This window comes from Takifugu flavidus, chromosome 12 (genome assembly GCF_003711565.1).
Source record: "Takifugu flavidus isolate HTHZ2018 chromosome 12, ASM371156v2, whole genome shotgun sequence".
Taxonomy (NCBI): Eukaryota; Metazoa; Chordata; class Actinopteri; order Tetraodontiformes; family Tetraodontidae; genus Takifugu; species Takifugu flavidus.
The window spans coordinates 1,227,034-1,280,190 of NC_079531.1; the positions used below are offsets into that span (position 1 = coordinate 1,227,034).

Consider the following 53,157-nt stretch of genomic DNA (forward strand, 5'->3'; position numbering starts at 1 on the left):
CTGCAGCTCGTGAGATCGTTCACGGCTTCTTTCAGGATGTTATACAGAGGTTAGCAACAGCAGCTAGCTGCTGGTCATCCAGTCACCATCGTCCAACTGCTGGGAGGGTCTGGTGTGTCCCCCCCCCACACAAAGGGGGCTCTGTGTGGCCCTGGAGCCACACCTGTCTCAGAGGTCAGAGGGGCCTCAAGGTCAGGTCAGGAGGAAGCGTTTGTTGGACCTTGGTGTCTTGAACCGGTTCACGGCCGCAGCTTGTGATGGGCTAGTGAGAGGTTTTCCCTTTTGTTTTTCTATTTCTATGCTTCTGTCTATCGTGCACTGAAGACACACACACACACACACAGCACACACACACACACACACACTTTCTTAAAGCCATTTTGAGACGTCTCACAGAGGCAAGTTGTTCTAATCCACCTGGCTTTTGCACTCAACTTTCCAAATGCCAACATGAGAGTTGGTCATAACTCATTTTACACACACTCACACACACACACACACACACACACACACACATACGTGCACGCTTTGAGACGCAGTGGCTGCTGCTCCAGAGACTTTCTTCTGTGAGCCGTTGGCGCCGCATTACATTAAAGGTCAGTTACTGAGATTCCATTTTAGAGTCTCCTCCTGCCGGCAGCCTGCTGTGAGTCAAATAAATTGGAAGATCGTCTGTCAGGCCGACTGTTTTAATTCCCACACATGAGTTTTCTCAGAGGTAACGTCCTCTCCTCCCACCTCCTTCGCTCTGACTAAACTTCACACACACACATATTGTGGCTCGTTTTAAACCAGAAAACTAACTGAGAGTTTACAAAAGGTGTTTTTTGTATGAAAAATGGACTCACCAAACCCCAAAATGGTGCTGAAAGAAGAAAGAGCTCCATCCACGATGTGACCATGATCATGCTCGTGGTCATGTGTCAGGTAGAGAAGTTGGCATGAACCCAAAGTTAAGATGAAGTGACTCTTTTAATTCTGCTCTGTTGAGACAGTTTTGTTGCTCTACTTCCATGAAATCACCAGGTTAGCAAAGAGAGGCTAATTGTGATGCCGTTCTGTTCAGAAGGTCTTTTAGTCTGAATAAAAATAGAGATAACTGTTTCCTAAATACGAAGGGTTAATGATATAGCTCTATATCTGAGGTTTTTGGTGCCACTCTAAAGAGCTTTAGGGCAGATATTAATTGAAGTGAACGTATTTCCTGTTCCTCTTCCTCTCCTTCGTCCCCGATGGCCACGCTGATATTTCCTCTGCAGACAGTCTGAAGAAGACGGAGAGACGAAGCAGAGCTTGGAAGGACCTGAGCAGATCTAAAGATTCCTGTGTGTGTGTGTGTGTGTGTGTGTGGGGGGGGGGGTGAGGAGTGTTTAATGGACTTTTTTCTGACAACATAAAGGAAACATGCTCGTTTCACGGCTGTTTGATGGTGTTTTGTTAGCTTAGGGGTCAAACAATGTTCTTGACCCTGAAGAATCTGGTTCTTTAAGTCAAACACTCAAACAGAAGTTCTGTAGAAACTTAAATGTACGTCTGTTTGGATTCTGACTCCATTCGGATCCAGATATCGTCACGCTAGTGGAGCAGCGAAGTAAATTTGTTGGTACTTCCAGGATTTAAGGGGATCCAAGATTTCTGAACGGCTTCTTGACCCAGTTTAATTGCCAATTAATGATGGTAAGAGTTGCGTTTCCATGGTGATAGTGTAGCCATAAATTGTGCAGATAGGGCATTGACCTGCAGTAATGACAGAAGAGATACAGCAGTGACGGACATTTACAGGGAGGCTCCAAACCCTCAGGGAGAACCGGGACCGGATGGAGAAAAGTGAGAGTTGCCGACGGTGATTAGATCTTTGGAAAACGGCTCCGTGTGATTTCAGGGTAAAGGTCTTTTTATGCACTTGTTGCGTGACCCCTGCTGACCCCTGGTCGATGAAGACTCTGGAGACTAGTTAGCAAAGGCAAGTATCCATCATTTAGCCACATGCTAGTGGGACAGCTCAGTCGATGGGGTCGCGCGCAGGTGAAGAACCCGGCTCCTCCCCAGGTTCTTTCGCTTTGAAGCGGTTTGAAGAGCCCTGGAGATGTTGATGCAGGATTCTGTGTGAAAGTGGGGCAGCAGCAGAGGAGCAGAGAGGCTGGAGGAGAAGAGCCGTAAATAAACACGGCACACAGACGGACCCCAGGCTGCTGCCTGCCCTGCTCATCACACCGCTTCAGGAAGCAGACTCCACTGCTGAATCAGAGCTAAAGGAGAACCACCAATGTGAAGCAGGAGTAGAGCGTCCGGAAGCTTTTATGGATGAGTGTAAATATGAAACACCGACTCTCTAATCAGGGATTCAGCTGAGATGCAGCCGGTTCACAACAAACTCATAAATATGGAGTTTAGCGCTGACGATTCTCTCCCGGCCAGATCCACACTGGTGGGTGAGACCTGGAGGCTGACCCAGAGGTCAGAGGTCGGCTGTGATACACACCGACCCTGTTTGGTTGGTTCCTTCACCCTCTGCCGTGAAGGATTTGAAGCTAAGCTCAGATCGGCGTTAGCCGCGATGCTAACAGGACAGACTTTCAGAAACACGTCCCAGAGTTTCTACATTTCTGGAGGACACGAGGAACGCATTAAAGGAAGCCGACTCCAGTGAGACGGAGGAGCGTGCACATTAAAGAGGCCATTAAAAGATGCTTTATTTCAGACTCTCCCTCAGGCCAAACTCCAGCCTCAGCGGTGTTTGTTTGGGAGAAAGAGGATGCCAATCTGAACGGAATCGGGATTTAATGAAGGAAAACTTCACAATGCAGCTTTGTGAGTTATTTTTAAGCACATTTCCTATTTTTGTTTGCAATTTCCACTTTTCTTATTAATGATTATGTTGATCTTCTCCCTCGTGCGCCTTTAGCAGCCAGAGTTGCCTCGGAAACCTGTAAGAAGCCAAAGCACAGCGACGCCTTCGGCACACAGCGCTCGTTAAGCGCGAGCTGCCTGGCACGGACGGCGTCCTGTCCTCAGATGGGACGGCCTGTTTCATTCTATACTTGTCTCCTCACAATCTTATCAAAACATGTTGTCACAGAATCCTTCGACATGGACGCTGCTCCAATTCCGTTCCTGGACCTGCTGAAAACAGAGGATTAAGATAGTGTGGATGGAGTGTATGCACACGTGTAATGTGTCCATGGAGCATGTGTGTGTGTGTGTGTGTGTGTGTGTGTGTGTGTGCGTGCTGCGGCCCACATGTGAGCCCTGATAGGAATCTTATTGCTGTCAACGGTCTGAAGGCCGGACAGAGAAAATCCTCCCGTCTCCTTTAATCTGCTCTCCTTTTTCTCACCGATGGGCTCAGACCAGCAGGGGACAGAGGCCAAGTGTGTTAAAGGAGGTTTTTTCTTCTTCTTCTTCATTCATTTTCTTTTCCCAACTGTAAGGAATTGCGGGGGAAATTACAGTCCCCCGTCCACGGCTCTGCTTCTCCTCAGGCGGAGCTTCTTCATCCCATTTTCCTGCAGCCTGTGTTCACCTGCACGCCGACCTTAGAGCAGATTACACTGTGGCGGCACCAAAGATGAACATGCAGCCACCTGCACGGGAGAGGAGATGGCGAGCTCCAGACTCTTCGGCTCCATTTGACATCATCCGTCAGTGAGATGAAGTGATCCGTCTGCAGCTGCTTCACCTCTCAGCGAGCACCATGTGCTTCGAGGTGCTGCCAAGTTATCGAGGTGCATAAATGATGTGTGTTTCTGAGCAGGAGGGGAGAGCAAAGCGACAACGGGCCTTATTTTCTCCAGCCTGTTAGCGAAAAACCGCATATTTTCTTTTCGATTTGCTTCTGACAAAGTGAAATAGCTGATTGCTTCGTGTTCGCCCCCCCACGTTGGCTGATTTGCTGTCCATCCTATCTGGGATTTTGAAAGCTGCAATTGTCGCGATAACCGAGTCCGTGCCTGGTAACAATCCAGAGCCGATACCTGTGACTTCCAGAATCGGAAGCGGGTGAAGAAGAGGAGGATGTGCGTTCGCTTGATTAACCTTCGTCTCTGTGGTGGAGATGAAAGGCTAATCCTCGTCTCCCGCCAGCACACACTCTTCCCTCCTCAGCCCTCCAGCTGGTGCTTCCGTAGCAACATTCACGAGCTCGGGAACGTGGTTAGCTGCGGAGATTAGCTGTGAGCCCATGAGGTCAGAGGTCAGCCTATCAGGTGAAGCCAGCATTGTGACCGGCGCATCTGGATAAGGAGCAACTGCAATCGGTCAAGTCGATGACCTCGCTTGGCCTTCATATGGGAAGAGGCCGCCCGGCGGCGCCCTCTGGCCCGGGGGTGAGATTAGCCTGCTGGGGCTGATAAAGCTGCACATTCTCACAACAGACCTACGGCTGCTGAGGATCCATCCTGGAAACCTTCACCCGCACGCAGCATCCGGGCAAAGATGCCTCCTGCAATTGTCCGTTTGGTGGCTGTAAATTTGAGGGGAAACACAACAGTTTGTGTCTCTGGCAGCCATTAGTGTCAACAATAGGTTTGGCTTTCCTGGCTGTGGCTGCTGCTCAAGCACAAAGTGCTCCGGTTGTTCTGGGCCTCCTGACCTTCGGACTGATATCACAGGCGTGTTTTATGAGGAGCTGAACGAGCAGGTTGGTAAACAGGGAGCGTCTCTGTGAGCCGTCGGCTCAGAGGTGAAACCTCGGCTGCTTCTCTCTTTCTTTGAGGCTTCTGCTGGTTTGGCTGCATCATTCAAGCTGCACACTTTGATCGACGTAACAGGACTCAAAGATCCTCTCAGGATCCGCCTCTTTTTATCCTGACCCCTCTTTTTCTGGAGCCTGTGCAGGAACTACTGTCAACACGTTCATCAAAGCAGTTAGCAACAGCTCACAGGCCAAACAGGAAGTTTCTGCTTCCTGCGTTAGCTTCCTATGCCTTTACCTTCCAATGTCAACCAATTTAAAAAATTGACTGGAGATTAAGATGGGAAGGCTGGGAGGGCTGGTTCTGCTTCGACAGCTAAAGCCACAACGTCAGTGCCGACCCTTTATTGGCTTAGCAGAAGGGTCAGAGAGGGTCTGTTTGACTCCGAAAATTGTGTTATTGCTGCTCAGAGTTGCTGAGGTTAAGCCAGTTTGAAGGAGTGGCACTTCACCTAAAGGTTGCTTAATTAGATCAGTGTATAAAAGCCTGTCGCCCCCGTGTGTGTGTGCGTGTGTGTGTGTGTGTGTGTGTGTGTGTGTTCTGAAGTGGCTGGATTGTTGTCTCTTGACTCAGCCTCTTTGTGTGGCTTTCAGACCCTCAGCGTATTCCCAGATGGGTCTGTGCAGCAGCAGCTGCAGACGGGAAGCGTGCATGTCCAGGCCTGTGAAGTCCACTTGGCTCCAAGTGGAGCTCCAACAGTCTGAGGGCGTGACCTCGCTGACTGGACCCTGCGTCCCCAGTGGCCCCACACTGACTCTAGTGGATCAGTACCAAGCAGAAAAGATGCCATCGTCATCTTCATCAGCATCCTCAGGTCCGTCACCTCTGAGGGTTCCCAGGATCCATGTAGGACACGGACAAAATAGTGCGGTTAGATTGGATCATCAAGAGATTAGAGGGAATATTGCAACGGCGTGGATCCTGGAGGTGTTCTGGAGGCCTGAGGTGGCTCATTTAGAGTCGTCACGTCTGCCTAAAGTAGCTTTTGCTATTTGGCTTCCTGTTGCTACTTGTTGTTGCCCAAATAAAGGATTTAAACAGACAGAAAGTGCTTTTTCTTGTTTGAGGCATTACAGCGTTGATCTGACAGACTCTGTCATGTACAGCGGGTCAGCGCTGAACAAATTGGCTTCCCCCAGATGACAAATGGTGAGATCTTTGGTGATCCTCTGGCTTTGATTCTGCACCACAAACATTCTGATGTGTTCATATACGTCAGATGGTTTGGATTAAAAACCCGCTGCAGCTATTCAAAGACCCTTGAGGATGAAATTATGACTCTAATTGCGACTTTAGTTTGGCCGGGCTTGGCTCTGCTCTCGGGCTTCCAGGGGCCTTGTGAAGAGGGAGCTCAACATTTTACAACACGTCGTTTTTTTTTAGCTTTTTCTACCATTCTTATTTGAACTGTCGGAGGGCGCAGCGGCTTATTAAACCAAAGAAAAAGAAAACAAACCCCGGCCCCTGTCAGTTGAGGGCACATTTATCAAACTGGGCCCCTGTAATCTTCTTCTGTCTCCCCACAAAGCAGGCGGACGCGCTGCCAAGGAGGCGCACTTTCCCGCTGAGGCCGATAAACATCTGCGGAGGTTTAATGTATGCAGGCCGACGCTGGCCGTGTCTCAGGAACCGTGAAAAACACGGAACGCCGACTCCAGCTTCCCACATTGTCCTCTCCTCCCCTCCGCGCTCTCCACGGCTCTTATCAAACACTGAAGACAATCAGCAGTTTATCGCGACTGGAAATGAGCGCAGGAAGCAGATGTTATTCTGATTAAACACACACACACACACACAGTGGGGCAGACAAGTGGTGCTCGTTACTGCTGAAGGACAGACGGAGCCAAGTCTTTGAGGTTAAAGTCATTATATTAAGTCATGACTTGAGTGTGTGTGTGTGAGAGAGAGAGAGAGACTTTAACAGTGAAAATAGAAGTAGAAGAGAGTCTTTAAGTTAAGTTCCTTGGCTATTAAAAGCAATGAAATTACAGGGTAATCAATGCACTCATGGTAGTCAGGTGATCGGTTCCTCCCTTATAGGTGAGTGAATCAGTAACATCAGCGTTATAAAGTGTCCCAATGAAGTTAGAAATAATTGTGCAATAAAACAAAATTGCTAAAATACCGCAAAGTTTCTACAAGTGCATCACTTTAATCATATCATTATCATTTTAATCAATAATCATGTTCATGGGGCTTATCTGGTTTTTATCCAATCATGTCTTATTATGAATATTTAAGCTGCTTGGAAGTAAAGTGAAACTCTAATATGTGGTCAAAATGCATCAGCACGACATTAAAATAATCCAATAATGCGTGCATGTGTGTGTGTGTGTGAGTGTGTGTGTGTGAGCGTATGTGTGTGTGTGTGTGTGCGTGTGTGTGAGTGTGTGTGTGAATGACAAGCATTGCAGCCATCATCTGATTTCTACTTTATTAAGAATGCACTCTGGCACCCTTTTATTTTCTTCACTTTAGGCTATTATTTTACAAACTAGATATAAAAGGACATAAATAAATGACATAAGTTACAGGTACCTAGAGCTCCTCCATGAAAACAAAAGAAACACGCCGAAAAAACATGACTGCGTCGGAAAAAAAGGTACAAAAAAGGAGAGAATGTTAGATCTACGTGCTAGATCCTGTGACTTCAGAAGAAACAAAGAGGAACGTGAACTCTTTTTCTTATTTTTTCTCATTTTTCAACTCATCCGACATTTAAGTAAAGACAAAAGCGTATTTTACAGTACATTCTGGTTTCTCGCTCATCCTCATCTTGTCTTGCATATCTGCAACAGGTCCTCTTTCATGTGACCCCCCCAGGAGAACCAACGCACTGGCAGACCAGCAAAGGGCATCGAGCTGTTAAGGACGGAGGTGTCGTGGTAGGTCTGAAGCACATGAAGCCTTCAGAGACATTCACATCTGAGCAGGTTCAGCCGACCACAGCCTGGAAATGGCAGCGTCCTCTGGGTCGGAGCTCTGAAAAATAACGTTTCCCTTTTGTTCCGACCCTTTTCTGAAACATTCAAACACGCGGAGAAATGGGGTCCAACATCTCCATCACTGGTCGGGTGATGCGGTGGAGAGTCGGAGCTCTCGCCCGTGTCCTCCAGATTTCTCCTTTTTAGCGTCAGCGGTCCGAGGCAGCGGAACCGACGCGTCTGCTGAGGGACCCACTCAGATGCAGAGGCAGCAAACCTCGGGGGAATAAATCACTGCGTATCTGCTGCCTCCTCAACAGTGGTGAGAACACAATCGCTGAGTAACGACACACACTCGCAGACACGCACCATTCACACTCCAGGGTTTGTTAGTTTACATGCAAACAGAACCAAACGGTACAAAAAAGCCTCTGAAATCAAAGCGCGGCGTCCACCGGAGCAGGATTTCTCTATTATATTACATTCTTCTTCTCTAGCTGATGTGGAGTAATCGTTCACAGACATCCGAGTATGTCGCTGGGCGGGCAGCTGTGGCGGCCGGCGTGTTGAGGCGGTGTGATGCAATGCGATGGCGAACGCCCCCGGGCGCTCAGAGGCGGCCTCTGTCGTCCCCTGGAGAGTCCGGGGAGAGGCGAGGGGCGAGCGGGAGGTGGAAGACAAAGAGGAAGATGGCATTGACGGGCGAGGATCCTTTTCACGATGGATGGCAGCAGCTGGGGGGGGGGGGAGAAAATGGAGGCTGCATCAGTCACGGTGGTTTTGAATGTAAACAGTTTCTGCTGCGAAGCTTCCAGGCTGAAACGGGAGCATTCAGACAGGAGGGGCCATAAGCTGAGGGGGATCAGAATGTGTGTGTGTGTGTGTGTGTGTGTGTGTGTGTGTGTGTGTGTGTGTGTGTGTGTGTGTGTGTGTGTGACATCTTAACTTATTGACACCCATCAAAACAAACATTAATAGAATTTTAACTCGCTCAATTTTCACCTTGAAAATGTCGTTTCCCTCCTGGGCGATGGTGATCCTGGTCCCCGTCCGTCTGGCGTCCCTTCAGACTGAGCTGTTATTGTCAATAAATAAATTCCTTCATTCTCAAGTCCACGTGCAGCCAGTCCGGAGGGGTGCAGACGCTGCCCATCAGACGCTTGGAGGAAGAGTTCTACATGAGCAGAGGGCTTCGACTTAGAAGGAGTTGTGTGGAAAGACCCGAAAGTGTGTTTATCTGTGGTGTAGGAGGGCATTCAGGGGAAGACAGGGGAGTGGGAAGACTCCTCTGGAAGATCAAAAAACATTCTCAGAAACATCCTGAGGGCAACAAAATACAGCGATCGGCGAGAAAGAGTCCAGAGCCGAGGATGAAACATCAGAAGATCCTCAGAAATAGGCCCTCCGTCCCTCCACCGCGGAGATCCACTGTTTACATTTGACAGTTGAGATCCTCCATTTTGTCTGAGAGACATCAAACAGATCCAGCTGGGGGGGAACAATGGTGGCCGGGGCGGCCGCGGAGTCCCAGAGATACAGTTCATGTACAACAAACACAGTCATGGGAAATTAAAAAACAGAAGAATCTGGTCCGTAGATTCCAGAGAGAAAGTTCCAGAAACAACATTCTGCCTAAAGAGGGAATAAAGGTAGGATTTCTCCTCCCCCCTCTTTGCTTTTCCTTCCAGACCCTTAAAGGCACTCCAGAAGCACTTTTCCAGCCGTTCCTCCTCCATCCAGAAATGCCGGAGACTCACATGTTCTCCAAAACAACAAAGGGGGGCAGGTAAAGGTCTGATTACTAAAAGTGCCACTTTCATCACTTTTTGTTTTCTTCATCAGCGTCATCTTTTCTTTTAGATCCAATTTAAAGTGCACGGATGAGGTAAACTATTTCTTCATAGTTTATTGGTCTCTTTTTTTTTGTAATATTTCATCTTTATGTTAATTATTTATCCATTTAAAAAAAAAAAAGCTGCTTCCCATCCTTCTTCCCACTCGCCGCTTTGATCTCTCAGACGGGAACCATTCGGCCTTGCATCTGTTGCATTTGGGACAGCATTCCCTGGAGACTGCTCAGGATCTTGTTCTGGTGCGCTGCCGAGGAGATGCCGATGCGAGCCATGTCCCTAAACGGATGGGGGGGGGGGGGGGCAGAGAGAGGAGCGTGAGGAGCGGGGCAAACATAAACAGGCAGGATCCACTTGATGAATTCTACAGCGTTCCGCTGGACGCCGGCCAGACACTTTAACTGCTGAATAAGGCGTTCCGTCTGCCAACGCGGCAATCTGGATGCTGTCCTTTTAATGGGCGGGAATCAAAAATGTGCAGATAACCGAGCGGGAGACGTGTAACATATTGCGCCGCGTGCTTATTGGTTTGAAATGAAGGATAAAACTCAAGTGCTAGCACTAAATTAAATCCGTTCGCAGCTTTGAGGCGCTGCACTGCAGCTCATTTCCATCCGCGTTGAGCAGGTTCTCCTCCACTACGCATCATTCCACACATCTGGACCGCCAGAACCACTCATCCCCGGTCCTTACTCACTCTTGAGTCATGTGGACCACGGCCTCTGGACTGGTGTAGCCAGCAGCTGTAAAGTTGTCCCTGTATCTCTCCATGCCGATGGCCTGCAGCCAGTCTTCTACCGTGCCGACGGCTGATGACGCCTCTGGGCTTCCTGGTTCCAGCAGGGCAGTGTTGGGCCTGGTGGAGAGACGGAGAATTGAGTTTGTCGTTTTTTTTTCTCTCAGCCTCCGCAGACATGAGCTCAACAGTGTTTCGGTCTCCAGCCAGCAACCACAATGTGTTCAACTTGTGCAAACAGACAATGAAATTCACATTCTGTTTAAGTGCCCTGGAATTGAAATGTAATGTTCTACGGCCTGGAAAATGGGACGAGGAGGGATGACATATGCAGCATGTGCGATGATAGACTGCAGCCCACAAAATGGAAAATGGCCCAGGCTGCATTTCTCTTTATCTTGAAGGACTCAGCTCAGCTATGTGAGCAGGTCTTTGCAGATATTAAGTCATGTTTGCATGAGGGGTGGCTCACACCGGTGCTTAATCTTTATTCTACAGGGAGGGGGAAAGGTCTAACATGTTTGGCCCCGCCCCTTTGTGCTGCAACATCTGGCGGCGCAGCATTTACATGCAGACTGAGGTTGGTGTTGCTTTGCTCTGCTGACTCCGTCTCCCGAGCTTTCGGTGCCGTTCTCCTAAATAAAGCTGTTGAGCTGAAGAGGGCGTGGCCTGCTGTAATAGGTCAGCACCACCATAGGCGGGAGGGATTAGGCATCGGCTCCATTTTCACACTTCCACACTCGCTCTCTGCTGTTGTGAAACTGTAAAAGCTGCATGTAAAGGATGCCGTCCTGTTAATGACCCCCGAGGACTTTCCTTAACTACGTCCCAGCGTGTGTGTGTGTGTGTGACTAGTTAAACTGGAACAGACTCCAGTGGCCTGGCACCGACTCTGTAAACACACGCGGGTCAGTCTTAACACATTTAGTGGTTGAAGAGTAATGGAGTCAGAGCCGCAGGGTCGTGTTTGTTTTTAACACGGCGTCGCACCGTAACTCTCTCCGACAACATTCCTGAATGTACAGCGCAGCCCCTCCCATTAGGAAGGGCGACTGGGGTAGAAAAGAGATGGTGTCGAGGGCAGATAATGTTTAATGGGGGGGGGCAGACGCATGTGAGAAGTTCAATATGTGGCTGCCATGTTTGCATTGTGTCACGCTTTGGCTAATGGAGCTTTTGTGGATTAAGACACAGAGGTTTTAGTCCTTTTCGTGGGGCTGCTAATGCGTAGAATCTGCCTATAATGTGGAACACTAGCCGCAGACTTTCCTGATTATCCCGCTCCGATGCAGAAATACGGCCCATTGACATTTCCGTCTGGCTCGCATCATCCTCAAAGGAAATTAAAACTGTTTTCAAAAAGTCACCGATCGGTGAAAACCGGAGTCTCCAGGTGTTCGGAATATTTACACGGAACTGCGGGCCATGAAGGAGCCTTTCGAGAAGAAATGAGCGATTGTGAGAGAACAGAAAATGTTGCGTAAGCGTGACTTTGCACCTTAATTAGACCTCAGATTGGTCCTCTGAAGTGACCGTTTTGACCCCTCAGGGGCTATTGTGCGTCCGTCTGTGGGAAAACTCCCCCTCTCACCTGACGGCGGCCTCCCCTCCGGTCCTCTTCAGCGTGTTGGGGTTGCGGATCAGCTTGTCCAGCATGTTGACGATCTGTCCGAACTTGGGCCGGTCGGCCCGTTCCCTCTGCCAGCAGTCGAGCATGAGCTGGTGCAGCGCCACGGGACAGTCCATGGGCGGCGGCAGCCGGTAGCCTTCATCGATGGCCTTGATCACCTTCACCAAATCAGGTCGTAACGAGTTAAACTCCAGCTGATTAGTCTGATGGAAGCTATTGTTTCTAATGTGATACTGATGCCACTTTTGCAACCAATTTTTACAGCCCCTTCAGTATACAAGGATGTACACAGATTACACTCATTAGTGGAAGTAGAAATGTGAATTTAATGTCTAATGAGGACAGGGAATAGTCCTGGGGTGTTCTGTCATCCCTGCAGGTAATCGGATTTTCTAACCCAGTTAAAATGATGAAGTATCCGTTGAAATTGTTTGGCAGCACAAATGCAACAGGGAATCAGTCTTTCAGCTCTCATATTCCACCTAATTCCTGCTGTGGCGTTAATATTTGTCTGCGTGTGATTAAAGTCCGACTCACATCTTGGTTACTCATGTCCCAGTATGGCCGCTCGCCGTATGACATCACCTCCCACATGACGATGCCGTAGCTCCACACGTCGCTGGCTGAGGTGAACTTCCTGTAAGCGATGGCCTCTGGGGCCGTCCAGCGGATCGGGATCTTCCCTCCCTGAAATTGAAGGACGGGACGATGAATGAAAAGTGACAGGTGAGGTGGAACAGAGGGAGCGCTGAGGCGAGCGCACGCTCACCCTGGTGGTGTAGGCGGCCTCGGGGTCGTCCTCCAGCACCCGGGACATGCCGAAGTCAGACACCTTGCACACCAGGTTGCTGTTGACCAGGATGTTCCGGGCCGCCAGGTCGCGGTGAACGTAGCTCATGTCGGAGAGGTACTTCATGCCTGACGCGATTCCCCTCAGGATGCCGACCAGCTGGATCACCGTGAAACGACCGTCGTTCTTCTGCACAGATCAGAACAAACGACTGCTCGTGAGTTCCAGGGTGGCATCGCGCAGATTAGATTAGATCGGCACGCTACAGTCACATTCAACCCCCACCCCCCCCCCCCCCCCCCACACACACACACACAGAAAGGCATGACTGACCCTCAGGAATGCATCCAGCGATCCGTTTTCCATGTACTCCGTGATAATCATCACTGGCTTGCCTGGTGGGAGAGAGACAGAGAGAGAGAGAGAGAGAGAGAAGTGAGAGAATGAAGGGCAGATGATTATGGAGGCAAATGATGCATGTCATAGCCCGACACAGCGGGGGGGGCTGTCGGAGGAATGGGGGCCTGTGTGCGTCCTTCAGCCCATCCATCTCCGTCCCGGAGTGATTTCATTAGCTCAGTGTTCCACGACACCCCCGTTCGCCCCCACGCTAAAGTGTCTGTGAAACAAAAGCAGACAGCACACAAACGCTCCTGTGTTTATGCCAATATGAGCTGCTGCTGGACGTCCCATCAGTCTCACTGTCCCTCTGCCCTCGTCCTCCCCTGCCAACGCCTGACGCGTCCTCGCCCCCCCCCCCCGTAGCGCTTCTCCGTGGTGTCTTTTTAAAATCCCTCTCTTTTCCCCTTGATTCCTGCCACTCCTCGCTGGCCTTTCTCACCTCACCCCTCTGTCTTCTCTCTGCCGCGTCTCCTGGGGGAGCGTCTGTCTTTATCTGAGTCTGGACAGGCGGCTGGGAGGGTGGACACTCACTGTCTGTCTCTGTCTCTCGGGGGAGGGCAGACACGAGGAAAGGAAAAGGAGGCTCGCTTGTCCCAAAATCGAAGGGCAAGGTTCCGACCCGTACACACCATGCATGTGCCCACTGAACTCTTCGTCCCATTTGAAGTGCCGAAGTTAATTGGGACTTGAAAAACATCTGATGCTTGTCAGCTGACGGGTTATGAGCTGACATCTTGAAGTTGCCCCTGGCAGTGCCAAGAGCCCGTCAGTCAGGGCCGTACCCACTGCGTGATTGGCACTGCATTAATTACGGGGCGTTTCAGCGATGCCCTAAAAAGAGGAAATGGGGCTTAAGTTGGGGGCGAACGGGGGCTCCCTTTGTGTGCCATCTTTGTTCCCTTTGTTGCGCGCCTCTGCCCCTGGGGCTGCCTTTGATTGACAGCTCCCCAATCAGGTCTGAGGAGCGTCTGACCTGAGACCCTAAACTCTCGCCTTCCCGGCCCCACCCTCTTCCTCCTTTTCCATTTGCATGTTAATTCCTTGTTTACTCCAAATGCCCTGCTGCCTTTGGCAATGAACTCTGGGCGAGGGCCCCCGCCGTGGGGCCCATTATCACCTGCCAGCCAAACAGGGGAAGGCAGAGGCGCAACAGGGGGGACAATACTGGCCAGACGTTTCCATAAGCCCTGGTGTCGGGGGGAACAAAGATCAGGCGCTAACGCACAGGTCTTTTTTAAATTTGCAACGTCTTATTTAACGTGAATCAGCTGTTGAATATATCACGTCGGATTTCAGGCATTAATGGAGGCTAAGGTTTAATTACAGCTGGGTATTAAGTACAGAGCCGGAGAGATGGTGGACTGCAGCCAACAGTCTGGGGAGAGGGAGGAAGATTTTTGCACATTTATGTATTTCACCGCCTATTTGGAGCTCCTCCATGATTAATAAGACTTAATTGGCTCTGTTGAACATGCAGGCAAACTGAGCGCAGACTGCAAATGCCTGCTAACTTCATCGCAGAGCGGAGTGCAACTCAAATAATGGATTTTTAATAGAATTTGCAGCCGCACTCAGTGTGAGAAGGACTCGCTTGTCCAAACCCCCGCGTCAAACGTTCAATAGTAAGACTGCGCCGAGGCGGAGAGCTAGTGGGTGATTTAGCTCACTGTTGTTTCACATCCCGTAGGTGCTGGACAGCTTGTCTGCTTCTACTCCGTCCCTCCCATAACTCTCCCTTTTCTCTCCTTTTCTCTTTTCTGGAAGCTCCACTCAATCAGAAAGTCCCTTTCCTTCCACTGGCCTGTTTTTTCTCAGCCTGTCTGGTCGTTCCCCGAGCCGAGAGCTATGATGGACGTGGTGGCTGTGCTCCTGCTACCGACGCCTAGCCTATATCTCTGCTTCTGCATAGAGCGAAACACACTCTTATCTAACCTTTAGGTTCACACTGTCGCACTATGATGCATTAAGATGCTCCACAGACACCAGAAACAAAGGTAGACTCCACCGCACAGGCACGTCCAAATGGCCAGGAGTCCTGACAAAACACATCTAGCCTTACAAATGGTTCTAAAAGGTTTGGGGAAGCAGAGAGAGGAGTGCCACAGGCAGAGAAAGGGAGATTTGGCTGTTGTTTCACGGTCATGCAACAGCAGATAGAGGAGGGATAGGGTATCATTCCCTAACCCCAAACACATTTAGCCTGACACTATGATTAATGAGGCTGGTGCTGCGCTACAGGGCCTTTTCCTTGGACCCTCTAGACCCCCTCCTAACTACCCAGTTACCTCCAACACCACTCCCTCCTTCCTTTAAGTGCTGGGTCTTTTCCATCTGGACAGAGCCCAGCTGGGGGCAGCCATGCCGGGATGTGCCCGTAAAACATTTGTAGGTATGTAATTCAGTGATTAAGCAACTTTGTCACAAGCCAAATTTAACATCCATCAAAGGGGAAAAGTCGAGGTTTGCTTGACCCCCGTTAGTTTCCCAAACAGCTTTTTGGAAACCCAACTCTCCGCCTTTTGGCTCTGTTCCTGGTTTCCAGGGAGCGGAGGGAAATGTTTAAAACATTAGCCACAAAGTCACAAAATATCAGCAAAGGCAATAGCGTCATGCTAAAAGATCGGTGGGGACGGGTCCCTGTGGTACATAAACAAACTACATGCTCGCTGCCCCACAAGTGGTCCCACGTCTCCACTGGATCCCACATATGGAAACACACGTACGGCACATGAGGGGTGTCAAGCAGCAGCCAAAAGTCTCTCTAACGACACGGAAAAATGACTTCAGGAAAAGAAAACCTACATTTGGTGACCACGCCCTCCAGGTGAATGATGTTTGGATGGTCGAACTGGCCCATGATGCTGGCCTCGGACAGGAAGTCCCGCCTCTGTTTGTCGGTGTAGCCGGCCTTGAGGGTCTTGATGGCCACGCAGATCTCCCGCTTGCCCGGCATCTTCAGGCGGCCGCTGCAGACCTCGCCGAACTCGCCTGCAACCATAGTTTCACAACAGCGTCAAGGGTGCGGCAGACGACGGCGTGAGTAGAAGGGGTTAAACATCGATCATGGTCCTTTACCCCCCCCCCCCCCGCAGGCACTGGAGCAGCGCTAATGGGGAAATGGACATATTGATTCTTTCTCTTTATTATTTTGTCATTGTTTGACTTTTCTCAGGCTGCAGTAGCGACACACATGACTCCTTTGGCTGGATTTTACTTCTCCACAAGGGCTTTTTCCAGGAGAAGAACAAACTTTAGCTTTTCTTTTCTGCGGGAGCCTACAAAGATTATTCTGCTTGGACTGAGGAGAAAGGGGGAACGTTCCTCACCGATTCCGATCACTTTCTCGATCTTGATACAGGAGGCGTCGATCTCTTTGGCAAACTCTCGGACGGCCTGGTTGGGGTCCTCGTAGGTAAAGGGGTCGACATATATTCTCACACCTGAGGGCAGAGTTTAGAGAAGAGGAATTGAGGCAAAAAATCCAACAATAAGGAGAAAGAGGTGAAACTCCGCTCCATCTGGTCTTGATTTCCATGGTGCTGCGGGCTACACCTCCGTCCTCAGCACAGCCCCCCCTTCCTTCCCCTCTCTTTATACTCTAACTCCTCTCTTTTCATGTCATTCCAACGAAGACGGACCTCGTTAGCTTGAACTTTTTTGCAAGACGCAAATAAGAAGGCACGACTTGATAATGAGGTGTTTGGAGCGCGTCAGAACGCCAGTCGATTCACTCCGAAACATTTGGGTTTTTTCTTCCCTCCCTCCATTTTATGGGCTTCATTTGTGGTTTCGAGCGTGTCTAGATGAACACACCTGACAGCGCTAATGCTTTTCTATTAAAGGCGGCGGCGGCGGAGTGTTGACAGCGGTACCTTGATGCAAATGCTTCTCCTCATCAGAGTCCTGCTTGGCCTTGCTGTACTTGCTCCTCCTGGAAGGAGAAAGGAGCACAAACATCAGATCTACAGCTCACAATTGTCTTCAAATGTCAACAGGAGGCATGGACACATCAACGGCATGAGCGCTAATTAGCAGGCTAGCTCCTGATTAAAATTCAAAGGAATACTCAATGAGCCACTTCAGTTAAATCATGTGAAGTAGCAGGAATCTCATGGATTACTGATAAGATATAAATGTTGATGATGATTAATAAGGGAATTATTAATAATGGGAGCTTGGTCTCCAAGTGATTGTGTAACACGTTGAGGAAAATTTTAAAAGGATTTGAGGGGGATAAAGAATCTTGTAGGACACCATAGCAGCCAGTCGATCCCTGAGAAGATGCACTTAAATCCCCAGGCTGGGTCAGCGGTGGAAATGGGCAGATTGCCCCCCTCCCTGGCTGGGCAGAGCTCGTAAACCTCGGTGTGAGTGTCGCCCCCAGCCTGCCGGGGCGACTTCAGGACAGTGGCGACAGCACAGTGGCCTTCATATGCATATAAAAAGGCAGAGACAGCCACCTGCTCGGCTGAGGACGGCCGCAATCAGGGTGAAGCAGACGCACGCACGTGCACACACGTGCACGCACGACCTCCTCCACTCAATATCAACATCAATACACACATGCAAATTTGGACTGTGAGCTCCAAACACACAGGCTCACTACTACTGATAATTGTCCGATTAAATTACAACTAAGAATCGAACCTTCCACGTATTAAATATGCTATTTCTGACTGTGCTAGGATAATAGTGAATGTGTGCTCTTCCCCAGCACATACAAGCAGAGGGGAGTGTGGTTAACAACACCCTGAGGTGCAGCTGCCCCATCTGCATGTAATCCCATCTGTGTGACGGCGCTTTGTCCCGCTCCCTGGTTAACACCCTGAGATTGGGTCAGAGCAAATCCACCTGATGCCTCTCGGCCCGGCGCTCCGGCGCTCCGCTCTATCTCCGGCTCCTCGCCGCCTGCTTATCTCATTGTTCACCATCCCTGTCTCCCTCCTTTCTCTTCACCGCGGTCAGCAAGGTGCAGCAGGAGAAAATAACTCCTGGCCCAGATTACAACTGAGACAAAGGAGGGGGGGGCGGGGTGGGTGATGAGCGGAGATGGATGTGAGGGGGGGGCAGGGAGCCAGGGGTCGCTGATTGCATCTTTTTGGCTGTCGCGGCTGCCAGTCACGTCTCCGGTGCAGCAAGTCATCATCCCCATCTGAGGGAGCCGGTTTCAATGTGACTCAGCGTGCACGTGTGACAGCTAGTTTTCCCTTTTCTAGGGGGGGGGTTCAGAGGGGGAAGATGGAGGAAGATGAGGCTCACCTGCGGCTGATGACGAAGGCGCTGATGAGGATGATGAGGAGGACCACGCTGCCCACCACTGACACCAGCAACACGGTGGAGTTGGCTCCGTCACCGATAATGGGCGCAGGTACTGGGGGGGGGGCAAGAAATGGGGAGGAAGGTGAGTTAGCATAAGTGACTGAAGCTACCACACACCCCCGTCTTCCCACGCCAGAGAACGGGGACTCGTTAGCATGCGCTGCTGCAGCATCTGCATCACAAAGGAACATCTGGCCGTGGAGGGCTTCCCTGTAACCGGCCTCAGACTCCCCGTGTACAGAATAACCACGGGGGAAATGAGATATCCAGGAGAGGCTTTTGTCTGAGCGATGACCCATCGGCAGGATTCAGAGGTTTCCACTGGAAGCATTTTCAAATGTCCAGCCAGGTGCCGCGGCGCCGTCCTTTCATCTTTTATTGACAACGGTTGTTTTTGATGAACGGCGCCGCGGTAAAAAGAGACAAGCGGATAAAATATGCTGCCACTCGCTGCCATTTTCCCTGAAATGAACACGCAGGAGCTGCCTCCAAGATCTGCTCGAGCTCACCAGAGTTGGTCATGACCTCAAACGGGCCGCTAAACTCCCCGTAGCTGGCCGCCGTGCGAGCGCGCACGTGGAAGACGTAGGAAGTGAGGGGGGTTAGACCTTTGATGTCGGTGCTCCTGGATGAGGTTTTTATGATTCTGTAGCTTCTCTCATTCTGGTCCTGGGGACAGCAGAAGACGTTAGTCGTCACTGGGGTTTCGATGCACCAACAGCAGCGGCGCCTCAACGAAGCCCTCACCTTCTCGTAGTACTTGACCTCGTACTCCAGAATGACCCCGTTGGCTCTGTCCGGGGGCTGCCAGGCCAGTGAGATGGTGTGCCTGGTGATATCCTTGGCCTGGATGGAAGTCACCGGTGAGGGGGCTGGAGAAATAATGGGAAAAATAGAAAAATAAAGCAACATTTTTCCCTGGAGTCGCCTCCTAAATCCCCTACAAACAGAGGCCTGGGCCACCAAGCAATCGCCTGTTTTCCATGAATCGCGGTCTTAAAGCCGGGTGTTGTATGCACCCACACGTGCCTCGTGTGTGTGGCACTGGTCTATTTCTAAAGGAGCGGCGGGCATCAATAAACCCTCCAGTTTCCCCTGGCTGGTGCGAGCATTGAGCTCTATTTCTATGAGCTAGCAGAATAATATTTAACTTGCTTTTCTCCAGGTCACCCTGGGAAACATTCTGCAAAATCTGAGCCATAAAACTCCAAATTAGCTCGACACCTTTTTTTTTTTCCCCCGACTAGCAAGACAGGAAATCAATTGGTTTTCATTAAAGCTACAGTGAACGATCTTATCTGAAGCCAATCCAGCTGCAGCTGATAATGAGAGCGTATTTCAAGCAGCCTCGCTATCTGCGTTCAGACGCCTTCTCCGTGTGAAGGTTAAAGCACAGATAATGGCTCGTACTCGACCCCCCCAGTGCGTCACTGCTGCACAAATCATACCTCTATCTTCAGGGACTGTGACAATGCTAAAATTGGGTCATACGCGCTCTTAATGTCAGAGAGGAGACGGCGTTTTAACTGAAAAATGCTCCTGTTCAGACGCTTTTATTGGATATAAAGGACGGCTGGAGTTATAGAGCGAGGAACAATGGAGTCACACAGGGTGCCCTCTCACAACCAGACTGGGTTATTGTACCTGTTCACCACAGGCATGAGGGGCCAACACGCACGCACATGCAAGCTAGTCCTCTCCCAACTGCTGAATCTTTGACCTCGGTGATACTGTAACCTTACTCCTTCAAGAACATCTGCCTTTTAAAAAATCACAGTTGGATGATTAATGAGGGGTCCACAGTCCGCTGATTAAGATCAGATTATCTATGACATTATATACATTCCCATCACTTTGACCATGGGCTCCAGGGAGAATAGCATCTGAGCTAACGCTAACAAAACCCAGGCTTTTAGTCGGGGAGTTCAAACGGGCCTGGAATTCGGTGGCAGATTGAGTTTCAGCGGGGTGAAAAAGCGACAGGAGATGGTCGGTTGTGACGGGTGGGGGTTGAGATGGAGATGGATATGGAGAGGTATGGGATTGCAGACATCTCTGGGTAAATAGATTAACCCAAGGTTGTGTAATCCTGTTGGCCTAATGTGTTGTGTCTCCCTTAAACAATTAGATGACGGCCATTTGTATCCCTCCCGATCAATCTTCCCCACCAGCACGAGCCAATTTGAAGGCCCTCCTGGGACCCACTGAGGACGGTTCGGCTCAGAGAGACCAACCCCTGGGGGGGTCAGGGGCCTTTGCTACAGCGAGCTAATCCAGACATCCATCTCTCCCCCAAAGATGACAGATACGCCACTTTAATCACGTTGCCTCCTCACGTTGCATTTTGATTTTTTGGCCTCGGCTAAAGTGAAGATAAAGATTTTCTGAGCGGTATCGTCGTTACACGATGAGCCTGAGCAGGTGATCCATCAGAATTTAGGAAAGTTTCAAAGGAAAATACCAGGCGCCCGACTCTGTTGGCGTCGGTGTTTGAGAATGGTCTCAGAAGCGGCGGCGGCGACGTGTTTTGTTGTTTGAGTTCTTGAAGTGACAAGTTTGTTTTTGAGAACGTGTTCATCACGGAGCGTTTACGCTGCCAGGAGCAGATGTGGTCAGCTCCGGCGGCGTGCGCCAATGTGCGCTTGATTATGATCTGACGTTAACAGACGGAGACGGCGGCGCACACGTGGCCGCCAGATTAGCGTCGCTTGATTTTTGCTGCCACCGCGGGAAAAAAAAAGAAGGGGGCGAGCAACACGAGGGGGGCCGCTGGTTACAAAAGAGCTCCTGCTTCCAAGTTCCGAAACCACAGCCTGTGAAGCCTCCTTCCACCGTCCAGGATATGGTTCCACGTGCACGTCAGCCTGATTGGCTGAAGAGACTCTGGTACGCTGACAGATGCGCCCACACACACACTCTCCATGCTAATTCTCTGGCAAGTGTTGTGTATCGAGACATAAACACCTCTCCACTTCCTTTTCCCACACACACACACACACACACACACACACACACACATTTACAGCCCAGGGTCAGTTCAAAGTTTGGGCACCCTCGTTTCCCTCCCAGCCTGGGAGAAAGGGTTCCACACCCCGGCTGATTTATGGTGGTGGGATTGTTCCCAACGGTCTGACCTCGTGCACGTGCACGCAGGCGCCCATCTTCTGGTCGCCCTCCATATTTCTCTCCCTCCATCCAACCTGTCGTTCTCATTCCTTCCTGGCTGAAATCCGAACGTCTCCTGGAAAAAAGGCGGCGGGGGCGTCTTTTCCACTGCACTTAGAAATCCGAATGAATCTGTCATAATAAAAGTGTAATCCGTGGTGTCTGGATGGGGGGGGTGTACAAGGGGGGGGGGGGTGTACAGGGAAAGGGAGAGCCGCAGATGACTGGCTGGATTACCAGCAGCTGAAACCAGAGCTTCCAAAGCCTCTACGGAGCATTAGATGGAAGAAATCCAATCAGTCTGAAGCTGTTCTCTTTAACACACACACGTGCACGTGCGTGTGTTGTCTTTAACACACACACGTGCACGTGCGTGCATGGTCGGAGAGACAAACGTCCGCGTGCATGCCGGCACATTTACACTCAGGATACGGTCAGATGCGCTAACACTGTGGTTCATGCTAGCGTGGCTGCAGATTTAAACTTTACATGTGAGGTAAATAGTGTCGCCATGAGGCCGCACCAACGCGCCACCTGCGCGTCCGTGGCGAGCTGCGTTAGCGCGCCCACGCACGCCTGTCCAGCAACGCTCGCGGCTCCCCTACAGGCTCCATTCATCTCCATCCTTCTGACCCCGGCCACTAAATCAACCGGCCGTGTCCTTAAACTGCCATTCAGGGCACTACTCGAGATATTCGCTTTTCCCGGGGATGGGAATTAGCGATAAAGAAATACAAAAAGACACTTAGCTCGCCACCCAAGAGCAGGGCAGTAAAGAAGATGAAGGTAATGATCAGCCATAAGCGGAGAAGTGCGGGGAGGGCGGAAGAGGAAAGGGTCGTAAAACACATTTGCACAACAACCAGCTACAAAAAGGCTAAATGACAGAACAACAGGAGGCTTTGAACGTCCTCTGCAGGCTGGAGGGCTCTCTCCCAGCTCTCTCCCAGCTCTCTCCCCTCCTCCCACTCTCTCCCAGCTCTCTCACCAGCTCTCTCCCAGCTCTCTTCCAGCTCTCTCCCCTCTCTCTTCCAGCTCTCTCCCAGCTCTCTCCTCAGCTCTCTTCGCTCTCTCCCAGCTCTCTCCCAGCTCTCTCTCAGCTCTCTCCCAGCTCTCTCCCAGCTCTCTCCCAGCTCTCTTCCAGCTCTCTCCCAGCTCTCTCCCAGCTCTCTCCCGCTCTCTCTCTCAGCTCTCTCCCAGCTCTCTCCCAGCTCTCTCCCAGCTCTCCCCATCTCTCTCTCAGCTCTCTCCCAGCTCTCTCCCCAGCTCCCCCCAGCTCTCTCCCAGCTCTCTCCCAGCTCTCTCCCAGCTCTCTCCCAGCTCTCTACCAGCTCTCTCCCAGCTCTCTCCCAGCTCTATTCCAGCTCTCTCCCAGCTCTCTTCCAGCTCTCTTCCAGCTCTCTCCCCCACCTCTCCTCCCTCTATTCCAGCTCTCTCCCAGCTCTCTTCCAGCTCTCTTCCAGCTCTCCCCCACCTCTCCTCCAGCTCTCTTCCAGCTCTCTTCCAGCTCTCTTCCAGCTCTCTCCCAGCTCTCCCCAGCTCTCTCCCAGCTCTCTCCCAGCTCTCCCCAGCTCTCCTCCAGCTCTCTTCCAGCTCTCTCCCAGCTCTATTCCAGCTCTCTCTCAGCTCTCTCCCAGCTCTCTCCAGCTCTCTTCCAGCTCTCTCCCAGCTCTCTCCCAGCTCTCTCCCAGCTCTCTCCCAGCTCTCTCCCAGCTCTCTTCCAGCTCTCTCCCAGCTCTCTCCCAGCTCTCTTCCAGCTCTCTCCCAGCTCTCTTCCAGCTCTCTCCTCTCTCCCAGCTCTCTCCCAGCTCTCTCCCAGCTCTCTTCCAGCTCTCTCCCAGCTCTCTCCCAGCTCTCTCCCAGCTCTCTTCCAGCTCTCTCCCAGCTCTCTTCCAGCTCTCTCCCAGCTCTCTTCCAGCTCTCTCCCGGCTCTCTCCCGGCTCTCTCCCGGCTCTCTTCCGGCTCTCTCCCAGCTCTCTTCCAGCTCTTTTTCAGCTCTCTTCCAGCTCTCTCCCAGCTCTCTTCCAGCTCTCTCCCAGCTCTCTCCCAGCTCTCTTCCAGCTCTCTCCCAGCTCTCTTCCAGCTCTCTTCCAGCTCTCTCCCAGCTCTCTCCCAGCTCTCTTCCAGCTCATTCACGACTGGAACAATCACACAAAACGCAGAAAACCCAGCAGCCTTTGTAACGAAGCCTCCCCGGATCAATATGTGGCTCGTCTCATTCATTAGCCGGAGTGATAAAAATAGCGTGTTGCTCCTCATCTCGGCTCCTCGTGCCTAATTATGTAAAACGGCAGTGAAATATTGCAGAAAATCATCCCCACTGAAGAGAATCCATCACTCCGCTTGGTAATCAACCAGCGCTCTCCTGAATTAGCTGCAGCTTTGCTAAACATGTTCTGACACCCAGACTCCCCCTCGGAGGAACCGGTCCTCTGCATGTGATATCGGGCCTTTCTGCCTCAGATCTGCAGCTCATTTGGTGGCAGCTTCAGCTTCGGCACCGGACTGGTGGAGTTACACTAACATCATGACATCAGTGGGAGCCCGTGTCCTCTTACCGGCCTGGTTGGTGGTGACGGTCACCGAGGCGGCCTGTTCCGGTCCAGGGCTCTGAGGCGAGACTCCGTTCACCGCCCACACCTCGAAGGTGTAGTTGGTGTGCGCCTGGAGCTCGTTGATGGACACCCGCGTCCCCTTCAGGCTCAGCTGCTGGGGGCTGAAGTGGATGCCGTTGCCACAGGCCTGGCAGCGCCGGCCGTCGGGCCCGCAGCGCTTGCACACCACGTTGTAGGTCAGGTCCTGGCGCCCACCGCTGCTCCGGGGCGGACTCCATTCAAGGTTCACGGAGGTCTCGTTCACATTGGAGATGAGGTGGAGGGGTGCAGACGGAGGGCCTGAAAAGCAGAGAGATGTTAAATACGTTTGATATCGTTTCACGTGCACGTTTTCCACATGAATACGTAAGTGACTGGGCCGTCCCGTCGTCGAGACTTCTTAAATTCCCTTTTAATGTCCTGTCCATTACAGCCTGGGAGGATCTTGTTTCAGCTGGGTTAATTTAACTGAAATCCGATATCCCGGCATTCATATGTGGGATCAGCTGGCGGCGGCGACGCGCCCACCCCCGCTGTTAGCAGCGGGACATCGGGGAACCCTGGGAAAGTTTGCTTTGAGCCCCGTTATTGAGGTGGTGTTTGTAGCTTAAAGGCTGCTGCGGCTACACAGCAGGAGCAGCTCCCCTCAAACTCCCCTGACTCCATTTAGCTCTGCGCTAATTAATGTGTCCTTACGACGCTTCGAACATTAGCGACAGAGACTCTCTCTCTCCGTTTTCCCCGTCTTGCTCGCCCCCTCACTGACTAATGAAGCGCACGCGAGCAGACTGCGGGGGATCGATGCACGGTGAAATATGGAAGCTAGTGGGAGCACAGACAAATCATTCCACGACGGAAATTAATTATCAATGTTATTTTTGGAGGAGCGGCGCGGGGATGAGTGATTTGACCAAGACAGCGTCGGCGGGGGGGTTATGGGAGTTGACTCGTAGCAGGGATGAGCTCAAAAGGTGGAAAAAAAGGTTTGATCAGGGCTCGTAAGTCAAAAATCTTGATGAACGATGTGATGAAGCGGAGAAGAACAGAGAGAAGGGGCTGGATTTGGGGTGAGTAGGGGTATTATTATCAGCTTATAACCTCAGCTATTGATGAAAAGCTATTAATAAATTCTCATTAAGAACTGAGATAAAGTGCCGCTCTTCCCCCTTTTCTCCCGCTCACTGTTTCATTTCTCAGACAAAGAGAACAAAAACAGCCGCTAAGCCGACGTGCCGACACGGCCGTCAGCGTCGCTCTTTTATTGCTTTGTGCTCTTCTCAGGTTTTAATAGCACGACGGTAGAAGTTGGCACATTTCTGAGCTGAACGTAACACTTAATGAAATAAATGTATGTGGGGGCTTTTAGAAAATCAAGAGGGTTTTTACCTGCAACGGTGGCTCCTACCTGAGCTCATGCTAAGGTAAGATAAGCTAATCCCAGTGGCCGAACAGCTGTCGCACAAACACAGGCTGTATTGATCTTCCCACTCTGGGGGCCAGAAAGTGGATCTGTTTCTACAAAGCAACCTTAGTTTGTGCTCAAATGTGCAAGCACACGTGTATCGGCGAGGGCGGGGACCGCGTAACCAACGCTGGGTGATTATTTTATAAGTCTGAGTCTATAAGTTTAAATGAATTCCGCTACACACAAACTACCTCTGGCTCTACCTGTCGCTCTCCCAGAATGCACTGGTGGGAGCAAGGGAGCGTGGGAGAGCCATCGGCTGTGACTGACACCCAGTAATTAATCCTGGGAGAGGGAGGGGTAGACGGTAGCGCTACGCTCACACCAGATCCTCGCATTAGCTCAACGCGGCCTCAAAACCCAAACAGGTGGACTTGGTAGTGAAGGTTCGCCAGAAGAACATTATCCTGTTCTGTCCGCTTCCCTCTTTCCTTAATCTGTCTTATCCATCTCCCCCCTCTCCCTGCTCATACTCAAGGTACAGAGCGTGTTAAATTGACTGGAACCTTGACCTGGCCATTACGGTCCAGCTGGGACCCCCCCCCCCCACACACACACACACACACACACCCTCACGAGTCCTCCATGATCTGTGTTCATTCCTCCCTCCTCCTCCTCCACCAGGCTGCTGAGAAAACTGAGGAAGGTCTGAGAAACACATCAAGGGCCACGAGGAAAGCTGAAATGGAGAAGAACCCTCTCGGAGAGCCAGCGGAGCTCCCACGGGTGTCAGTCCCTGCTCCTCATTAGCAGCCTGCGCCGCATGTGTGCGCGGCCACAAACATCCGTGTGAACCGCACATGTTGCTGAGAAAACATTTAGATGTGGGGCTGGGATGTGAAGAGTCACGTTCAACACGTTTGGCTAATTACGGGCCAATTCGTGACATTTGTAGGCAGCAGCCATCACGGCTAATTTAGAGTTCAGCATCTTTAACGGGCCCTGATTGACCCGCCGATATTCCAATTAGTGGTTAACCTGCACTAACTAATGAGCTGTGGTGTTAAACCGCAAGCAGAGTTGTGCTCGTCAGAACTGATCTGTAATTTTTTTTTAATTAACGTGAAACAAAAGCAGAAAAAGGTTGCGTGTGGGATCGCAAGAACGATGCCGACAGATGGTGTGAAGAGAGAATGCTCTTTATTTATCCGCTCACACACACACACACACACACACACACACACACACACAGCCTGACCTTCAGCAGCAACAGGGAACCACTCAGAGAGGATTTTTTTCTCCTCCTGATTTGCCGTGTGTGACTCTGAGTGGGTTTAAAGAGCGGGAGCGAAAACAAAAATGCGAAGGAGAAGGTATGCGTGAGTGACAGCTGAAATTACAGCGCCTCGGCTGGGGGGGTGGGGGGGGGGGGGGGAGTGACGAAAAAACCTAGGAGGAAGGAAAACAGCAGACGACAGACAGGGTGAGGGTTCAAAGATCAAATGTTGAGCGGCTGGCGAGGCAGGGCGAAGGTCGCCGGGAGGCTTCCCCTCCCAGTGCTGCGGCAGAGACGGACGTGCACGCCCAAATAAAACATGGCGAGTAATGAGCACTGACAGCTGTTGCTCGCAGTGGCCGTGCCCAGATGCCATCGCCGCTAACAGGGACGAGCGTAAAGCTCATTCATTACAGGGCTAATTCAATATATTAGAGGTTGACCGAGCAGCGAAAGCATCTCGGAACCCTGCTCCGTTTAGAGCCGAGCAGCTCGTGCACGCCGCCTCCACCTCACTGAGGCTGAAGCTCGAGCACATCTGACTGCAGGAATACAAGGGGACATCTTCAGATGTACTTATTAGTATAAGATCAACCAGTGGAGGGCGGGCGACCACCCACCTTGACCTGGGATCTGCTGAGATCTCGATCTCACCAATGTGACACGAGTCCAGACCGGCGAGAAGCAGAAAGGCTAAACAAATGTCTCCTTGCTGGTCTGAAGGGAGAAAGGGCTCCAGGAAGACTCGCAGATTAGCATCTCCCTCAGATATAACATTACCTCGTATTCCCACTCGCGGAAAAAATGCCGTTTGCGATTCCTGCGCCGATACGCCGCAGCGGGGGAATAATTAGAGCTGCGCTGCTGCTCCGCCGCTTGTGTGCTCCGCAGGAAAGCTTCAGCTGCTCGTCCGAATTAATAAACCGCTCTGCCGAGTGATAAATCCATAGAAGCCTGACAGATTATTCAGGCCAAGTGGCGAGCGAGCCGAGAGATGAGCGACTTAGCAGATGTTTGTGAGCAATGCGGAATAACCCAAACAGTCTGTGGCGCACGAACGCAGCGCGAAGGCTGTTTACGTGACGACAAAGTTGTGCGTTTGTGGCTTCCTCTGCCTCTGTGTGAGCCGTTCCAGCTAGCCGACTCGGGCACGGATCGAGATTTAATAAAGGAAAGGCACCATTAGACAGCAGGGGTGTTAATAACATCCTTTTAGTTACACTTTAGTCCTCCCGGTCGGTCCCTGCCCCTCTCCGCTGTTCCGCAGGCCCTTTTTGGGAGCCTGAATCCCTCATTAGTTCTCTGTCACCGTGACTGATCGCTAAGTACCACCTGGATTCAAAAGACAGCCATTAAAGCTGCAGCCTGGTGCTTTATGTCTCTGTGGGGGCGAGGAGGTAATTCAGGCTGGGCCTTGCGTGACAGCGAGAGAGGCAGATAATCAGAACCATGTATGGACCAAAGCAATCACCCTGTTTATGTGTTCTTTTCCCAAACAATATTTGGTTCCTAATATGAAACACAGCAGTTTTCTCCGGAAAACAGCTTAAGCTGCTTCCAAATGACAGTAAATCGCTGGTCAACACGGAGGAGGGCCCCGAGCCCGGCGTACTTACGGGTGCACGGCATGGAAGCCGGGTCCGTCTCAGAGCGGAAGTATCCCTTGTCGCAGACGCAGGAAGTGGATCCTTCCCTGACGGAGTAGCTGTGGAGCGGGCACTTGGAGCAGGAGCCGTCGGTGGCCAGGGCGCGATAGTAGCCGATCTTACAGGCTGGAAAAGGCAGGAAAACAGGCAGGAAGTCGGTTAGGAACAATCCAAGCGTGCAGGACAAGCCTGATGGGACACGGTCGACGTGGACTTCTCCAGTATTTGTTTCCAACGGCAGCAGGCTGAGGGCCCATCAGAAACGATGCTCATGGGCAACAAAACGAGCTTTGGAGCGGGCGAAGTCGTGTGTTTGGTTGCTGCCGGAGCAAAACGCTCCGCATCATAGAGGAGTCTGTGATATGGATTAGCAACAAGAAAACCATCTCTTTCTCTTCTGCAGCACGTGCTTCCTTCCTTCCTTCTTCCCTTCCTTCCTTCCTCCTTCCTTCTTCCTTCCTTCCTTCCTTCCTCCTTCCTTCCTTCCTTCCTTCCTTCCTTCCTTTCCATTTTAATGCTTTATTGCCTCAAATGTCGGACTGCTGAACTTCTGAAGTGCAGCTCGGTTACTGTGAAATCAGAGCACTTCAGACCATTTAACAAACAAGCAGCACCACACTGGGAGCACTGGGAGCACAGGGCAAACTGGGAGCACTGGGCGATAACCACTGTGACACCTCTCCAGCTCTCGGTGACAGTGCTCACCTTTCCTTTGAGTGACACTTTGATTGGACGGTTCTGATTTCAAGGAGTTTCTCCCCGTCTATCTGCTCCTATAAAGGCCGAGGAAACGTGGGGGGGTCGTGTTTCTCCCCGGAGCGGTGAACCAGACGAGAGGGACAAAAGAACAATTCTCCGAGAGGCGCAGCGTGCACGGCCGCAACACCGATTGGATGGAATAACCTGTCAGTCAACGCGGCCGCCGTGCGCTCGGCAGTGGGTTGGGAACGGTTCCGGGACCGGAGGGTCGGCGGTTTGGGTTCTATTAAAGGCTGTGTGTGTGTGTGTGTGTGGGGGGGGGGGGGGTGTGTGTGGTGTAAAAGGATCCTTCGGACTGATGAGTAAACTGATGCCAAATATAAATCAGACAATTGCACATGTATTGTCTGCAGGCGACAAGTGAACCCGAGCCCACACACACACACACACACACACACACACACACACACACACACACACACACACGCACACACACGCACGCGCGCACGCGCGCAGACAGATCCCAGATCTGAATGTGCGCTGATTAAACACCCCAGGGTACCGCGTTCACAGAGAAACAGCCACGTAAACAAACTCCCACATGTGTTCACCACACCAGAAACCCCTAAAACGTGCAGCAATCGCTCACTTTCCAACAACAAATGCTAACACGCTCACGGTCCACGCGCTCCATAAAACACTGGGAAGACCATCTCGGAGGTGGACCGCCAACACTCCTCTCTGGTACCTGGATTAGCTAACTGAGCCAGGCTAGCTGCTCCCTGCTGAGACATTCTTTGCTCCCGCTCAGTCAATCAGAGCTTCACTCGCTAATGCTAAGCTATGGATCCCTTTGATTGTAGGCTGAAGGGGCGCGTGAAGCCGACGCTTCGTTTCTGACAAAAGAGCAGGGATTAGTGGGGAGACTACGTTATCTCTCTATCTTCACCCCAGCCTCGTTACTATGAGACCGCCGGGGTCACCGGCCATTGTTTTAAAGGTTGTGACCGCTTCAGGTGCAGAAACACAGCGCTGGCTGAGGGTTTGTGCATGTGCGCTGACCAGGAAAGACTCCAGAGTTGATTGCGGGGTCACCCCGTTGTTTGAGAAGATGCCCTCTGCTAAAAGCCGGAGGGAGAGTTAATTGAGTGCTCTGCTTCACGGCCGTTGGGTCCGAGCGTCTTTAAAGACGAGCGAGCGGGCTACCTCGGAACGGGAACGCTCGATCGGGTCCTCGCTCATCAATTATTCAGCTGTCCGAGGCCGGGTTGCTCCTCAAAGATGCTGCGCCGTGCACGCTCGGGCAGGACTTTATTTTTTAATTAAAGCGGTGTTTTGGAGGAAGCTATGAGACTTGTTTACAGCTGCGTCTGTCCTGCAGAGAGGACGAGCCAATGGGAGGAGAGGAGCCGACGTCCAGGTTAAGCTGCAGAATTTGCTTTCAATTAGGTGTGTGTGTGTGTGTGTGTGTGTGTGTGTGTGTGTGTGTGTGTGTGTGTGTGTGTGTGTGTGTGCACTTGTTTGTGTGAATAGGAATAGACTGCAGTAGTGGGTGGTCCAAGAAAGAGATTCCAGAGAGGAAGCTCCCTGAAGACTTGTTGGATGGACGGCTGCCTGCGCCAGGCATTACCAAACGAGCACACATGTATCGAGTTTTACGGGGCCCGAGAGGAGAAGCCCGCCACATATCTTCTCAGACAACTTTCAGGATTTTTCCACACCATCTTTCTTGCCCCGTCTCCCTTCCCACTGCTCCCATTCTCACTACATGGACCCCCCCCCCCCAAACTCCCACTGCAGCTCTCCTTCCAGCTTAGCTTGGTTTTCTCTCTGCAGGCTTCCTTTCAAACCGAAAGGGGTTTGTCAGGTGCCAAATCCCTTAGCTAAGAGATCAAAAGCAGACAAAGAGACTGGTGACTTACTGTTCTATTCTAGAAAGGCAAAAAAATGGAATCCTCATAGACCAGGACACTGCATTCTTCCCCCTTTTCTCCCCGAGCTGCTCTTTCACTCATTCAATCCTGCTTTAGTCCTTTCCCTCCTTTGTCAGACTTTGGCCCCGCCCCCTCCCCGTTGTCTCCGAGCTAAAGCACGTACGGACGACCGGGGGGGCTGCGGGCGGAGGAAGTTAATGAGTAGTTTTGTCCGAGCGGTGGCGATTCGGCGGGATGAACCAGTCGCGCCACGTGAGGCGAAACGAAAAGGGGACGTCTGCGGCTGCACACCAGCTACGTCTGAGCGGGGCCGACCTCCAAGCTAGCCTTTCAACAGTCATCGCCATCTTCAACAGTCATCGGCGACTTCTTCCTCAGTTTCACACCAAGGACTCAAACACACCAGGGACGAAAAGTGTTTCTTTTTATGAAGTATCGGTTTTTTACGCAACAATCGTCCCCCCAGAAGCGGCAGCAACAGCCAAACCCAATAACTCAAGCAGGCCGGGCAGCAGCGCAGCCTCTGCTGATAACAATCCCAGCAAACGACGGCGTTTCTCCCCTTTCATGGCGGCGCTTTGTTCTCGTGGAGCGATGAAACCTTTTAGTCATAACAGACGGCGAGAGGAGCCGTCGCGGGCGTCCTCACAATGGCGCTCTTCAAAAAACCCCACTGGTCGGTTTCCAGGGCCGGAGGGCGAAGGGGGTCTCTGCTCCCGCACCTTGAGGAGCCGTCTCTGTTCTTGGATACCATCCATTCATGTTTCAGACGTGCACGCACCTGCACCCGAGGCAGCGGCGCCTTAACCGCGCTAACTAGTTGCTGACCGCCAGCATCTGTCGGTGGAACAGCAGGACAGCGGAGCAGGTTAACTCATTAATTCTGTCACCGCGGTAATTAATCACCTCCGGCTCTGATGGCGACACGCGGCCACATGGACAGCGAAGCCCATCAGAATGATGGATGAGGGACACACGGCCACCGGAGCCGATCACCGTGATTGATGACGCGAGCTCTTCACACATCTTGACCTTGACCAGGAGGGGAAAGTTCGCCCGCGGAAGGTAGCGCCCCTCACGACACAGAACCAGAAGCAGTCGCCTCACAAGATCCGAGTCGACATCTTTATCGGCAGTGAGGAAGCAGCGCAGCAGGACCCGGCGAGGCTAACGGCGGCCTGACCCGGGCCTGGGCCAGCAGCAGGAGGTCGCCGGTTTATGTCGAGTCAGCAGTGCAGACCATCATACAAGAGCCACCTGTGACACTTGTGTCCTAATTAAAAAGTCACCAAACGTCGCCTTAAGTCTGGGTTTTTAATGAGCAGCGCCGGACTCAGACCGTGGAGGGTTCTCATGGATATTGGAAGGAACGGAGTTTCCTGCTTCGGTACCTGGCTGGGGACCATGACGCTGGCGGCACCACCTATATTATCACATTTTGGATTGCGTAACTAAAAATGAAACATTGTTCTAAAGATTTCCTGAGGACTGAGGTCTTTATGTTCTTACTGACACGTAGGCTCCACTTCCAGGCTAATTCCTTCGGCCTTATAAAGGAATATTAAAACAATAGTTATATCACCACATCTAAAGTATTTAGTATTCCACCCAAGCACTCCAGAATGGACCCGACGCCTCCCTTAAAACCTCACTAGACCCATAAATGTGTCCGAAAAGAGCCGAGACGCATCTTTGCTTGATGGAACTGCTGGACGGACGCTGCTAACGTCTCGCATCTGAGACATGGAAGCTAGGCGAAGGTTAACCCGCAACAAATAACAAATAACAACAGATATTTACACATGCGCACCCTCAGGGATGCACAGAGGCCCCTGAAACACTCTCGGTGCTGCGCCGATGCACAGACGCACAGCTGCTGCCGGGTTTGTGTACAGTACAGACGGCGAGCGGGGACACGAGTACGGCAAGGACGACCGGCGGTAAACAAAGTCAGTCCAGGTATTGTCTTGGTTGAATTTCCCTAGTGTCTCAGGAGGCCCCTGAGCCCGTGTGTGTGTGTGTGTGGGTGGGTGTGTGTGTGTGTGTGTGTGTGTGTGTGTGTGTGAGTGAGTGAGCGTGCCCATGATAGTGTACCTGATAGTGTACCCTACGTTCTTTCCTGACATTGTTTACAATGAAAGGAGCTGTATTTCAGCCCATAAGAGGTGTGTGCGTGTGCGTGTGTGTGTGTGTGGTGTGTGTGTGTGTGAGTGAGTGAGCGTGCCCATGATAGTGTACCTGATAGTGTACCCTACGTTCTTTCCTGACATTGTTTACAATGAAAGGAGCTGTATTTCAGCCCATAAGAGGTGTGTGCGTGTGTGTGTGTGTGTGTGTGTGTGTGTGTGTGTGTGGTAGCAGGTGGAGGGTGCATGCTAATGCGGGGGGGCGAATGCTGCAGGAAAAGGGAGGAGGTGTGAGGAGAACATACCCAAACTCCAAGAATAGGTAAAGAGGAAGAGGAAGCAATGAGGAAGCCCCCTCAAACAAGGGGCTCTTATCAAACTTTGTAAACAATTATACCCCCCCAAACAATCCCTGCCCCCGCCCCCCACCCCCATGTTGCCCTTTAGTCTTATTAATCAGCCTCCAATACACAACAGGGCACGTACACAAATGTGGGCAGCTGAATAATTTCAGGTACCTGAAGACTGTCTCAGTCCCAGTGTCCACATATTTTCACTTTAAAAGACAATGTGCCACACACACACACACACACACACACACACACACACACACATCTGTCTTCAACTCACACCTCACACAAATCCACAAACACACATGTCAACACTTAACTGCTCTGCATCATGAAAACTTTAATTATCTATTTGTCTGTGGTCTCTGGGGCTGGTTTACCAACCTCGTTGGTGTCTCATAAGCAGCTCGATCGTTGACAAGTGTGTGTGCACGCGTGTGTGCGCGTGTGCGCGCGTGTGTGTGTGTGTGTGTGTCTGGGGGGGGGCAAATCATGAGTGAAAAGGAGGGTATTTTTAGGTTGTTTGTGTAGGTAATCTACTTGCAGCACCCAGACGACAGCCTGTCTGGGGCCACCTTCTATTGTGCGTGAGTTTGTGTGTCCATGAGGGCGCACCAGTGCGCGCGTGTGCACGTGCTCACGCACAAACGTCAAGGTACATTTAAAAAAAAAAACCTCTCCTGGGTCACTAACTCTTCAACAGCTCGTGTCGGGCTGCTAACGGTCTGCTGGGCTCGGACGTGACTGCCTCTGACCTTTGACCTCTGAGTCCCCGCCCACTTTCCCCAGACCACTTTCCTTTCCGCTCGAACCGGCATCACAGCTGCTGCTCCCGCTCCACTGGTATTTTCTCACATGTGTCTGAGCATTCCTAGCTTACGGGCACATGTGCGACCACAAACTCTGGCGGCGGGTGTAAATGTTGCCCCGTCTAACCTCTGGGCTCGTTGAACCTGGCCTTGCAGCACACGGGGGGGGGGGTGGGGTAGGGGGGGGTAACCAGAGCTGGAGGTTAATGGCGGTGGCTTAGACAAGGTTACTCCGCTAATGTGTAACATTTTGGCCTTTAGTTTTAAAGTGAGGACAGACGCACGGGCGATGGTAGGAGGGAAACAAAAGCGGGCGAGATTAATGCCCCGGCGAGCTGTAAAGTAGACGTGTGGGCATGACTGGGGGGGGGGGGGCAGATTCTGGTGTCTGGGCTGTTTTGTATTCCTTTATTGTATGTCTACTTCCTGTCCTTTGTCTTATCTTTCTTATCTTGGCTCGTGCCCCAGCAGGCCCGATGCCCGGCTCCTGGCAGCACCTGCAGACGGGCGCAGACGCCAGGACACACACGAGGTCATGACATCACCGCGTGAGTCTTGTCGGACCCGAGCCCCCCCCACAGCATCTCACATCTCCAGCTGTTTACCGGCCCCACTCCTCAGAATCCTCCTCCCTAAATCACCTCTTCTGTCACGCTCTGCTCGATGTTCCGCCCACTTCTCCTCTGGGTGGCTTCTGTATCTCTCCATCGCTACATTAGAAGTCCTCCCTCTTCTTCTCTTGCCCTCACGTTCCTCTTTGGTGTGAGCCTTCAAGGGGCTCAACCCCCTCTTTCTTCCCCACCCGTCCCCGTATTTGACAGCTTGCTGCGGATCAGGAGGATCAAGGTTTCTAATTCCAGAGACGTGCCCTAGTATGGACGCACCGCCGCCTTCGGCTACAGATCTGCCATCAGATCCTCGATGCTGCGAGACCTCCAGATCCCCAAATTGCATTTCAGCTCCCCCACGGAGACGTTACACCTCAGAGGCGACCCCCACGGTGCGTTTGATACCGAATACACATGTTTTTTTTCTTCAAATCTGCTACATGAGTTTTTCTGCCCTAAAACCAGAGACGGGGGCACGTTTGTCTGTCTGCAGCAGGTTCCTCTTCAGTCAAATTAATGCAACTGTTACATCTCAAGCTAAATATGGGAGCGGACGGCTGCTAGCTTAGCATACAGTCTGACATCAAACTATGCTCGCTCTGACTTTAACGTAAGTACCATTTGCCTTGATTTCCTTGAGGATCTTTTCCCGGACAGGGCATCATTTAAAACCCAATCTGTAATTTAATGGCAGCCTGGGTTCACACTGAGGCCTTTCAGTGGGTTTGTGGTCTAAATAGCAAAACTCCCACAAGCCCCAAAGCAAGTAACAAATGTGGAAGCGTGTCACAGTTGCGGGATTAAGTCACAATTCACCCGGATTCTCTTTTAAAGCCCCGGGTGTATTTTCAGACTGGCCATTAGAAGCACTCGAGACCGAATTAAACACTGAGAATGAAAGTTACTCAAATGCAGATGGCGGCCGCGGTTGACTGCTGCCATTTATTTTTGTGTGTGTGGGACTTCACCTTTCACTCTGCCGCTATTTTCTAATGCAACTGTGCATCTCTGATGGAAATGAGTCATCCGGGAGACGGTTCTGGAGCCGTTCCGGCTCTGGAAGCGCTCCAAACTCATCCGTCGTTGCCGGCGGATGATGAACGGGAACAGCCAAGATGCGCCCGTTTCGCCGCGTCCTTGCAACATCCCGCCCATATTCTATATTTAAAGTAAAGAAAATCACACTTTCCAAGCGCCCGTGTGCGTCTCAGCTGGGAGAAAGAGTCCGTGTGCTATTTCCTCCTCCGGGGAGATTAGCAAAGGGGAATCTGGGCTCATTAAAATGGGCGCTGTGTCCACTCACATCAGATTTCAGGGCGGCCCTTTATTGAAACGCTTTTTGTCATAACCCCTGACTGATTGCCACCGAGCGGCCTTTGTTTGGACCCTGCCCTCAGTGAGTAATGGTGGGGGGGGAAGCACCTATCACAAGGCTGCGTGGAGGCGTGAAGATAGAAATCAGGAGCAGAACCAGAAAGAGAAAGATAAAAAAAACAAAAAAACCAAGGTGTTTGTAATCAGCCTCCCATTGTGGCGTGCTGAGGGCGAGGCGGCGGCCCATCTAAGGAGCCGCCGGCCGGCTTTGTCTCCCGGCTCGGATGGCGCGACGCGATCGGAACGTTAATGGAGGTTTACGATGCAGCACGCGATACGCCTGCTGCAGCAGATGCACAGTAAATATAGGAGATAGTTTGGACACACACACACGCACACACACGCTCCACATCAGAGGTATTTCCGTGCAGGGAACCAAATCTCCTTCCACTTTACTTCCCCACCAGTTTTTTGTCTTTCCCCCCTCGACCTCCTCGTCTCCATCTCCTCCCTGATTGGCAGGAGAAGGTTGTTCTCGCCCCCCATCAGCACAAAGACGTCGTCAGAGGCCTCCTCTCTTTCAGTCAAACACCTTTGATTGCCGTCCTCTTCCTCTTCGCTCTGGATTTCTTTTCCTAAGCATCTGTGTAGGGGATGGCGGGGGGGGGGCGATGGATTTAGAGAGAAGGGCAGGAGAGGAAGAGGACGAGTGTGCATGAATACAGGAAAAATGGAGGGAGAAGATGGGGAACAGTGGGAGGAGAGGGGGGGCAGGGGGCTGGTGACAGCAGAGGGGGTGAAAGGACTGCAGGGTTGTGTCGGTAGAGCGCTGGGGTATTGATTCAGCCTCTTTTGACATGCTAATTTGCTTGCTGACTGCTTTAATCGCTCCCTCTTCCCATCACGGGCTTCAAAGAGAGGATGCGTTTTAAAAAGAGGAGAGAGATCTCTCATGTTCTTACCCCACTCTGCCTAATGATAGAGCACTGTTTATTCAAAATCAGCGCTAATCTGCGTTGTATTGTTTAGCTAGCATGTCCTCAGGGACTTTTTTTACATTAGATTATCAGATCACAAATACGATGTGCTCCCTTAGCTCGTTAAAAGCTGACACGTCAGGGAAAAAAATTATTTATTTAGCTGTAATGTACAGCAAAGGATTTGCACTAATATAACATAATAAATAATAAAACAGGCATTTTATTCTAAATTACATCATTTAAATGACATTGAACTCTCTCTCTCTCTCTCTCTCTCTCTCTCTCTCTCTATATATATATATATATATTATATATATATATATATATATATATTATATATATATATATATATATATAAAGGTTATTTATTTTATCAGTTGAGTGTTTGAGATGGGTCTTTAATCTCAAGGAAATTCAATGTGTGGGCTTTTTATTTCTATATATTTGGATTTATTTACTTCAAAGTCACTTTACAATAGTCTGGTTTTCAAGTTTTTTCTGTCTTTTATTACATGAAGTTTCTTTTGGAAAATTTTTTTTTTCATCTGCTTTCTGATTGGTTTCAAGTGTGTGATCATAATTACCGGTAGAATATAATATAATTATAATATAATATAATATAATTAGAATATAATATAATTAGAATATATATAATTAGTCGTTGCAGCAGTTTTTCATGCCAAAAATCCCCTCTTTTATGCACCTTATGGAAGCGTTTCAACCCTCCTAAAGGTGGGTATCAGTGTCAGTGACAGGCGCTGCACTGAGGCCGCTGCAACTAAAACCCGACAGGCGTCCAGCCCGCGTCACGCTCCATCGACTTCCTGCCCTGAGCGGCGAGAGGAGGAACCGAGGGAGGCGATGAGTGTCGAGAAGTGCAAGAGGAACAAACAGAGGGAGCGGACGGCCGTCCGGGCAGGAAAACATTTCAGCACCTCGGCTAATGATGGCTGAATTACGTCCCCCCGGTGCACCACCAAGGGGGGGAGGGGGGGGCGCTGAGGGGACGTTTCTCCATTTGGAAACACAGAAAATGTTAATAAAAAATAAAAAATGCCAGAAGCAATTATATCTGCAGGAAAAGTCGGAGGTGGAGGACTGAAGCGTTTAGTCTGTTTTCATATCTGTTGTCTTCAGTGACACAAAGCGAAGCTCTCCGGGGGCGCCAGGGAGCGTTTATTATACATATTTATGACTGTGTAGTCTTCAGATTATTGCTGGAGAGATCCGTGCACGCTCACACAGTGCACGTGCATCTTGTGGGAACAATTGTATCCGGTGATGTTCGACACGCCGCCTCCAGACAGAAAAGGTGATCTGGTCGTTCAGCCCACTTCCTGCCGCTACTGTGAGAGAGCTGACACACACTGTGGCCACTGGAGAGGTGTGTTGTGTGTGTGTGTGGGGGGGGGGGGGGGATCTGTGGGTGACACCAGCCGAGAGAAACGTGGAAACGAGAGGAAAACCGAAATGTGTTGAGGAGACGGATGACAAAGGCGGGACAGCGAGCGAGCGGACCGGGAAGATGCAAATGCCCCATTTGTATGTATGCAGAGTCAGAGGCGGAGGGGTGTGTGTGTGTGTGGTGGGGGGGGGGGGGGATCTGTGGGTGACACCAGCCGAGAGAAACGTGGAAACGAGAGGAAAACCGAAATGTGTTGAGGAGACGGATGACAAAGGCGGGACAGCGAGCGAGCGGACCGGGAAGATGCAAATGCCCCATTTGTATGTATGCAGAGTCAGAGGCGGAGGGGGGTGTGTGTGGTGTGTGTGTGGGGGGGGGGGGGGTCTGCGTATTTAAAAACCTTCAGGGACCTGAGGGCTAAATAGAATTACGTGGTGAATTTAAAAACGATACTCCCAAGCGCATATTTAACACTGTCAACAGAGGAGAGGAGAAAATGGAAAAGGCAGATAGACGCGCACACAAAGAGGAGAGGAAGTTCATCCCCGAAAACCTCTTAATCCGGCATGAATAAGAGATTTCAGCACGGCGGAGAAGTGCATGGAGGAGTGTTGGGGGGGGGGGGGGGGGGGTAAAGGGGGTGGGGGGGTCTCAGGTGAGATCAGGGCGCCTGACGTCACACTGATGCACACTGACACAGATGCACAGAGACAGCAGAATGTCCTGCAGTGTTGCTCCCTATTTTCCACCTGATGAACCTACGTCTGTTTACACCCCCCCCCCCCCACCACCACCACCACCCCACCACCCCACCACCCCCCCCCCCCCCCCCCAGCTAGTACTAAATGTGCTGCCCTGCTAGGAAGCACAAGAACCGTCGTTACGGCGCTGCAGAGGCACTTTCACGTCTCCATAATGACCTACGTAGCACTCGCTAATCTCCCCCCCCCCCCCCAACAGCAGGAACCCCCTCACCAGATGAGGAGCGAGACTACCCCCTGTGACCCCCACCTCCTCTAAGCTCAGCGTATGGGGGGAGGTGGTTAACAGGGAAAGGGATCCCAAGTGCAAACAGACAAAGTCCCCTCGTCTTAGATCAGGGCCCCCCCCCCCCATATGGGCCCGGCCCTGGGTGCCCCCCCCAGACACCTCCACATACACACACCCCCCCCCCGCAGCTGTCAAAATCCTGACATCTTAATCAATCCTAGATCCACAACCCTGACAGACGCAGCAGAAAGATGGATGCAGAAGTGGCTGACCCTTGACCCCTGCCGAGGGGGGGGGGGGGGGGGGGGGGGGGGGGGATACAACTCCAACATGCCCCGCCAGCCCCCCCCCTCTGTAAAAGTTTTCCCCTCAGACATCGCCGAGCTCTGCCGGCTCCACTGCTGCCCCAAACAATGATGGAGGAGAACCCATTCATCCTGGCGCTGGGAACCGGGGGCCAAGGTGCCCCCGTAACCCCACACGAACACAAGATAAGCGCAGACGCACAAGTATGCAAACACTTTCACACACAATCGGGCCGGAGTCCAACACAAAGAGGAGATTTCAGAGCAAATTTAGGGTTTCAAACCTGTCTCATTAAAGGTTTTATTACCAGATAATAACATGTTGACCAACTGCCTCCTGAAAATAGCTGTTTCATAACAGAACGCTAACCAGCTAGCTTGTTAGCAGTCACCAGCGTCCATTAACCCTTTCTGGAGCTGCCCCACACCACGGGCAGCTTCTCCCTGTCAGAACCGCTGCAGCTAACTCGCTTGTGGAGTGAAATCAAAGCTACATGTAAACAAGGTAAGCTTGAAACCGCTAACGCAGATGCTGCCAGATGTGAATCGGACGGGATGGAAAGATATCAGCGCCAGCTCCGAGGCCGGCGAACGATACCGCATTAGTCATATCAAATCAAATCCTTTGTCCCATCTTCGGAGCGGGTGCAGATCTTACAGATAAGGAGCTACGCTAAATGACATCACCGTTTCCCACTCATAAATTAAGAGAGGGGTAGTAGTCCTGCCCCGCCCCCCGTTAATCACCCCTGCCCAGCCTCTGACCCCTCGCTGAGCGGGCTGTGTGTGACACCGGTGGGTGGCGGGTCGTACATCAACACGCGTTACCGGCAGGGTTGGCATCGCCTCGGCCCGGAGAACCCGGCACGTGATCCTCGGAGCAGCTGTGGAGCACAACTGGATGCTATCCATAACACTCAACTCGCCATAAATTAGCATCCACTGTCAGCAATAAAGCAGGCTAATTCAATTAGCTTAAATTGGATTAAAAACGTTGCTCCTCGTAACATCCTGAAGTGATGGGTGGACTTCTCGGAATTCATCAACATGTCGGAAGCTCTTCGTCTGAATTTCCAAGATGAAAATCCCCAACGACCTTAAAAACCTCATCGAACATCTTGGGTGTGGAATCCGATTGAGCCGGGATGAGGATAATGGCATATGAAGCACCATTCCCCCCCCTACCAAATAGCACCCTTCCACCCCAATCACTCAGCTGTGGAATTTTGCTCATCTCATACCTGCTCGGAATAATAAATGCCTTCTCTTCCTTCCTCTTAAGCTGTCTATCTCTTTCCCCCAGCTTTGCTCTTCATCAGAACTGAAGGAGGAGGCGGGCGAAAGGCCCAGTAACCAGTTCTACTATCGCCTCCCAGTGCCCCCAGTTCTCCCAGGGCGCATCCTTTTCCACAATCCCTCCCAGTGGGCTCACTAATTATCCCATTTACAGTCATCATTGCCTCTATCGCCCAACCAGGCGAGTGTGGTGAGCGGGGGAGTGAGACAAAAAGACACCCAACAGTGTGAGCTGAGGGAATGGGGGGAGGGGGGGGGGGGGGACAATAGTTTAGAGCCTGAAGGACGAGCGGGAAAATAAACTCTTTACCTTGGCATTCGGAATTGCGCTCCTCGTATCCAGGATTGCACAGGCAATTCCCAATGGGCACCAGCCACTCGCCGTCGGCGCCGCAGTACATCTTGGGCACCTCCTTCTCCTCTGAATTATCCACGCAGGAGCCGCGGACCTCCACCAGCGAGGAGGTGTCGGCCCCGGTGATGGTGTCGGGAAACTGGGCCAAGTTCCGCACGGCCAACGGACATTTCTTGTAGAAGACGCGGACGGACACCAGTGCGATGCACGCTCCGACGTCCTGGAAGGCCAAATAAAAGCCCTTCCGGGTCAGGGCGCCCACGTCTCGGACCTCCGTGTTCAGCTTCATGATGCGATCCCCGATGTCCACCTGGGTGAAGCTCTGGTCCGCGGCGATGGTGTCGATCTTGCCGAACTGGTTCTCCCGGATGTAGCGCTCCTTGTCGTTGTTGGACTCGTAGTAGTAAAGGTTGAAGGTCTCCTTGCACGTTCCCATGACGCCCGGCAGGCTGTTGCAGTCTCGCAGGGTGAACTTGATCTCGATGTAGACGCGCTGGGCGCCGCCCCGGGGGATCCAGTCGGTGCGGAGCCAGTTGTTCTGGTTCAGCTCCATGACGTTGCACACCTGGTAGGTCCGGATGGGAATGTTCTTCTCGTCCATGATACTCACTTCCTCCCACTGCAGAGAGAACACTCAGGCATTATGACACACTCCCGACCTCCAAGGTTGTTGGTTTAGTCTAAGAACAGAACGCCGAACCGGGCCCAAGAACATCAGAGGGAGTTCTGGAAAAGGCCGGTTCCTTTAGGGTGGATTGAAACACACCTAAAGAATACAGGAGGCATCAGAACCAGCGGTCGTGATCTAACGTGCGCCTGCTTTACATCAGCGTGCACGCAGGAGAGCAGCAGACCGACACACACACACTCCGTGCTGCTGGCATTAGCTCACAGTGGGGGGGGGATTACGTTATCCAGCGCCACTCGGAGGGGTGTTTGTTTTACATACGATGGCGCGCCCCCGTTCACCGAACACCCGCAAACGCGTGTTTTCCCCGCAGGTTTCATGTATATCTGACTGATCTGGGGTCAGAACCAGAGCAGACAGACTCTGACCTCCGCCGATCAAAGACGAAAGAGATGCTAACATCAAAAATGCTGACGTCATCATCCGTAAACGTCTAAAGGTGATGGCGGATAAATGGGAAAAGTTATTTCTTCAGACAGCAGAGGCTCGGGTTCTCGCCCAACTGCTGCCCTATTCTGTTCCATATCGCAGCCACTCTAGATATCCCAATTAGATGGAGGATCGCACCGTTCCCTGGAGCTTTGGAGCCAGATCCAGTCCTCCTGCGGCGAGCTGAAGCCCTCTGCACTTTCCCCTTTATTCGCCCGTTTCAGAGGACCCTCACTCAGCTGCCAAGTTCCTCTCTTCCACTCAATGGTGGAAAGGGATATAAAGTTTCTCCACAAAGACCGATTCAATCCACCGTCTATTCAGGAAACCTGACGCCCGCTGGAGTATCGGCCTCCGCGTCTGACTATTACAGAGCGGTTAGGGAGAAGGAGAGCGAGGGGCTGGAGGTGAGGGGGAAGCCTATAGGCCCGTGGTTCTCAGAGTGGATTCGGAGACCCCCGTGGGGCCCCGGAGGGAGGTCTGGAGGGACACAATATAGTGCTAAATTCAAATTTATCTCTGGGTCCTGAAACTCATGGCTCCACTTAGCCTCATATCCTCACGCAGCATGGATTATACCATAAATCAACAACACAAACTCTCATAAAGAGGCCAACAGGAAAGAACGGTATCAAAGAGGCCTGTGTATCTATCTGGCAGGGCGCTGCGGAGCTCCTGCCAATAATGGATATTATCTCTCCATTTCTGCTCAATAGGAGACCATGCGTCTCAACAAGGGGACGCTTCTTTTAGAGCACTCACCCCTCCTTCTGTGGGACTGGCGACCCATCCCAGCTCCCCCTGCACGGATCTGGAGTCCAGTAACGTGACTGCAAAACAGAAATGGGGGAAAAGGTGAGCGTGCAGTCTGAGACTGGCGTGCACCGTTTAATCAGCCTGACGAGCACCAAGTCTCAGAGGAATCCAAATGTTCACATCAAACTTGGACTAAATGAAAGGACGCGTCAACGGGGAAGATTTCCCGGCCGTCTCGTATCCACAATCCCCAATTTTCGGATGATAAAATAATTTTTTTTTTTTTTTAATAATAATAACGTGCACATTTTCACAACGATCATTGAAAACACGGGAGTGAATTCGGCCCCAAACAGATCAACAATCTTAATGTTCGACCGATGTTTTACTTCAGGTTTGACGTAAATATGAGTTTACGGAGTAAAGCTTTATGGGGTTATTTCATATTTGGTATGGCAGAAATACAAAATCGATTATATAATTAATAATGCTATTGTGTAAATGTATGCTTTGGTTGTGGGTATTATAATAAACCTTCAGTCTTGATGAATCCGAGACGAGAATGACGGAATTAAAGCTGGTAAATTTAATCGGAATGTCGATTTTTAACAAATCGATTCGTTTATTTGCATCGTCCCTGGGAACTAATCCTTCAAAATTGAAAACTGCTTCCCGAGAGCCCGTGAAGACAAGTCCCGCAGCATTTTCCAAGCTGTTGCGGCGCAAAGATCGATGCGTAAATTTCTCTTTCTCGATCGGTTTTCGTTTCATTCCCAGAGTTTTCTTCCGTTATTGCCCTGCGCTGCCGGAGCAATCACGGTGAGAAATTCTCAATCGGATTAATAAAGAGCTGTCTGAGTACTCCCGTAGCCCGTAAATCGAATTCGAGACGTAAAAGTCGAAAATTGTTTTACAGTCGCTGCGCGTTCAAGACTTTTTTTTCGAGGTCTGACCTCAAATCCGTTTCGGAGCTCGAAGATCTGCTCCAGGGTTTGGGCAGCTAACATCGGAACACCGAGGCTGCTGGTGCGCAGTCGGACACCCGTTTCACCATTTCCAAATGTGTCTAAATAGCCCCCCCACCCCCAAAAACCAAAAATCTCAACGTGACAATCTGTTCCAATGAAGAAACTCTCGGTGCCTGCGCGGCTAAAGGGGCCGCGGATTGAGGGTCCGCGGCGCGGACGCACACGGAGGTGTACTGTGGATGAAGTCTGAAGTCCAGGGCACTTCTTTTCTCCAACAACCTTACCTTCATTTGGAGGGTATATCCGGGCCGACGAGACAAACGTAGAAATCCCACAAAGAAGAAAAGTTGCCGCGAACCAAATCCCAGCCATGAGTGCAGTTTGTGTCGATATTCCCGTCTTCTTTCCGATTCTGCTCTCGCTGCTCTTTTCCCAGTTCTTGCGCGCTCTCTCTACCTCCGTGTGTGTGTCTCCCTCTCTCCCTCCCTCTCTCTCTCTCCTAGTAGAGGAATATGGATTTGAAGCGTTCGGGGCAGAAGGACGCAGCGAGCGCACCGCGGCCTGGAGGCGGGTCTGTGCGCTCTGACGCTCAACCCGTCAATCCATATAGGAAACAGGGGGTAAAGGCGGGGGGGTAATCATTAAAACCCTGCCCCACGCACCCCAGGCAAGGTCTCATATGTTAAGGGCTATTCTGCTGTGGGGTTTGGGGATGAGGTGCGAACTGGTGTTGTCCCAGGCCGCCAGGCAGGTGCAGAAAACGGGAAACAGCGTAAACGACTCATCGATTAAAACACAAGAAAAACACAGCTGGGGGAGATTCCGAAGATTCCAGTCGGAGTTTGTGCTCGCGCGTTTGTGAGCCAGGTGAAGTCTGCGGCAGCTCCCGGGATTTAAATGGGATGTAAACATCAGAATGCAAACGGAAAACCGGTGCTAAACACGCACGTTTCTGTCCCCTTGTCTTTAAAACTCGCAGTCCTGCAGTTGGACTCGCCACGCGCGTCCGAGCTGCGCTGCCTCGGACCAAGGTCGCCACCTAGCGGAGACGCCAACACCTGTTCTCCTCTCACAATTGGATTAGAGGACAGGTCTGATCACGAGCCCTCTAACATTACATGCACGATGAGAAATTAACAGTTGAATCCATGTATCGATTTTCCTGCCACGTGCACTCGTCCTCATATTATCAGTGTTCATCCCGGAGATGTGCAGATCGGCCTGGACGGTAGATCCAATGCGGATTCCTCTTATTCCGGGATTAATGTCAACTCTGTGGTTTTTCTCTGAAAACAAAGGCAGCATTGTTCTTCTTTTAGAAAAGGCAGCTGCATCCAGGTTGGGGGGGGGGGGGGTGACCAGGGTGCCCCCACTCTTTTATGTCCTCCTACACAGGTCTTCCGTTGCTCCCATGAGACGCGCCCACTGCGATGGCTGCCAGGCAACCTTCCAGTGATCTGCAAGGGAGACCATGATGATGTGGGCAGAGCGGGGCATTCTGCATCACCACGCACAGCTGAGCAGCCTCGGACGAGTCTCACAACAAACAACACCATGGAGTGTGGTATTTCGCAGATGACAGGTAGCCGCGGCGACGCGGCGCAGCCTCCTGCAGCATCCCAACGGCAGGGATTTGGAGCGCTATCAGGAAAGTAGCTCCGTGGCTGTGTCCAAGTCATTCCTGTCTTCCAGAGCTGTTTGAGGAGACAACGGAGAGACATGTTGCTCTCATTCTGCTGAGTCATCAGACTCAGACACGTATGAATGTGTCTTTATGTGGGAACGCTGACAGCGTTTACACTTGGCAGATCCCAAAACGCTCCCATTCAGGTGGCTTTTTCTGTGGCTGTCACACCAAGCTCAGGCTTCCAGCGCCGGGTTATTTACATTTGACCAGAAGGGGAAACACTGAGGAGGTTCCTCATACATGATCTCACCGACCAGGGACCTGCCCTCGTCTCCCAAGCCATCGCTGCCACAGTCCGGCTGTGGGGAGAGTTTGAGGCAGATTGAGAGTAGAGGCCTGTAAGGGGGGGGGGTTAAACATCTCAACTAGGATACTGAAGCTGAAAAAGCCCCAGAAAACTGGACAATTCCATCCAATTCAGTTTCCAGGCCTGACAGCCCTAAAGAGCCAGCGAGGGCCTGGGGGGGGGGGGGGCAGCTTTTCATCTTTGTGTCAAACGGTGTAAATGTTTTATGGACTGACGGACCAGGACGCTGGTCAGAGCAGAGCGCCGGTGGGCGGGCTCAGTCTCCTGCCTCCTTTTATTCGTGCCACCGTGCTTTTGATTGATTACGCTCCGAATCGATTCCTTTATCTTCCTGTCAAACCGCCGGCTTTTATTTTTACAGACAAGCGCCTGCCCCCCGCACACGCACACACACACCACCGCCTCCCTCCACCAGCCCACACAACTTTCTCCAGATGGCATCTTCTACCCACACATCTGCATTATGTGCCAATCATGCAAACAAATCCCTTTTTAAGAACACACACTCACACACACACACACACACACTCACAGAATGGTCTTTTCCAGCGGCCTCTGCTTCTCAGAAGGGGAATGAATCCATCAGAACCTGTTGGGAGCGGCTGGCGCTGCTCCACAGCTGTCCTGCTCACGTCTCCTGCTGCCACAGCTGCTCTCATTGGATCACTCCTCCTGCCATAGTTATATTATTAAGCTTGATCACTGTGGGGAGACGCTGGATGTGAGGGGCATTAAAATGTTCCCACTCAGGATGGCTTTCAGCACCTGTATGGCTGTTCCGTGTCTCAGATCTGACCTCTGCCCCCCCCGACCCCCGACCCCTATTGTTTTATGATTCTGAGATACATTTGAAGCAGGTTGCTGGATCAGACACGCCGTTTCTTCAGGAAGTGCCTCGAATGTTTATTGCCAAGAAAGCGGAAAGCTTCGACCCCCCCCCCCCAGCTACTCATACATCAGCTCTTCCATTGTTCCACCCAAAGCCCCTTAAATCCCCCCTGCTGGCAGGTGACCCCCCAAGGCTACAGACCCTGCCCAACGCCTCCAGATCCTGCAGCCTCATGCGGTGCTGCTGGGTTCCTCAGTGTCCGGAGGTCGGAGCGAGTGGGAGTGCGTGGAAACAAGAGGAGAAAGAGGAGAAGAGATCAAGGAGAGAATGTCAGGGAGAATCAGGCCGAAACAGATTACAACACTGTTGTTAATCCTATCGGTAATTAATATAAACCTGCTTCGTTATGACCCGTTTAACCCAGATAACTGGCCTCCACACCCGGTTCCTCCACAGTCTTCCACCCACCTGTGGGACTGAAGCGGCGTCAGCATTTATCTGCAGAGCTGCTCTTTGACCGCACGCCGTGGCACCAGTGCACACCTGTGCACGCCTGTGCACGCTCACCCGCGGTTGCTGCCAGATTTACAGGTGCACTCTCGTTCCAAAGTCTCTGCTTTGAACATGAGGGCACCATCGATGTTCTCCTGCTGCGGATCAGATTCCATCTTTCCACTTGCTGCCACCTGACAATCAGTATTCCGATAATCAGGACAGGAAACAGACGGGATAAATGGTTACATGTGAGTCTTTGATAAACATCCTTCGTTCCATAACCAGTACAGATGTTCTGGGGCCTGATGTCACCTTGTCATGGCGGTCCATCCATCCTCACATCTGGGCTGTCTCAGGGCAGAGCCTGTTCTGGTGGGTTCGGGGTCAGAGTTCGGTTGGACTCGAGCAAACGTGATTCCATGAAGCCAGTTCCTGTTTGTAGCGCCCTCGAACTGGAAGCTGTTTTCATCAGGATTAGGAGCCTCCCCTGGGATTCGAACCCCAACCTTCCTTTCCCGGAGATCAGTTCAGGTATTCCCGACACAGCTGACCCAGAAGCTAATGGCCCCGTGCATTACGAAAGGTCGTCTGCAGGCTCCCGTCTGCTCTCACTTCCAGTATTTATGCTGGTTTATATGTGACCTATTCCTGCACCACCACCTGCTCCCTGATGGCCGCCCACAGTCAATAAGCATCAGTGTAGTCCAGCCCAGCGGGTTCAGCCTCTCTCTGCGGCCCAGCTGAGAGGTGAGAGACACGTGGTGCCATTGCCGAACCCCCCGAGGGCTGCGGAAGCGGACCGTTGCTGTGGCATCCCTGTCGGGTGCATTTGTCAGTCCTGAGTGGTCATTCAGGTGAAGCCCACGGGTTTCAGGCCCGACAGCAGGCTGTGAGCTCTCTGGGAGAGCTTTTGTAATGTCCCACATCATATTGGATTTGCTGGCCTTTTGTTTGGCCCGTCCAGAGGAGCCTTTCCATGTAACAACGGCGGTTCAGGTGTTGCAGAAAGGCCATTGTTGGCTTTCTTTGAGCGTTTCCAACATCGAGCTAACCACCATTTGGCCGCTGTCTTGAGGTGTTGCAGCAGGATGCATTAAGACGTCAGTGCCGTCGCTCAAGCCTTAAAGCATCAACACAAGCAACAAATCACCCCCGACTGCAGGCTGCTTTAGGGGGTTCGAAGCAAAAGATTAGTGGCGAATGACATTTGGCAGCCGTGATAGGGACCGAGCACTCGGGGCCGGATGATTTAAGGTGTCTCGGTGTTCTTTTCTGGCACGGCGTCGAGCACTTTAGATCACCTCCTAATCATGATGCTTAGAGAAATATTTGGAAGCGTATGTGGTGGATATGGAGGGCGTATATGGCTCCCTCAGGCACATTACCATAAGCCTTTAAGTGCTTAAAGAACACACGTGAATCTGCAGGAGGGTATTTATATATGCCTATATTATCATGCACCTGCCTGGTTTCTTTTCTCAGCTGAGGGCACCTACGGGGCTCCCGGTCACTTGGTGCGACCCGTCCTCCGGCACAGACTTAAGGCTTTTGCAAAATTTGCAAGAGGCCAGCAGATTCGGTTTTCTGTCTGCAACCCTGGAGGAAGCGAGAAGGACAAAGCAGCAATGTTGGCGCTCTGGGGTCACTTCCTCAACTCGATATATATGACTCAGTTTAAGGTGTTATCACGCTTGACTTCTGAAGGAAGAGGATTAGCGAACACTTAGCAGGGAAAAGGCTGGTTGGAGCTCAGCTGCAGGATTTAATACAGCTCTTACCTGTAATATCCACAGCATACCTGGAGGATTAGGATTAGGGGGTACAGAGGTGTTTTTACCTGCTTTGAAGAGAGTGTAACCATTACATGAAACATATCTAAAAGAGTTATTATCCACACTGCATTGACGGCACACAGACTCTCGTCTTTTATCAAAAGAAGTTCTTCTTTTACTCCTCGACGTGAGCTAAGCTAATGATCTGCTAGCTCACGTCCTACACTTTTGACTGTAAAACACATATTTGGAGACTGTTTTCGCCTCCTTTTCTCCAACAGGAAACAGAAAGTCAGTCAATTTGACAGACGCCAACAAAACTGTAACCAAATGAAGCCGGTGTCCAGACCGACCACGTGAAGCGGGAGCTGAACCATGTTGATGGGCTGTTCTTTTCCGCTCCTCTCTCCAGCTCTCTTTTCTGGCGGTGGGCTGCTCTATTTGCGCCAAGGGTATTGATGGAGGTGGCGGGTGAGGTGAGGCTCAGCATGGTAATCACCTAAAGGTGGGCTGGTTGCTATGGCGTCCCACAGCTGCACAGTGACAGCAGCGAGAGCCCATTGAGGTGCAGGAGGAGGAGGGAGCTGTGGACAGCACTGAGGATTCCAGACGCATGCACACACATGCAAAGCACAGGAGTAAACAGGCTGATGGATCTGCAGACCACAGCACACTGAGATTAGTCTATTTCTGAGCATTTAAACACAACAGCAGAAAGACTCACAGCGTGCTGAGGTTGTCACCTTCGCTACATCAGAATAACCGCTCTTGGCAAGCAGCATATTCACACACGGGCGCGGGAGTGTGAGAGTGGGAAAGCGAGCAAGAGCCGGGCACGGTAAACATCTGAAAACACAGCAGCACACTGGCAGCGGGGGACAATGTGTGCTGACAGCAAACTGTGCCGACTCGACGCCGCGTGCACGGAGCCACGGGGACGTGGGTTCCAAATGCAGCCAGCTCGACCCAGACTGAGACAAACACGCTGTGTTTCAAATAAAAGGAGAAGAAAAGGATGTTTCAATTCACTTTTCTTCTTATTTATTTGAGGTTTCATGTGTGCCCTTTAGCACACAAACAGGTAGCACCTATGTGTCGAAACCCCCCACCCTGGGCAGGGAGACGGAAGCTAGAATCCCCCAGAACAGCTGCTTGTTGTTGCGTCAGGGATAAAGGCTCTTCTGTGACAACAGAGTAGTCATTTCCTATCAGTATTTAACAACAATCCATCCATCAGGAACTGATGAAGTTACGGGCTGAAGAGGAGGACACAATCGGACTGAGGGTGCACCATCCTGTGTAGCGCAGTGCTAATGCTAACAGCCACCTCGCAAACCTCACAAAAAAAGGGATTTAGAGCCAGCAACAATAAGCTCAAAGTCTAATCTTGGTGCCAGCTCCTTCCAGCCTTGCTTTTAATGGGTAAAGAGTCAACAGTAGCGAGCTAATATTTAACCGACTCTGGTTTGGCCCGTCTTAAACAGGTGCAGGATAAGGAGATAGCGTCATTCTCCTTTCACCTCGCACACCTCGCCGCTTTTCTCACAGCACACAAGTGCTTTACGTCCAGCTGCTTAGGAAGGGGCCTCGGACTTTATGGCAGCTTGACTGAGCAAATCAAACCTATTAATATGCTGGAATTATCTGTTCATTTTGCCTTTTTGTTCAGCCCAACAAAGAGATTCACATGAAGATCCACCTTCCTTTATGCACCGACCCCCCTAAAAACTATTTTTATCAATATCCTGCAGCACTAAATTTTGTAAACTGTATGTTTTCTGCTTCAAATGTATTCCAAATATGAGCCGTATGTCTTTCTACTGTGTGTTTCTGCTAAATGGACATAATCTGAGCTCTATTTTTAGCCTCCTGAGCAGTCTGCATTAAGCCACTTGAATCCACTTACAGCTAAAGGCAGGTGGGATCGCCTCTATATGTACAGATTTACCTATTGAGAGGAGTCCTCTGTGTGCCTAGACCTCCACAGAAGCACCCCCGTTTTACTCTCCAGTTCTACCTCAAAAGTTGCCGGTAAATGGGGTAATCTCCTGGCCCATCGCCCCCTCTCCCTGGATGGATGAAACTCAAGTTCCCCCATCGCAGCATTTAGCCCCCCGGCCTGCCCATTCCCGGTTACTCTCTCTCTCTCTCTCTCTCTCTCTCTCCTATCTAATCACAGTCCATTAGTCGCCCCATTAAAATTCTTTTGTCCAATTTGGGAGGAATGCAACCCTCGTGGAAAAACAGAATGAAGCCACAATAGGGCCTTTTCAAATCACGCTCGACTTTTATTACCGAGCCGCTGAGGAGCGCCACCCACTCCACACACAGCCGTCTGTGTGCGCGCGCCCAAGTGTGTGTCGTGCAAACACAACCTGTGCTGCTCAGACCCACGACTTCCTCACACAAACCAACAACGTATCGTTTAAAAGTTTGATCACCATCACCGTGCGAATGCTCTCTGAATGTAAATGGATGAAAAAGGAAATATTTTGGTTTCTATGTGCCTGTTTGGTCATGTTCCTCCCAGTTTTGCAGCCTGGTTGCCCCTAGAGACAGAAAATTCCTAAAAACGAGACCCATCCAGCGCCCGATGCCCGACCACGGGCTGGATCTGTCAGCACCGTCGGACACAGACCCACGAGGACAGACAGGAACGACAAACAGAGACAACCTGATAACAGACAGGAAGGATATTAAAGGTCCCTGCTGTCGAGAAGAACACGGGTAAACATGGAATACAGGCGACTGGAGCGTCCCCGACTGACGGGGAGGTGTGTGTTCATGTGTGTGTCTCTGTGTTGGTTTCCATTACTCCCACACTCTAATTACCAAAGGAGACCACTGTTGCTATACGTGAGGGGGGTTTCCATCACCAGTAAAAGGCTGTGTGTGTGTGTGTGTGTGTGTGTGTGTGTGTGTGTGTGTGTGTGTGTGTGTGTGTGTGTGTGTGTGTGTGTGCGTTATAGCCACGGCGTGAGTAGCGTGCATGTGCGTGAGTAGGTGTAAAAGGCCACGGAAAGAGGAAGTGGGCCGTTACGCTAGGTGTGGAAGCGCCGCCACTCGCCTGCACCGCTGCTGCTGACTGGTTCACTCACTGCCTGCTAATATGGAGCCGCTATCGGCTATCGCGGCCCACGGAGCCACCATCACGGGTCGGAACCCAACAAACCGTAGGCTCAAGGTCACGAGGAACAAACGAGCAGGATTCGTTACGCTGCAATGGCTCTGCAAAGACTCGTTAGAAACTACAGAAGATGGTAACCAAGACAACGTCCTCTTCAGCTGAACTCACACAAGCAGAGTTTAGGGTTCAAGCTTCTTACATCCCTTCATAAAATCCCAGTTCGGCCTGGATTAGACAACTGGGAAGCTGCGTGTCCGCCGAACATCTGCAGGCTGATGTGCTGACTTATCAGATGGAGGACGGCGTTTTAAATCACAACATGTCAGGGGCTTCCTGCAGCCCATTGTTGCCAGTGGACGCTCATTTCCGACACCAACAGGCGTGACAGCAGAACCTTCACAGAGCCACACTCGTCACCCGGCCAGCAGGTCCCTGGCAACAACCTCCCAGGTCTCCATCACCCCATGGCCACCCCCCCCAGACTTCCCAGTCCTCTG

General features: G+C 51.4%; 1 protein-coding gene across 3 annotated transcripts; it reads right to left on the minus strand.

The window, feature by feature from the left end:
- Nucleotides 1–7,114: 7,114 nt before the first annotated feature.
- On the minus strand, nt 7,115–45,031 carry epha4l (eph receptor A4, like). 3 transcript variants are annotated; one of them, XM_057049543.1, is made up of 18 exons: nt 44,728–45,031; nt 43,482–43,549; nt 41,558–42,221; nt 28,402–28,557; nt 24,069–24,404; nt 19,093–19,217; nt 18,855–19,014; nt 18,286–18,397; nt 16,899–16,957; nt 16,353–16,466; nt 15,829–16,014; nt 12,958–13,019; nt 12,604–12,813; nt 12,372–12,521; nt 11,796–11,992; nt 10,166–10,324; nt 8,621–9,747; nt 7,115–8,352 (listed from the first exon to the last, which is right to left on the minus strand). In XM_057049543.1, the coding sequence occupies exons 1-17, from the start codon at nt 44,813–44,815 to the stop codon at nt 9,633–9,635; spliced, it is 2,961 nt and encodes a 986-aa protein (XP_056905523.1). In that variant the 5' UTR covers nt 44,816–45,031; the 3' UTR covers nt 7,115–8,352; nt 8,621–9,632. The 3 variants fall into 3 exon arrangements, with proteins under 3 accessions (XP_056905523.1, XP_056905524.1, XP_056905525.1); XM_057049544.1 differs by having other exon boundaries at nt 7,115–8,434; XM_057049545.1 differs by lacking the exon at nt 44,728–45,031 and adding an exon at nt 44,429–44,452.
- Nucleotides 45,032–53,157: the final 8,126 nt, after the last annotated feature.

Coding starts and splice junctions, on each gene's coding strand:
- epha4l (XM_057049543.1), bottom strand. CDS start 44,815: ATGGCTGGGATTTGGTTCGCGGCAACTTTTCTTCTTTGTGGGATTTCT. Junction 19,218..24,068: donor CGTCACCACCAACCAGGCCG/GTAAGAGGACAC, acceptor TTATTTCTCCAG/CCCCCTCACCGGTGACTTCC. Junction 16,958..18,285: donor GCCTTCGTCATCAGCCGCAG/GTGAGCCTCATC, acceptor TTCTCCTTCCAG/GAGGAGCAAGTACAGCAAGG.